We start from the raw sequence: 72,089 nt of genomic DNA, 5'->3' as shown, positions 1-72,089 counted from the left end.
TATCTTTGTTTTCTCCGTCAGATCTCTCTTTTCTCTCCTTCACACGTGCTTGTCACTATCCTGTCTCTTCTAGATTTTCTTCAGATCTACTTTACTGAGTTTCCTCTTTACTTTCTTCATTTCTTTTTTCTTCCTTATTTCTTAGTCACAACGTTTCTTTCTTCTTCCTTGTTTTACGCCGCCACCGGGCTTCTTTCAACAAGCATCATTCATAATAGCGTCTCCATGCTCCTCTCTCAAGCCGCCTCTACCCAGTACAACGTCTCCTCACCTCTATTACTGATCTATATCTGCTTTGTTTGGATTCTAGGTTTATATTTTCTTTATTTTGTATGGGAAATCAAGAGTTTTTGTTTTAGTCCGGAATCCGTTTTTGGTTGAGGGTGTTCCCAATTTTAGTTGAGGGTGTTCCTAATTTTTTTTTTAAGGGTAAACAAATAATTTTTTTTTATTTTTATATATTAAAAAAAAAAAATTTCAGGCCAGGGTGTTCCCAGGAACACCCTGACCTGAATGTGGCGCCGCCACTGTATAGTGTTATACTCTTCTGCTCAACCTAAAATGAACACTGTCGCTACTCTACTGGACTCCGGAAATTTTATCTTAAAAGAATTGTACTTTAATGGATCTACTAAGGGGTCTTATGGCAAAGTTTTGATTATCCATTCAACAAACTTTTGCCTGGTATAAAATTAGGGGTCAACCACAAAACGGGCCAGACATGGTCACTCACATGTGTTATCTGATGAAATCATAGCTCCAGGCCCTTTCACTTTGAATTCAATGACGAAGCCAGAATTTTGTCTTTGGGGGCAAATAGAAAAGGATATGAATAATTTTCTTCTCTATATATAAACTATATTTTTGTTATATATAGTAATAAAAAATAGTACTATTAATGTAATTTAAGCACTTTATAAATATTTTTTCTTAATGGAAAGTACTTTATAAATCAATATGTACTATATTTATATGATATATTTTATCCATTAAATTAGAATTCATAAAAAAAAATTAATTGTAATAAGCTTAATACTTTTTGTGTTATTTATATGTGAGATTTAGATTTAAAAGTACCAAGATTTAAACCTTGGATTTGAACCCTTTTAGGCAATTGAGTAACAACACTTAAAAGGGTTCAAATATGTTTGTTACAAATACTATATTTTGTTACATATCTGTGGTGAAACAAACATATTTAACAATACGTGTCAAAATTTGTACTAGACAACATTACATAAAAATCTAGAGAATTTGGAAACAAAGAATATAGAGATAGAAGTAGGGGAGAAGAAGAACTCAGCTCCTTTGTGCCACAACAAGTAAAACAGGCTATTGCGGCGGGTTTTTTGTGGCAGTTTAAAAAACTGTTGCTATATGTCACATATTGCGGTGCTTTTTTGAACTGCCCCTGTACATGAGATATATTACGGCATACCATTAGACCGCCGCAATAGAGATAGTCTTTTGTAGCACTCTACAGCGGCAGTATAAAAAAACCAGTGCAATATATGTGTTTTAGCGACATTTTTCTTAGTTATAGCAGCGGTATACCGAATCACCACAATATATGCCTTTTTGTGGCATGTTTTCCTAGTTATAGCGGTGTTTTAAGTGAACACCACAATAGACCTTTTAATTGCCTAGGCACGTTTTTGCTTTTACTTACTCACCTAAATTTTCTTTTTTGCTTTTCATTTCCCACGCAAAAGCAGCATTTCCCATTTAACTCTAGGATCTTCTCACACATTTCCCCTTTAACTCTAGGATCTTCTCACACACACACACACACACACACACACACACACACACACACACACAAAAGCAACGTCTCATTTTCTCTAGAATCCACTTCATTTCTCACTCACACACACACAAAAGCAACGTCTCATTTTCTCTAGAATCCACTTCATTTCTCACTCACACACACGGCCTCACCTTCAAACCGACGAGCCAAGCCGAGCCCATCGCTGCACCGAGCCCAGTCTGCTCTTCTTTCTTTCGATCAACCAGTGACACCTGTTCGCGTAAAATAATCTACAAGCGCACAAAATCGTAACAAGTAGTAAAGTGTTTTTAGAAAATGAATGTCGAACCCACAGGGATTAACTATGTTATTGAATACTGAAATTCACTAAATTAATTACTATTTGGAAATTTGATAATAAAAGGAATGTTCTAATATCTGAGTTAAATTAAAATATTTAATAAAAATAAATCTACGAATAAAAGATTAACAAAATGCAAAAATCTAAAAGTGTAAAAATATGATAAGAATGGATCTAGAGCGGTTGATTTCACCTAACAAATCCCACACAATTTATTCTTCCTAATTATTAAATTCTAATAATCTCCCGTTGATGATTAAAAATTCCTTAAGTATTCAATATCTTCTCTCAAATAATATCAAAAATATCTTCAATTAACAATTCCATATCTCTATGTGAATTTAATTAATTGGAGACTCATTACGTACTTTGAATTTTCTGAAAAAATCAGACTAATCGCAGTAAAGCATCTCTACTTTCGCTCAACTAATGATGTTTAATTCTAGAACTAAAATAATAAATCACCTCTCAGTCTCATTGTAATTCAATTGATCAAACAATAATTCGTAAAAAAAAAAATAGTAAGCATTAAGAATAAGAATTAAACACTCAATCATGGAAATATTAAAAATAAAATAACTCAGAATATAAATTGTGTTCATTGCTAGACTACATCAATGCTCTAGAAAATAAATTTAGTTCATAATAAAATTGAAAAGAAAACAAATAAAACTTATGTTTTTCATCTAAATTGGTTGATCAACATGAAGCTCTTGCCTTTGTCCTCAGATCTTTCTCTTCATAATGACTCCCAAAACAAGTTCTTCTATGCGGCGCCCCCTTTTCCTCTCTCTGGTTTTTCTTCTTTTTACCCTAAAGAGCCTTTAAATAGGTCAAGGAATCCTATTCCCGTTTGGAGAAAATCCCAGATTTTTAGGCTTCACTTAACCGACTATTTTGGCCTATTTAACGTCAGAATTTGGACTTTTGGTAAACTACAAAGTTTTAGCCCTTTAAGTAAAATTTCCAGCCCAACTTGAATCATCTCATGATTGGATATCTGAGCTGAAAGTTATGCTAAAAATACTACTGATGTGCAGGCTGGAATTCTAATCCAAATTGGACTTGGATTTGGTGCAAATTTCATTTGATTCCTTGCCCCACTTGGACTTGAATTTAATTGGCTTAGTCTTCTTTGAAATTCATGCCTCGCTAGATGTAAGTTGGCTTGATTCAATTGGCTTAGCTCCACTTTGCATGTAAAGTCCTTGTTACCTGCAACACAAAGATATTATAAAATCAGTAACAAAATAACATAAAAGTAAGGCAAAATATGTAGATATGTAAGTACTTTATTGTATATATTTCATGCACATCAACACCGATCCTCACATTTCTCACTTCTGATCATTTTAAAATCTGAGATTTTCATTTCTATTGATTTATATTATTTGATAGATCATATTATTTTGTGTGTGAATTTTTTTGGGATTTTCATGTGATATTTTAGGGTTTTGTTTGCAGGTACAAAATCTGTTTATGGGTCTTTGGAAACAAGAGAGTTTCAAAGATGAGGTATGTGAAATGCCAGTTTGTGGGTTCTTCATTTTTTTCGTTTATTGGTTTTTGCTTGGATTTCTTGGATGATTAATGCTGCAAATTGTATGATTGAAGGTTTTATGTTCTATATGTGTTGTAAATCTATTTCTGAAAAAATTGTTTGTATTCTCTTGAATTTAATTTTTATATTTACTAACCATCTTACTTCTATTTGACATTGTATTATTATCTGTTGGTTGTACTTATAGTTAAGTTATATAAGCTCTGGGTCTGACCTCTTCAAGTCCAATAACCACTCCTAAAGATTTATTTGTTTTTTTTTTTCCTAATAAATTTCTCTGGCTTTTATTTTATACTAGCAGTGGTCTTTTTGATTTTCCTAAAGCTTATTTTTTAGACTTCCCATATATGCTACATGCTCTCTATTTTGCCATTGGTATTCATCAAAATATATAGAATAGTGAGTTTCTTACTGATATCAGCATCCAAAAGAGGCTTATGACGAAGAAATGTGACAGTGTGTAATGGAATTTAGTTGATCCTCTATGAAATTTATTTCATTTATTTGTCTTTAATTTGTAATGGTTGTCACTTCAGACTGTGATTCTTAGTGGACTTTAAGCCACCTTTTATTTTCATAACCTCATAGCCGATTACATCCTCCACTCCATCAAATCTGGTCGGTATTTTTTCAATTTTCTTTGAGCTCCTTCAATTTTCCTCTTGTTTGGTTCGGCTAAGTTGAGTTTAATTACTACTTTTTTTTTTCTTTTATTGGTGATCAACAGGATCTCAGTTCTCTAGATGAGTCTGTGGTCAATTTGAGCGAGACAGAGAGTGACTAAGAGGGCTATCTCGTTGGCTTGACGAAGAGCATTGTAAGTAATACTTGCTTAAATACTTATTAAACATTGTACTTATAATTATAGTAATTGTGTTGGGGTGAATTGTTGTGTTGGAGCACGCAAGTGGCTTGCATGGTGTTATAAGGTGGTTAGAATTGATATTGGGAGTGTTTATTAAATTTTGAAATTTTGGATGGATATTGTTGAGTTATGTTTGTTGATTACTATTTTTTGCCAATACTTGTAAGCATTTTATATTTGTTTTCTTAGGAACATAGGTTTGTTTTGCTAGATAAAAGATGATTTGGTTCTTAAATTAAAGGTGAAATGAACTAATTGAAACTTGGATCAACTCTAGGGAGGTGTATTAGCATCTCAAACATCGCAAGTGGTTTACATGGAATTGTATGTAGTAGCACCTCAAGTTTCGCAAGTGTTTTACGTGGAAGATATGAGACATAAAGATTAGGTGGTGGCGGTTAAAACAAAACCTAGGGAGATGTTTGATGTTGGTATTAATGCTTCACATGATGATGATGAAGTGGATACTTTTTTTTTTAGAATGTCCCTTATAATATAACTAATGACAGCTGTGATTGGGTTCAAGTTAATGAAGAAAGTACAATTTATGATACACCGTTGATCAGTGAGAATGAAATGCTTGAACAAGACTTTATAGATGATGAAGAATTTAGTGATGATGTTTATGAGTCTAATGATGACGAGTCCAATGATGATGAGTCTAGTTAATACTTTGGTTATCATTCATTATATTATGACTGAATTATTAGAAGTTGTAGTTGCAAACTACTTATATTTTGCATCATTTTATAAGAAGGTTAAAGGACAAACTTTTTTTGGTATCCTATTTGTACATAGGTATATTGGTCTTGAAACTAAATGTTTGTGAGGTCATTGTGCCTATATATTTGTTTATTTTAGTCATTGAATGATGAAACAGCAAAGCAAAACTACTTATATTTTGCATCATTTTATAAGAAGGTTAAATAAGTTGTGAACTCTTATTGTTCCCTTTTCTTTTGCTTATTTGAATGGTTGTTCATGAGCTTGCTTTATTTGGAAGAGAAACTATTTTTAGTATCCTATTTGTACATAGGTATATTTAGACATGGCAAAATGGGCAGGTCGGGTCGGGTTGGGTTAGGTTGACCAGTATTTTTCAAAAAAGTTTTTTTTTTTGTTTTTTTTGAAATAGATGCAATTTGTCAATCGTCTATGACTTCTTCAATTGTGATTAGATTCTCACTGGTGATACTGTTACCAATTACCACTAAACGCTTGATACCCAAATTTGGTTCAACTCTTGTTCCAGCTTTTTAGAAGTAAAGTGATTAACTTAGGTAAATTATTTAGATCTAGGTTAAAGCAAATACTACACAAATATTAAAGCAGCAGAAAATAAAGAACACACCAATATAATAACCCAGGAAAACTAAACCAGTAAAAAACCTAGGGAGGATTTAACCTAGTTATCCTCAAGGTAAAACAAGATCCACTATGAAAGAATTGAAGTTTACACAATAGCGACTTAGACCACTAACATCTTATTGCTACCTCGAGTAGAAAACTTACTACCACAACCACGTGACAGCTCCGAGTCCACAGACTACTTCTTTCTCAGATCCACAGCATCCACTAGTACACCACTTGTATATCATGAAGCTCTTTATGTAGCAATTGAAACGATCACCAAGCTCTCGACATCAATCTCGAACTTGATAATCCTAAGTATGTATGAAGGCAAACATCTCTAGATCTCACAAGGGATTCACACACACAGCATAAACAACAGCCCTAAAACATGGTTAGGGTTTTTCCTTTTATACTTTAGGCAAAAACATAAAATCCCATACGTCAAACGGGCTTGGGCTTAGTTGGAAAATTTTACAGAAAAACAATTTGCACGAGCTTCAATTGATCAAGTCTAATTTTCGATCGATCGAGCCTTGCAGAAAGTGAACAATAATTTTTTGCAATTACTCGATTCCAACTTTACATTAAACATACTTTGAGCAGCTTAAATCTAGACTCCAAGTTTTGATCATGGCTTGCCAACATTACACATTGAAGTTCTAATACAATTAGATCCTGAATCTTTAGAACCTAATAAACTCCCCCTTTGGCAATCCGTGACAAAACACAAAATGCTCAAAGTTACAAAAACAGTCCAATATATTACAAATAACCCAACCAAAAACAATTCAACCTAACTACTATCTATCAGTTACAAGTGTAAACAACAGCACGATTGAACCAACCTGTATATTCCTGAAACACTTAAAAAATACATAAACGCATGTGTGAAAAATACAAGTAAAACAAAATAAATTCTTGATTTCACATAACATAAAACAAAAGACATATATCTTGAATAACCTCATAAATATAAATCAATAGTCAATGTCTCACAATGTGAAACAAGAAAAGAAATAGAAACTAAAATGTCTCCCCCTAACATATACATCAGCCAAAAAAAAAAAAATCAGGAACAAAACAACATGAGCCATAAAATAGATACAAGATGAAGCACCTACATACAATCAAAAGGCATCAAAGCTCCTTAACAAAAAAAATCTCCCCTATCTCCATCCATATGTACTCCCTCTTTTTGTGATGGATTGCCAAAGGGCAATCAAGACTCATCATCAAAAGGAGGTGGTGGAGCCGACCACCGAGTACTAGCCAACTCCGCACACAAAGCCTAAAGCTCTGTGAGGACATCCACCGATAGCTGACCATGAGCCTCCTGAACGGTCACGACAGTGTCCAAGATACGACGAATGCTCGAATCATCTGAATTAGGCAGCGGAGGATCAACAGCAGTAGTCAGATCGATAAACTCCTCAGCAGTAGGATCACCTATAGAAGAAGGAGGAGGAGGTGCAACACCCGAAGAAGACTCAACTCCAGGGCGTTTAAAGCTCTCTCGCATCTAAGCAGCTCTCTACCGAAGGAAGGTGACACCTATAGGGGCTATAATGTGAACTGGTTCAGAAGCTGGAAAAATCCTCTAATCCTAGATGTAACAAAATCCAATGTATGAAAATAGGGAAGAATAAACCATGTGACCTAGAAATACTCCTGTGAACCTCAACCACAGATCGAATGAAAAGAGTAGGAAAACTCATGGGAGCGTCTATCACAAGAGCATACAAAAATGCACAACACTCAATAGGGATGGTGTGCAAGTGAGAAATGCGCTAGATGGAATGACAAGAAATCTTGAAAAACAAATAATTGAGCTAAGTAAGCTCATTAGAGGTAATGCGAGGATTAGTACCCCACTGAATGGTAGTACCAGTGGTGATGGACATAATGTCGTCTAAGGGTAGAGACTCAGTATTGGGATAAACTAGCTATTGTACCAAAGGTACACCAAGAGCAGAGGCCACTACCTGAGGAGTAATGATAAACTCTTCTCCTCTTATCCAACTCTTCACAAACTGAATGTTGGATGAAGTGGAGTGAACAGAGAGGTTTGAATCAAACTCTTTGATCAGAACAACAGGAGGAGGAGGACCTATATCTAAGAGAGGCAACCAACCCCTATGATCAAAACACCTATAAATCTTAGGGTCCTACTCATTTAAAATCACTTTCCTCTCGGCCCACACCTTCCTATATATGTTCAACTTCTATAAGGTTTCTTGGTTTTTCTCAGTGAGAAACCTATGACTCTCAAAGGATGGAGAAGAAAAAGAGGAGGTGGTTGTCCTATGAGCTCTAGTCTTCCTAACCATGATGCTAAGGATTGGAATAGGACAGACAAAAAAAAAAAAAACAAAACAAAACAAAACAAAACAAAAAAGAAAAACAAAGAAAAACCAAGAGTAGACTGCATCAGACAAGGTTAGAGCACAAAATAAAAAAATAACAATCGATATGATGCATGAATAGAATAACCACATGATGCATGCTCTAATGCATTGAGAATAGTCCAATGTTACGTTAAAAACAGAAAATTTGGCTTGAACATAGAGTTTACTTCAAAAACCCAAATTTGAAAACCCACTTTCAAAAATCCAAAAAAATTGATCAATTTATCATTACACAAGTTAGATAACAATATATAATGACAAAATAAATCAATAACACAAGCCAATTTCATCAATATATGCTTAATTGAACAAAATCCCCAATTCGGGTAGTTTCAAGCCCTAGAAATTTCAATTGTTCCCAATTCATCAAATTGATCAAATTAAACCATGAAGAACATGTTTAAATCATCCAATAACAAAAACCCAGTGATCAATTTTGAAAGAAATCATTTAAAACATCAAAAATCCCAAAATTCTATAGGTTCGAAATTTCCACCTAAAATGCATGAAATATGTGAATAAAATGAAAGAGGAAGGGTAGAATGGTCTTACCGGTACTAAAAGACAAAAACCTTGAAGAATATTTGAGGGCAAATGACAAAAAATTCATCTTTGAATCTGGACCGATCAAAGAGAGAGTGAAAAGCTTTTGAAAGTTTTGAAAAGTTGAAGAACACGTGAAAAGCTAATGTTTTAAAAAAATCTTCTGAACGATTTTCGATCGATCGAAAAATAGGTTCGATCGATCGAAAAACACATTCGATCGATCTAGCATCGATCGAGTAGCAATCGAGCCAGGCAGATTCAAACCTAATTATTAATTGCAATTTCGATCAATTAAGCAACAAGTTCGATCGATCGAAAATCTTGAAAAATCAATTTTTCGAAAAACTGAAAATTTTAATGCAAAAACTCCTCAAAACACAGTATTTTATGAATGAAAAGCATGAGTATGAGATGAAATTTTTTTTAAAAACCTTGAATTTAACCCTCATCATCCAAAAATAGGATTTTCAATCAATTTGTCCTCAAAAACACAAACTTTAAACACATTTTGCAACAAAATCAAGGTTTGTCAATCTTGGATGGCCACACTAAAATCACACACAATAATATGTACCAAGTTTAGCAAAGAGTACTTGTGAAGTGTGTGCAACTAAAAAAAAGCTTGAGATACATGTAAGGTGATATGTAGATAGAAATCAATCACAATTTCTACAAAATTCATCACATAAATTAGAAAGAGACTATCACTCAAAGAGCTACATCATATAACTCCCACATCTCCTAAAAAACAAGCTTGCAATCATGTAAGTTTCTTGAATTTGCCTCATAATTTACACACCAATTTTTATTTCAATTTGAATTCATTATAGCCCAATAATGTACACACCAATTTTACTTTATTTGAATTCATTATAACCAAGGCTACACCTTATGTTCTTTTTATGCATGTGCTACACTTTTTTGAGCACAAAATTTTATGATATGCACTAAGGTTTTCATGATTGGCTAGTAAACGGTGGTGAGATGGTTATTTATGCCTTTCTCATTAAGTTCAAGTCCAACAATCAAAAGAATGTAACTTCAAGATTAAGATCAAATGATCAAAAACTATAAACACCTCCCACACAACATACACTACATAGCCAAAACTAGTAAAGTGCAGTAAAATAACCTCATCCAAGCTAAACAAGGTACACAAGCATGTTATGTAAAGATAATAGAGCAACCTTGATTACAAATCCATGATATGTAATACAAAACACAAAAATCTTTTTGGTTAAAAAAAAATTTATGACCAAAAACAAAAGGCACATATTATGCTAAATGAACAATGCAAAGCTATACATGATAGTGCAAAACTAAGCTATAGAGGGTACACAAATAAGAAATATCAATTTTTTAATTAACTCATGAGTACATGTACGAACTAGTACATACTCATACAAAATCAGAAATAGCTTAGCACTTATATAACACATACTATTCAAGTTTCTCCACAATATCAAGCTTGTTCTAAATCAATAGAGAGATATCATAATTCATGTAATCCTCAAGAAAAATAAAACAAGACTCAAAATAAAATATTTGTCTTTTTAAAAAATTTCAATGTTTTTGGATTTTTTAATAATCAAAACAACATAAGGAAATAAAACAACCAAAAACTAAAAGTAAACATGTCCACAAATAATTGAAAGAATTTAATCAGGGACAAGTCAGAAACACTCACCTTAGAAAATATTTTCTCACCCATATAGCACGAGTCTTCGGCTTTGTAGGTGAAAATCCATGAGAAGTAGAGTGTATTTGAGGGATTACACCAATCTTCTGAGAAAGACTGAAATTCTGCAATTTTCTTTCACAAGCCAATAAGCTCAAATTTTTCAAAAGAATATGAAACAATTTATTTGGACTTATGGCAGGAGATATATCTTCACATATCCTAGATTGAAATATAGAATGTTTAAACTTCAATTTATGACAATTAAGACAAATGTGACTGAAGACACAACAAAAGTGACAAACAAGAAAAAATTTAGGAACATTAGTATTCCTAACAGGAAATTAAGTCTCAGATTTTGGTTTTTGCCTCAACAAAGAACAATTTGGTCTAATATGACCAACAACACCACAAAGGTGACAGGTAGGCACAAAAATAGATTTTTATGCTCTCTAACAGTAGGTTTAGACATAGGTTTAGAAACTTTAGCGTCTACATCAGAACTTTTACCTTTGTCTAACCTAGCAAAATAAGTCTTTTCTTTATTATTCCTCTTGAAATGGGGAATATAAACTTTTTCAGCTTTAGGCTTAAGAGAAATAGAAACACTTCTGTTATCAACAACAGGCTTTGCAATAGTCAACTTTTCAAGTTTAGCTTTAGACTCAACTAACTCTTATTCCAAGTTTTTCATCTTGAGAGGAAATTTGATTTCTCAAAAATTCATTTTTTTATTATTAGATTCATCTTATCTCACAATCAATTCCTCTTTTTCAAGATTAGCCAATTTTAACTCTTATTTAAATTTCTTAGCAATTTTCAAAGATTTAGATAATTCCTTACGAAGAGTTTCACAGGCATTAGTAAGATCAACAGAAACAACAGTGTCCTTTTTATTCAAATCATCACCAATATGAGCAGAAAGAGACTTCAAATTATCCATGGTAACAAGGATCAATGATCAACTCTTAAATCAAAAGATCTAAAACACTAGATTAACCCACTCTGATACCACTTATACAGTTTTTAGACCTCTTAAACACTAGCTGTTTAACTTAGTTATTTAGCCAAATGATTAACATAGGTAAATTATTCAGATCTAGGTTAAAGAAAATCATACACAAATATTAAAGCAGCAGAAAATAAAGAACACAATGATATGATAACATAGGAAAACCAAACCGGTAAAACACCTAGAAATGATTTAATCTAGCTATCCTCAAGGTAAAACAAGATCCACTATGAAGGAAATGAAATTTATACAATAGTGACTTAGACCACTAACATCCTATTGCTACCTCAAGTAGAAAACTAACTACCACGACCACGTGACAGCTCTAAGTCCACAAACTACTTCTTTCTTAGATCCATAGCACCCACAAGTACACCACTTGTATATCTTGAAGTTCTTTATGCATCAACTAAAATGATCACCAAGCTCTCGACATCAATCTCGATCTTAATAACGCTAAGTATGTATGAAGGCAAACATCTCTAGATCTCACAAGAGATTCACACACACAACATAAACAACAACCCTAAAACATGGCTAAGTTTTTTCCTTTTATACTTAAGGCAAAAACATAAAACCTTACGCGTCAAACGAGGCTTAGGCTTAGTTGGAAAATTCTGCAGAAAAACAATCTGCACAAGCTTGGGCTTAGTTGGAAAATTCTGCAGAAAATGAATAGTAATTTTCTGCAATTACTCGATTCCAACTGTACATTAAACATACTTTGAGTAGCCTAAATCTAGACTCTAAGTTTTGATCATGGTTTGCTAACATTACACATTGAAGTTCTAATACATTTAGATCCTAAATCCTTAGAACCTAACATTAAAGAATTAGGACTTCCCTTGCTCCTCACCATAGCCAAAAGACACTACGGTGCTGATGTGAACACATCAAAAACACAATTCATGTACTTAGTCTCTAGATCCTCCACTCATTCATTTGGATTTAGCTATACAATTCATTCACACACATGATAGCAAACTTGTAAACTTGTAAAAAGTATATTTTAACTTTACATTACTAATAATATCATTCCCACAAAAAAAAAAAACTACATGTCATGGACCATATCAAGTTATCAACCTTCTTAAGTGCTCATGTTTCTATTGCATTTAAAATAATAGTAAAAAATATTTAAAAATAAACATAACATATTAAGTAAAGAAGAATTAAATATTTTATAAAAATTACACCTCAATCTCAATCTACTCAACGTTGGTAGCAAATTCAACACTGCAAATATTCATACTTACAAATTGTAGCTCAAGTTGACCAATTTCATCAGCATCTTCATCTACATTACAATATTTTGATATAACTTAAGGTACCATGAAAGCAAATCAATAAAGAATTAAAATTGTATAATTATGACTATAAATAAATTAAATTACCTTCAAATCCATATAGCCAACTTTTAGTACACAACATAGCTTCCACATTCTCAGGTAAAAGACGTGATCGATATGGAGTAAGAATTTTTTTTTTCCAATGCTAAAACTTGATTCAGAAGTAACAGTGATTATTGGAATGCCCATGAGATCCCGTGCTATTAAAGAGATTTCTGGAAACCGATTGTAATTCTCTTTCCACCAAGAGAGAACTTCCAACTTTTAATTTTTCTTCTTGCTAAGTCTAGGCTCTTCTAAATACAAGTCCAACTGAGATTTTTTTTTTGTTTTGGCACCACGACTACTTTCATAATGCTCAAATTCCTAATCATTAAAAAAATTGCAATGAAAAATAATACCACACAACATTACAATCTTTATTATAGAAAACATAGCACAACATAGACCAAACAAAATGTAATTCACTTACATTATCTTCCACATCTTTATCATCATCAGAATCATTCACAGCATCACTAGTATAACTAGAACTCCCAACACAAGATGAGACATTTGTAGTGGCCTTAGGCTTGGGGCATTCATATTTTGAAAAGTTTATACAATATAGTTTGAACTTCCTCCACCTTCATTTCAGCAATGTGTTCAATTGGCTCTATTTTCTTGAAAGTATAGTCCACATAATCCAACTTATACCTTGGATCAAGAACAATGGACAAGCTAGCACCACACTATAACAATCCCAATATTTGTCAAATTTACCTTTCATTTGTTCTACCATAGTATTGATAAATGAATCTTGGCTCTCCATTTCTTCAAGTAAGAGCAATTCAATTTGAGGCACTCCTTGAAAATATAGATTTGTTGTAGGGTAATCAATTCCAGAAAATAGAGTTGTAATGTCATTGAAAGGTTTCAAAAATCAAGTTATCCTTTCAACTCTATTCCATTCATCCCTTGATGGACAATGCTTGAAATTAGCATTTTCCTCTGCAAAATGATTCAACACAGAACGATGTCTTATAGCACTATCAATCATGTCATATGTTGCATTCCATCTTGTACACACTTTTAAATGTAAACCCTTTGTTCTCTTTATACCAACTATCTTGGCACATTCATCAAATCTGCACATTCTACTCTCTGATCCTTTAAAAATATTTCATAGTTTCTCGGATCTTAATCATCGAGTCATCTATTACTTTCAATCCCTCTTGAACAATAAGATTCAATATATGAGCACCACAACGCACATGAAAAAAGATACCATCACATAACAATAAATCCCCCTCATTAAGCTTTTGCTTTATGAAATCTTGGCAACTATCATCATTAGATGCATTATCTAAAGTAATGGAAAATATTTTCTTCTCAATACCCCATTCTTCCAAGAAACTTAAAATTTTCTCTGATAAAAGAGTTCCCGTGTGTGGAGGTGGCATATGAAAAAAATTCAAGATGATGTTTTTCAATTCCCAATTCTCATCCGCATAATGTGCCGTAAGAAAACTATATCCCTCGCTTGTGGTAGAGGTCCATAAATTCGAAGTCAAATATATTCTACCAGGAATTGATTTCAACTTATTTTTAATGTCATCCTTCTCTTTCTTATAAAGTTTTAGAACATCAGCTTTTGAAGTATTCCTAGAAATATGTTTAACATCTGAATTTAGATAGCTAAAAACTTTTCTAATGCCCTCATACTCAAGAAAGCTAAATTGTAAATTATGTTTAATAATAGCCTTCGCTAACATCTCACGAAACTCTTCTTGAGTTATCTTGTTTTGTAACACCTTACCCTCTTCTTCACCATCTTCTTTTACTTCATTTCGTTTTAAGAATTTGAGAAGATGGCAATGCAAGTTTGAGTTCCATTATGACTATATGCCAAAAACATTTTCCCACACCATTGACAAATAGCCTTACTTAACCCTTCTTCATCAATAGGCAATTTCACAAATTCAATCCAAATTGAAGAAAAATATTGTTTTTCCTTTTTTTTGGTTCCCTGAAACTCTTTTTGATTTCTTAACCTTTGATTTTGTATTAACTCTTAAAGATGGTGAAGGATTACTAGTAGTAGTAGTAGTAGTATCCATAATTACAGCATCATCATCATCATCACTTTCCAAATTTACAGCCGGAGAAGCCGTTGTACTCTAATTATTAAAGCAAAATATATAATTAAAATTCTAGTCTATGTAAAACATCTAAAGAAACTATGAAGTGTGAACATAACTACATAAGACACTCATCCAAATGACAATGAGTCAATGACATTTTCAGTTTTTTCAACCATCAAACACACAAACAATTAAATATAATGTTAACTAAGCAGTAAACTATATTACTATTGTTAAATCATGATATTAAAAATCAATCCAAAAACCAAAAACATTTAGGGATTTAAGAGAATGATGAAAATGATTTAACTTAACTTTACCATAGTTGATGATTTGTGGTTGTGCTCCTCTTAAATGGGTCAGCAAGTGGCAGCTGCAAGTGGTTGTGCTCCTCTTAAGGATTGAAAGAACTAAGAAGAAAAGAGTAGAGGCACAGGCAGTCACAAAGAGAAAAGAGTAGAGGGCAATAGTAGAGGTAGAGAGGTGCAAGCTTGAAACTGAAAAAGTGTGGAAGTGTGAAATGAAGGGCAAAGGGCCAGAGGCACAACAGTGCAAGAGAAGAGTAGAGGAAGTGAGGAATTGACTTACTGAGGAGGGTTTGATGCTTTGGCCCTTGTGGATGTGGCTGTCATGTTTCATACTTCAATGTTTCGCACTTTCACTCTTTCATGTTTGTGAGTCTGTGACTAAATTGTGCCGTTGGTAATTTCGTAATTGGCTTTGGAAGTTTGGACTACAGCTAAGCTAGTCAAGCTCATTAGATTTTTTCTTCTTTTTTTTTAATGGTTGGGTTGTGTAACACTGTAGCTTGTGTTGTCTTGTCTAGAGACTAGATGTCTCATTCTCTCTTGTCAATTTGTCATGTCTGTGGAGACAATGGAGAGCTGAAGCTTTAATCCTTTATTGGTTGTGATTCGTGAAGCTTTAATGCTTTTATTGACTATTGCATTGGTTTGATTCGGGTGCTTTGGGCTTTTTTGTTAGCAAATTTTTTTTTTAATGGGTCAGGTCACGGGTTATTTGGGTCGGGTCTGGTTGACCCACAAAAAATCGGGTCGGGTCACAGGTCAACCCATTTTTTCTTCCGGTCAATAAAATTAGGTTTGGGTCAGGTATTTTTCAGGTCAGGTCAGGTTAGAAAATTTTGACCTGTTTTTCCATGTCTAGGTATATTGGTCTCAGGTCATTGTGCCTATATATTTGTTTATTTTAGTCTTTGAAAGATAAAATGACTAAGTGGCATCATTTTATAAGAAGGTTGAATAAGTTGTGAACTCTTATTGTTCCTTTTTATTTTGCTTATTTGAATGGTGGTTCATGAGCTTGCTTTCTTTGAAGGAGAAACTGTTTTTAGTATCCTATTAGTACATAGGTATATTGGTCTTGAAACTAAATGTTTGTGAGGTCATTGTGCCTATATATTTGTTTATTTTAGTCATTGAATGATGAAACAGCAAAGCAAAACTACTTATATTTTGCATCATTTTATAAGAAGGTTGAATAAGTTGTCAACTCTTATTGTTCCCTTTTCTTTTACTTATTTGTTTGGTGGTTCATAAGCTTGCTTTCTTTGAAGGAAAAACTGTTTTTGATATCTTATTTGTACATAGGTATATTGCTGTGTTTTTCAACATGGTTATTATATGAACTTATTAACTAATCATAATTTGTATTTAGGGTGATCCTCGGGACCAACAATCTCTAGCTCTCCAAAGATCATCATTTGCATCCCATCAAGAATCAAATTAATCAGTTTAATCTTGGTGTTCGAGGACTTTTTGCGTACAAAGAATTACATTTCAACAACTGCATTTTTTGCAAGTGTTGTAAGATATTTTCTAACACTTTGGAATTTGATTATGTAATTAACTTAGTTTGGGCTATTGTTTTATTCTTAGGATCACATCTTTTTGTCAGTCCAATGATGATGATATTGTAGACACTGTTATATATATTGATAATATATTTCTCTATATGATCATATGCTAATATTATGCTAGTTTGGAAACATTTGTGGTATTGTCTTAGTTACATTTGTGGTGTTGTGTTAGTAGAGCCAAAACTATTACAGGTTTTTTTGTAAACATGTTATCAATATTATAGGATATTGTGGGAAAAAAAAACTACCTATAGTGGCGGTCAGAAGCACCGCTAAAAGTGTACTTTGAACATTTTGAATGAAACCTTATAGCCATGCTTATTGCCCGCCGCTAAATGTGGACTCCTATAGTGGCGCATATGGACCGCCTCTAAAGGTTGATTTATCCAATTCCTAGCCTTATATGGCGGCGGTGGAAAGCCCGCCGCAATAAACAAAATCCGCCGCTAAAAGGTTCCTATACAGCGGCACTTAAACAGTGGTGCTTTGAAATGCCGCAACAGTAGCCGCCGCTAAGGTCAGATGTGCCTTTTTTGGTTTTACAGCACTTTTTTTGGTTTTAGTGGCTCTTTTGGAGCACCGCAATAGCCTGTTTTTCTTGTAGTGTGCTGATCTACCCAAAATCAAATGCCAATTTATCTGCTAGTAGAGTTGTTGTTGTTGTGTAATTTTTTTAAGAAGAGGAGTGCACTTTGCTGCCTCCATTGTGTGCCAACCATCAACCTCTAGTACCTAAGGGAAGTGTTTTTACTCGCTTTTCTTTTTATTAAAAAAAATCTTAAAATGAGGAACAAGCAAAAACTAAGAAGAGCCCTTTCTATTAAGTCATTTCTTTTTTAGGGATTGAGTTAATCCAATTTTTATAAACATATCGAAATTTTAATGGGATTGGGGAGCCAATCAACCTACATACTCAAGAAAAAATTTTAATTTTTGTATGACTCATATATTTGAAAATTTTTGGGGGGGCCAAGGCCCCTATGTGGCTCCACCACTGTTTGAATGGGACCCCAAGGGACACCAAATTATCATTCAGCGACGAGGGGTTGTTTATTGGAGAAGTGGAAACAGGTTTCAGATGTTACCTGCAGAGACAAATACTACATACGATTTCATCGTCATTTCAAATATGGATGAAGAATACTTCACTTATAATAATATAGATCAAAGTCAGCAGTCGAAATGGATGCTTGCTTCTATGGGAAATTAAAGGATCTCAATTATGGATCTAGTATTGCCCGAGCAAATAAGTGTTATGGCTATAACACTAATGGAGGATGTCAGATATGGAAACAACTCATATGTAGGCATTGTGGTGAAGCATTTGAACTTAGACCTCGTTATTGCTACTCTGATCCATCAATTTTGTCAAATTCAAGTCTCGGTATCAGTGATTGCAAAGATGCTTGCTGGAATAACTGTTCCTGTGTGGCCTTTTGTTCTCTATTTAATAATGGCACTGGATGTCAATTTTGGATAGAAACATCCATGTTTTTTCTTGTAAACAGAGGGAATGTTTATTCTCTTGCACAGACTTATCGCAGTGGTAGGTAAATTTGTTCTTTGTACTACCATGATGTTGTGGAAGCCTGAAGAAAGCACACTTGATTCTCTCTTTGATCAACAGAAACTAAACTATTAGTTCTTGGGTAGTAAATCTTGAATCCACGAGGGGTTCCTTAAATCCATAAGGTGATAAAAAACTGGAATCCACCAAAGAAAAAAATTGACAAAACGTCTGTGCTTATATTGATAATAATCTAATTTGCCTTTGATGGCTATAAAACATATAAATACTAAAAAGTAAAACCCTAGAACGACTGGGAAACGTCCAAAACCCTAATTCGCACGAATTACGCGCTTAGGTGACAAAATACTGAAATTTACCAAAAATGGAAAAATTGAGTTAAATGCAAAATCATAAACTACTAACCTTAAGGGTCATCCCAAAATAAGTGGGACATTATTCTAACTTTTGAGCAAAAAGTTATTATGGAAACAAAAATTACTATAAATGGCAAATTAAATCGCAATTTTCGGGACCTAAATGATGGAATTTATCATTTTCAGGAGGTACCTCATAGCAAAGCAACGACTATTGCTTAGAAAGACCGTTTTGCTTCAGCCTACCAAATTTCATGTCATTCTGACTCCATCGGCCAAATGATTTCTACTAGTGCCTTTTTGCCTTGCATGATTTTAGGCACGCTTGGGAGTTCAAAAAGGCCATGACAGTCTGCTCTACGTCATTCCAACAATACACAAGTTTGCAATTTCACCTTGATTATCAATAACACAGCTTAATTGGTGTCGATCACATGCAATCTAGAAAATATCATACAATTTTCCAAAAAATACCTTAACCTATTAGATAAAATGAATTTAGTGAACATGACACTAGTGAAAATCATTGAAGTAGGTTAACACACGTCTTATTTATATTTGCAACTATTTTTTATGTATAAAAACAAAGCAACTTCTCATTAGCAAACAAGCTTGGTGTGGGGGGGGGGGCGCTATGAACTTGTTTATTCAGTATGGTATAAACAAATTCGTAAACAATGATGTTATAATTAACTAAATCTAACATTAACCTAAACCCTATTTTATCATCACATCAGGGAAAATTGCAAACCAGAGAAAATATAGCCATTAAGAAATTATCAAGACACTCAGGACAAGGAGTACTTGAGTTCAAGAATGAGTTGATACTCATAGTTAAACTCCAACACATGAATCTTGTTGAAATTCTAGATTGCTGCAGTTGTGGAAAAGAGAGAATGATAATATATGAATTCATGCCCAACAGAAGCTTAGCTTAATTGGTGTCGATCACATGCAATCTAGAAAATATCATACAATTTTCCAAAAAATACCTTAACCTATTAGAAAAAATGAATTTAGTGAACGTAAGACTGGTAAAAATCATTAAACTAGGTTAACTCACGTCTTATTTATATTCACAACTATTTTTTATGTATAAAACAAAGCAACTTCTCATTAGCAAACAAGCTTGGTGGGGGGGTGGGGAGGGCTCTGAACCTGTTTATTCAGTATGGTATAAACAAATTCGTAAACAATGATGTTATAATTAACTAAATCTAACATTAACCTAAACCCTATTTTATCATCACATCAGGGAAAATTGCAAACCTGAGAAAATGTAGCCATTAAGAAATTATCAAGACACTCAGGACAAGGAGTACTTGAGTTCAAGAATGAGTTGATACTCATATCTAAACTCCAACACATGAATCTTGTTAAAATTCTAGGTTGCTGCAGTTGTGGAAAAGAGAGAATGATAATATATGAATTCATGCCCAACAAAAGCTTGGATTACATTATATTTGGTTTGAAAAACATTCACAATTTTCTTTAGACTTCATGTGATTTCCTCTATTAAATTATGTATATCTATATCATATATACATTTTTATATCAGACAGATTCAAATAGAAGCAAACTACTAGATTAGAAGAAACGCCTCAACCACTTTGAGCACACACTCAATCTAGTTGGATATTTACGTCAAACACATATGAAATTTGTTGACATTTTTATTATGTGTGCAATTGACATTTATACAATATTAATTCTTGCCTCAGGCATGGGACTTGTGGAAGGAAGGCACATGGGTAGAGCTAATGGATCCACCACTAAGGACCCATTTTGATTGAGAAGGAAGGAGGGGAAGTGGAAGAGAGTAGAGTAGAGTTGGCTCAAAATAGGCTAATTTTTGGCCAAATCTACTCTACTCTACTCCCCTTCCTCTCCCTCAATCCAAACCGGCCACAAGTAATTCATGTATTACATAGCAACTGTTAAGATGCATACAATTTAGTCTTTTATGCGTAGAAGAGAGTGCATTTGATAAACCAACAATGTCTGAAGTTATATCCATGTTGACAAATGAAAATATGCCATTACCAATGCCAAAAAAACCAGCGTTTTCATTTGGAAGAGAAGTAAATGAGGTGCACACATATGAAAATGAATCAGAAATTCATTCAGTCAATGGCATGTCTCTTTCTAAGATAACTGCACGATAATGTTTGCATTATACTCTTATGTATGTAAGGTGCACAATGGATTTTGTAATTTTTGTAATTCTATTAATTTGTCTACTTTCCAGAATTCTTGCATGTTGACTTTTGACTATTGCTATCTCTAATAAAAGTTTCTCTTTGTATGTTTCATTTGTTGATTACAATGCAACGATTAGAAGGCAGTGATTGTGAAAGCTTGGATTTGTGTAAAAATACAAGAGCTTGTTTAGATCTCAAATTAAAAAATTACGGCTATATTGCTTTTACTTAACTTATCTAAGTACAAAACAAGAGTAAATGAAGCGCAATAAACTGAAACTACTCTAGTGCATAAACATGGACAACAAATAATAAAATTAAAGCACAAGAGTAAGGGAAGAGAGATGCAAACACAAATCGAAGAACTCGGCGAAAAACCTCTCCGCCACCCTCCAAGCGGTAAATCGATCCACTAAACAATAAGTCGGGATACACGAATAGCAAGAAACCCTTCAAGCCTAATCTATCCAGCGTACCTAAGCCTTCCAAGCTCCTACTCCAACAAGGCTTTTCGGAATCGTGTCTAGCTTTCCAGATCCTGCAATACGCCCAATTGCTTCCGCCAAACCTCACTGGCTTCTTTTGGCAAATCCCCAAAACTTTCCAATTTCCAAAACACTCTCTACACTTTGAAAAGGTGTGGGTTGTGTTCAGGTACAAATCTCCTCCCAAGGTATGACAATGGGAGAGGGAATGAGAAGAGACTATAATGATTTCTCACTAAGGATTAGTAGCTCTCTCTCTAAAAGATGGAAGTGTGTGTTGTAGAAAAACTATCTAGGGTTTTTCTCTCTAAATGACCTCTTTACACATTTGTGGGTAATAAGAGTATAGATAGTATGGGTGAAAGGTAAGAAAGTCACACTTAAAAATCCTTTAGGCAAAAAGTTTTGCGGGTGTCTCGCGGGAAGGCCTTACTCGCGAGACACTCGCGAAATCCTCCAGGCTGGCACAACTCTTCAGCTTTCACCTTGTGCTCCTCACGTGGCTCTTTCGTGGGTTAGTATCTAGCGAGACAGCCGCGAAATCCACTGATCTTCAATTAAGCTTGAGTCTTTACCAACTTAATAATAAACTCAATACAATAAAATCCCACAAAGTACAAGGAACAAAATTAAAGCAATTACAACATTTTTTGTCATGGAATAAAGCCAACATAAGACATAGTTGTAAATCACAACTTTACAGATTAGTTGGTTAATTAACTTTTGTTATGCTTTGTTTAGTGATTAGTCATATAAAAATAGAGCATTTGTCTCTACTTATCCTAATGAGAAATTGAGATATTTTTCTAATCAATCCTGTTGTCTCAGTAGCCCCAAATATATTTTAGAAATTTAAAAAATGATGGGCTAAATAGTACAGTGGGACCCATGAATAGTACCAAAAAGTACAGTATAACTTATAAATAGTAATAAATAAATAAATAACTAAAATTGCAAATAAGCTGAAAATTTCAACTTATCCGAAACAGATACTAAAGGTCTGTTTGGGACTCACTTATTTTGCTGAAACTAAAATTTTTTTGCTAAAAGTACTGTAGATAAAGGTAAAAGTTAGCTGAAACAGTACAGTGGGATCCGTGAATTGCACCAAAAAGTCCAATGAGGCACATGAATAGTAGCAAAAATAAACTAAATAATAAAATAAGTTAACAAAATTAATTATATCAAACGGACACTTAATTTGAAAAATCCTTCTCTAGCTAGTTCATTAGAATCAAAAATTTGAAAATTCTTTCTATACACAGCAATTTCACACAATTTCTAAATCAACCTATCTCTAGGTCATGTAAATAAACCATTTTAGAAAAATTTCAACATCTAATTAATCATATAAAAAGTTTCTAAAAATATTTTATATTACAATGTTCTTAGAATATCGATTAACTTTTTGCTTAAATTTTTTAATTTTTAATTGTTTTTATTATGTACCTAGCTTTATTGAAATTCTTTTTCCCAGACATACGGTAAAATCAAACTACGGCTAAAATTTAAAAATTCTTCGGCTCATTCACCCAAATCGGGGAATTTCCACATCCAAGATCCTATAATGTGACATCCTACCTAAAGATTCTCTGCCCAGACCCAAGGTCACACCGACTAAATGCAGTCAAGCATTTAAATGTTTTTTTTTTTAATGAAAGCATTTATATGTTTTATATTATGTTCACACTTGCCATCATTATACCAATGAGAAGTTTTGCAAAATGTGATCATCGAGCAGGCAAGCTGTGAACCATGTTCGAGTGGATATCTAATAATTGAATTCAGCTGATTTAATGGTTTTACAATTTACACCCAATTATTTGAGAGTAGTCACACCATAATTTTCTTAAGGGGGCATGTATCTATCCTTATTGTGAGGTTTAGCTCCAAATCAAATTTCTTATTTACATTTAACGAAAAAAAAAAAAAAAAGACCATGATTTCATAAATAATTTCGTCTTCACAGAAAGTTCCTTCCGTTTAGTAATACATACATATATATATATATAATCCTTCCATTTATGAAAATATGGAAAAGTAGGATACGACCTATAAAAAATGAGGATTTTAAAAAAGTGTACATAAGCCGATTAGCTAAGATGTTAAATTAAAAATGGAAAGCTGCATAAGCACTTCTTGAGTTTTTGGTCATTTTTAAACATAGGCCTTCTTTAATATCAATTTATATTTTTAAACCCTTGAACTATCACAAAAGATAAAATTGACCCCTTTATTTTAGTTCTGTTTATTCTAAGCGATGGAAAGTGAGAATGTCCATTGTAAAAAATTCAATTTTGATAATTTTTAATAATATCTGACTTTTAAATTTAATAAGGTTATTGCAAACTACACTCCTAAAGTTTGGAGGTGGACTAGGGTTGGCAAAAGTGGCAAAGGCAAGAATATGGCCTTGAAAACCAAGAATAATGACAATGATGAGAATACCAAGCTAAAGTCATATATCACCAAACAATTCAAAAAGTTTATAAAACATGCAAATGTCAATGCTGGTGATAAGGATCGCAAACAAACTGCTTTCTCTCAATATAAGTCCCAAGACAAGGGCAACAGAGAATCCAAGGATGCGGGTCAAAGCAACACAAGTAAATTTAATTCAAAATTTTCTAACCTCTATATATATAGGTTAGAAAATTTTGAGTATATAGTAACTAAAATAACAGAAATTTATAAAAACTTCTGTTTGAATTTATTGAACTAGTAAAAATCGTTCAATTCATATAACAGATAAACGTAATAAAAAGAATATGCTATCTCTTTTGGATTTTCTTATATTAAAACATTACTTAGTATTTAAATTGATAGCTCTTAATTTTTCAAATTGACCTTCAATGTGTTGTTTCTAATGTGATTGTTAATTGATTTGTTTTTTGTCCGTAAATAATATGCTTTTGTTCAACGACATAACTAAAATAATATATAATGAACTCATAAGGTAAACAATATTTGGATTATAAAAATGTATTCTAAAAATTCCATCCACCTATATATATGACAATGTTGGACAAAGAAGATTATAATGCAATGTCTTTTATTGAGCCTTCCAAATATTTTACAGCACCTAATATGTAAATGCTAAATTTACTAATTTTGTAACAGTAACTTAAACGATGTAATTGCATAGACAAATTAAGCCATGTTAGAATATGTGGTGGTGTGGATGTGATCAGTTTTTGGTTCTAGATCTCATCACACACTTCAATTAATTTTTGTGATTGGCACATGCATAAACTTCATTCGAAGTATGCCTAAACCCCAAAATAAAATTAATGAAATTTTCAACATTAAAAAAAAAAAAAAGCTCTACACTTCTGGAGCATCTACGCACAAATATTAGACATTAAAAACATTGCACAGGTTGTAGTAGCCTTCAACCACTTCAACCTATTCTTTTCTACAGAATTAAGATAATTTTACAAATACCATAGCCAATATCAGTGGCGGCGCCACGTTAAGCTCAGGGTGTTCCTAAGAAAATCCTGAACTGAACTGAAAATATATATATATATATATATAATAATAATAATAATAATAATAATAATAATAATAATAAATTTTCATTTATTTACCCTTAAAACAAAATCAGGAACACCCTCTCAAGCTACATTAGGAACACCCTCAAATAAAAAATAAAAAAATTTATTTGTTCTACTTTCAAGCAAAAAAAAAAAAAAAAAATTTGTAACAGAGCAAGCCCACAAAAAAGCCCAACATCAATCCTAAATGTAAAGCAAACCCAATCTAAAGAAAAAAACAACCCAATAGACAGGGACGGAGATGGAGATATTGTTGGGAGGAGACACTTGACCCCTCCTAACAATATTATTGGCACTCTAAACGACCATAAAAAGAATTTATGGATCTAATCTATAAAAGAAAATTTAGCAAGCCCAAAAAATTTAGCACAACAACATAATAAATCACAAATAGCCCGGCCTTTCAAAAATTTAAAACAAAACTAATTTGTCATTCCATCAAAGATTTAAAAAAAATTATAAAAAAAAAAAAAACACAAACAAACAAATAAAACCCTAAGCCTAACCAAGAGACTCAGCAGCTAATGGTTGAAGTAAAGTAGTGAAGGGAGTGGCAGCAGCAGCATGGTAGCAGCAAAGCAGCCAGCCACGCCCCTAGCCCAAACTCATCCGATCTGGTATCTCTCTCTCTCTCTCTCTCTCATGAGCAAGTGAGCAACGAGCACCAAAAAAAAAATCTCTTAAACTGTGTGATACAAAAGATAGAGAGAAATAGAGAGAGAGAGAGAGAGAGAGTTCTTTCTCTTTTTAAGAGACTTAAACAATGACTAAAAGAAAATGGTAGAAGTTTCTAGTGGAGGATTGATATCCTCCCACGTGTTGTGCTAGTTGAATTTTGTCTTCTTCTTTTTCTTTTCTTTTTTTGTCTTTTTGTGCTTATATGAATAGCAGTTTTTTTAATGGTAAATAGTTATGTTTCTGGTGGTGGATTGATATCCTCCCACGTGTTGTGCTCTATGAGTTGAATTTTGTCCTTTTTTTTTTTTTTTTTGCCTTTTTGTGCTTATATGAATAGTAGTTTTTTTAATGGTAAATAGTTATGTTTGTCTAGGAGTTGAGATAAAATAAAGTTAGTGAATTGTAGTGTCGTGTTGTGTACATAGTGAACCAATGATTTTTTTTCTTTTCCGTACGTGCATTTATTTTTCTGTTCATAACGGTTTATTAAGAATTTATTTAGTAATAACTTATTTATGTGAAATTAAAAACTTTTTATTGGAGGCATGAGGCTTGTCTGTTAAGTGGGGTGGGGGTGAATGGGCAAGGTGAGATATTTGAATTGGGGGAAGTAAATGCACATGGGATGTGTGTTAGTGCAACTAATAAACAATAATTTAATTAACCAATAATTAATTAAGGAAAGCAACTAATAAATAATAATTAATAATTTAATCAACTAATATATTATAAAAGACAAACAAATTAAATTATGTTAGGCTAAACAACAATTAATAATTTTATAATTAATGAAACAACAATATAACAAATTATTAGATTGTATAATTTATCTTTCTTAAGGAACACTCTGAGAAAAATTCCTATAGCGGCCACTGGCCAATATCCATAGGACCATAAGAGAAAAAATGCCAAATATATGCTAATATATCACTTTAGCTCCAAGCCATGGATCCTTAAACACTCTAAAATACCCTTCCTCTTCATTGGGGTTGTCTCAAATTCTGAATTCCTAAAATCTAAAACTTAGCTACGTCATTACATTAAATTGACTACTTGTATATTTTCACTAAAAAGAGTACCAAATTGCAAACTCAATATCACATACAACATCATTTAAAAAAATATACTAAGCAAAAAAAAAAATAATACTAACAAAATGACAATTGTTCATATTGACTTGTCTCAGGGCTGTAAAATGTATATCCGGTTGGATTTTCAGCTTTTCTCATAAAAACAAAAATGCATTTGAAGATGGTAGGCAAGATAAGAGCTTCTTCTTCTTCTTTAATCCCTTTGAAGTCATAATCTTAGTCAACCAATGGTTTATCCTAAATGTAAAACATTAGATGTAACTCCTTAGAAAAGCTCTAAAATGTAAGAAGTTAAGTTCAAACCTAAGTGCAAATAATTTAGTACAATGAAAAAAATGTAGGCACAAGTTTACTTAAAGTTAATTTATGAAATAAAGTAATTTATTTTTTGCCACAATTTGGGCCAAATTAACTTGAGTTTTTTGCATTTTGAGCCAATGTAGGCTAAACTGACGTAGGCTTAACCCATTAACACAATGTAGACATAACTAACTTGGCCATCCCTAGGAAAATTTCTTAGCTCCGCCACTGTACCTGTTAGGGCAAAAATGTATTGACCCCTTGCAAATTAATTAATAAGGTTTAATTATATACAATAGCGTAGTAGCACAAACAAATCACCAATTATACTAAATGCAACAGGAAAAAAAAAATTTGACATGGATGATTTGTTTACGAATAGGGAAAACCACCGAAACAAAATTTCACCAGGTAATTTTAAGGTCACCATTCCCAAGAATCAACTATTATCAATCACAAGCAATTACAAGTGTAAAGAATCTTACCAAACCCTTTGGCCTATCCCGAAATACCAACCTACAGTTAAAATCTTACCTCAATACTCAATTAGACTTGTATTATAGCGGCAATCTTTCCATTCATTGCGCGAATCTCAGTGCGTGACTAACCAATGATGCACGGATCTCAGTACGTGACTAACTCCTTTGCACGAATCTCAGTACGTGACTAACTCCACAACAACCCTTTGATTGATATAGTTGATTTGCAATAGCTTCATATAGAAACACCAATAAGATCTTCAATGATGGTGTGAGAGACTTTACTTGGTTACAGAACCTAAAGGTGTACAAGAAACGAAGCAAGAATCTTACAAGCAGTTACAAGCGTAAAAAATCTTACCAAACCCTTTGGCCTATCCCGAAATACCAACTTACAGTTAAAACTTTACCCCAATACTCAATTGGACTTGTATTGTAGTGGCAATCTTTCCATTGATTGCACGAATCTCAGTGCGTGACTAACCAATGATGCACGGATTTCAGTACGTGACTAACTCCTTTGCATGAATCTCAGTACGTGACTAACTCCACAACAACCCTTTGATTGATGTAGTTGATTTGCAATAGCTTCATATAGAAACACCAATAAGATCTTCAATGATGGTGTGAGAGACTTTACTTGGTTACAGAACCCAAAGGCGTACAAGAAACTTAGCAAGAATTATTTCTTTTGTAGGAGGAGGCTAAGGTTTCAAAAAGAAAACCTTATGAAGCTCATTAGGGTTAAGTTTTTCTTTTTCCACCTCCTTGTTTAAATAGGAGCTCAATGGACTCTCCTATTCCAAATAGGTATACACAAATCTTGGGCTTTCCTAATCCAATAAGGATTATACAAACCTATGAACAAATAGCCTTTTAGAATAAAAACGTTGCTGGTTATAATCTAAATTCTGTCAACTCAATAGATCAAGACACATGTCGAGCTTTAATGAATCTCAACAAATCGAGCTTCTGTCGAGGAGGTATTGAGACCTGCAGATTTCACTTTTCTTGAGCAATTCTTGAGTAATTTTCATGTCTTTAATGTAACCACTTGTAATGATCATCTTGAACCTACTTAGATTAACCAAAATATAAGTAAAATGCGTTTTGTCAAAGGATATGTCAATTACATAAAAATATGTCCTTTACAGTACCTAAGATACATCTTTTTGTTGACTCCCTAGAAAAATATCATGGAGTTGCCACTGTGACTATGGTCTTAAAAATGTATACTTTTTTCAAGTTACACCAAGTGAACTTGTATGAACAAGCGATTTTATTAAAAGAAAGAGTTTACATTACACATGCACATGAAATACAACCCAATTGGAAATCAACTACCTAAGACACCACACTATCAGGACTACCACACAAGCCACAACTGAGAAGTTAACAACCATTATGTACAGGGCAAAGCACAAGATAGTTTTGTGAGAAACCCATCATGTCCCAGTATCGACAATTCAACAGGAAAGTGGGCGTATGTATTATTGTACATTACTAAATATTCAGTCTTGGTTGTGGATGTAACATCAATATTTAGATGTAATTGCAGCATGTGGTAAAATATTATGAAAAATAGCTCACCGAATGTAGGGTTTTTGTGAATAGTGAACCCTATTTGCATTTTTAAGGACTTTTGCATCTTCTTATAATTAACTAGTCGCTAACCCGTGCCATACACGAGAACCTACCTATTTGTGAGGTAAACTAAAATGATTTTATTAAATCCTAAATTGATTAGAAAACTACATCATTACATGATTTGCTCTTGTATGACTTTAATTTGTGTTACAATTTGATGAAGAAGTCATTGCTTGGATATGCAATGACTTACAAAAAATTTGTAAAATAACATAGAAATTTTAATATATTGTATGGATTTACATTAATTACTCAAGAATTTTGTATAAAAATGCACATTTAAACATTAAGAGAGAAAAAAATCCTCTATTTTACTCATGTAAAGTAAATCAGTATTCAGGAATACTATTCTAATTTATAAATTTTTAATATTCATATAACATTAACTTTTATATTAATGTTTTCATGGATTTTGTTATTTTCAATGATGGAATTTCAGATATTAAAATTTTGAAAGACCAAAAACTATTAAAAAAATCATAAGATTCATGGCTTAGAAATTATTGAAACAAAACAAAATATATACGACTAAATAATAGAGAAATATAAGAGACATATGAATTACATTCAAAAGAATAATCCATAGTTATAACTATTGAAAGGAATCATAAGATTTAAAGCCTACAAATTATAGATAATATATATGTGTGTGTGTGTGTGTGTGTGTGACTACACAACAATGAAATATAAGAGAAAGATGTGTTACCATCAAAAAAATAATTCAGTTGTTAAAACTTTTAAAATGCCAAAAAATATTAAAGAATCATAAGATTTACTTCCTATAAATTTTGAAACAAAACAAAATGTGTATGATTACACAATAGAGAAATATAAAAGAGAAATTGATTACCTTCAAAAGAATAATACGTGGTATAGTCATCGAAATTTGGTAAATATGTTCAAATATTGCAAAAACTAACACAAACTCAAATCTTAAAACTTCCAAAATGCCAAAAAGGATATATAATTAAAGAATAAGTTATTGAAACAATTCAAAAAATATATAACTATTCAAAAGAGAAATATAAGAAGAAAAAAAAAAGTATACAAACCCATAAAGTAATAAGTTTTAAATTTTAACGGGTCTAAACTTTAAACGAAATCACATACAGTCACAGGCATAAGGCTTGGTGGTTCATATACGAAAATCACTATCTAAAAAATACATAAAAAACCATAAAATAATTTTTTTATTTTTTTATCAAAGTAAAGGAGAAGAAAATATAAGTGACAAAAAAGGGGATAACAAATTATTCATTCATAAAAAATAATAATAAATTAAAGCTTTGCTAGAAAGCAGACAAATCTCAATATATGAAAAATCTAATCATATAATCAATTTCTATAAAAAAAATAATAATGATCAATTGTTTTGCTTAGCCCAAAAAATCCTGTTATATTTCTATTTTATTTTATACATTATAATATTATATGATGTATAATAGTTTAATAATAGTTATATATATATATATATATATATATATATATATATATATTGTAATGTTATGTAGTATAAGATATATTATTTTAATAAGATTTAAAGAGGAAAGAGGAGTCATACCTGGCCACAACTTCAATTGATGAAAACATCAAATTTTAACCACACGTGGTGCACGTTCTCTTGAAAATTGAAGCAATGCAGACCAATTGTTTGCTTCATAAACGGCTAATGAGTAAAGAAAAGGGGAAAAAGAATAGTAAATCAAACTTAACTTTAACATAGTGATTAGTGAGTTTGAAGTTGGAATGCAGAGAGAGTAAGAAATTGAGAATAGAGTCACAGGTTGAACTAAACATAAAGTTTCACCGAGAGAAAAATAGTGTTTATAATTTTATTTTTTATTTTTTAAATATTATATTGTGCTAATATAGAAAATTGTAATGCCAACACACACATATATATATATATATATATATATATATATATATATATATATATATATTAGCTAGGATAAAACAAATATGATCATCAAAAACTTCAATCTTCCACAAAAGGTCCACGATGCTTTATAGAAATATAATAAAAATAAAAAGGTCAATGTCGCATGGGCCTATGGCCCATGTGGGCTTAAAGCAGTGAACCCTTTTTCTTTTTCTTTTTTTTCTTTTTTTGGGGGCTTTTTTTTTTGTTTTCGGAGTAATTTTAGGCTTTCTATTGTTTCAGGCTTTTAGCAGCAGAGAATGAAAAAATAACAAAACGAAAGAGGTTCATGCCAAAAAAAAAAAGAAAAAAAAGAAATGATATGTGTATAATATTTTCACAATATTTTTACAATAAATTTTAAGTGACAAGTTATTATTGGTTGCTATTGTTAAGGCAAAAAAGTAATCTTAGTGTTAAGTTCAAATTTGAACCAATAATAACTAACTGTCTATGATTTGTTGTAAAAATATTGTTAACGTAGTACTTCTCAAAAAATAAAAATAAGGTTGGTAATGTCTGATTACCCATTTAGATGCACGTTACGTTTTGCAAAGCTGAGTTTTCACGTTTTCTTTTTTTTTTTTTTTCTTTTTTCTTCTGCAGGTGCTGCACGCGTCAGGGGACAATGGTACTATCCATGCTACTGTTTATGAGTCCAACAGTACTGATAGTGATTTATTGACTTTTCCGTACTTTTTGTCACATATGTGGATCTCACATACTGTTCATAAGACCCATAACTTCACTTTTTAGTTATTTTTTTTATTAAAAATGAGTCCAACAATACTATTTACACATTTAAAAATTATTTTGTTACAGTATTTTCAGTTTTCAGCAATAAATTCTTTCAACGAACCTGAGACTGCCTGAGGCTATCTACCAAACGATGATCCAAGCATCTATAAAAAGCATGGCCTTGTAGCTATTTCAGAGCAGATAGACCTTCACCTCCAACTCCAAAGTCCAAATATTTCAAACATGTTTGCCTTGTTGTTCATGTTGTTTACCACCATCATTGCACCACTAATTCCAACCCTCTCTTCACAACCACCACTACCACAACCCTCCCTTACTCAGCCTCCACCACCAACAGCGCCAGCATTGGAGTTTACTCCAATCCAACATTGTCCCCCACCTCCCCTTTTCACTCCATCACATCGAGATGACAACATATGGCCTGAACCAAGTGAACCACAATCAAAATCCATGTGGTTCGTGTTGGGGTGTATCTTGGCTTTAATAATATTACTTAGCTTAATCGTAGTGGCGATTTACATTCGCCGGCGAAAAGGGCCGCAAGGGGATCCAGGAAAGCCAGGGCCGAAAGGGGACAAAGGGGAGACAGGGCCGAAAGGTGACAAAGGGGACAAAGGGCCACCAGGGCCGCCAGGGCCGCAAGGGCCGCCAGGGCCGCAAGGGCCGCAAGGGCCGCCAGGGCCGCCAGGGCTGAAAGGGCCGCAAGGGCCTCAAGGGCCACCAGGCTGCCACTGCCATCCGGGCTGCCACTGCTATTATTGCTGCTGGGAAAAGATAATAGTAATTTCTTTTCCTATTTGTTTGGATTTTTATATATATTTTTCCCCCAGTTTTTACCATTTGGTTCGGTCTGAGTATTTGGGTGCTAGAAATGTTTCTTATCTCTGTTCTATTAAAGGTTTTGAAATTCAAACCGGACCCGACCCCGTTAGCCAGAAACTGTTGTTCTTTAAACCCAAAATCCGCTTTACACAAAAAATACAGTGGTTGGGACTGACCGGTCAGGCTAAAGCTAAAAAAAGAAGGGGAAAAAAAAAGATGGGGGCGTTGACGTTATGCAATCCCAAAACACACCAAGTCCACAAAATAAAATAGAAATGAAAAGCACAAACCTTATCATTACCCTGCTTCTTTTGCGTTTTCCAATCTTCTGTGTTTTCTTTCTGCAATTATTCTTCTTGCTTCTTTGAGGTTTCCTTTCTTCCTCCATCACTGGTACCCAAAACCAAAAGAAATCAAAAGTCAAGGATTTCTTTCTTTTACCAATAAAGTTGTCTACAAATAAAGTTGTCTACCAATATGGCAGACACTACCCCTTCCCCATGTAAAGGTTGGACATGTGGCCATGTTTCCACCAGTAATTTTCTTTTAAATTTTTTTAAACCATTTTCATTTAATTGCATTTTTTATAAGACATTTAAATATCTAATTGCAGTAATTTATTGGTACTACAAACCCACATATTCATATGTTAAATTCATGTGTTATTGTAAATTAAAATTTATATTATAGATTAAAAAAGTGGAAATATTATACATATTTGCATAAAAATATATATTTTTGTAAACATTTTTTTTGTCTATAATATAATTCTATCTTATCTTGATAGTATTATGTGAATTAATAATTTTTCTTCTTATTATTATTTTTTTAACAATTAATAATATTCCGTTGATATAAAAAATACATTTAAAAGATGGTTTTTATTTTTATTTTTATTTTTTGGAACTATTTTAGTCATTTTTTCCATTTATGCTAATTTATTATATTTATTAATAAATTTTAAATTAATTATGACATCATCATGGTTTGACCTCGATTAGACCTCTGTCAAACCTCAAAAACCTTAACCTCTTCATCCTCTAGTTCTTTGAACAGTCTGGGTTTCAAAACCATTATATAGGTTTGACAAGGTGTGTAGAAGGTGAATGATCTTTTGTGTTGTTAAGTAGGTTCTTTCTTGGGATTTCTATTTAATTCGTATATGCTGTTAGATTCTTCAAAGGAGAAATTATTAGGACCTAGGTCGCAAGTGGTCCCAACCAATAATAAAAGGCCACACATATAAAACAACTCTAGTTCAACTTCCTAAATGAAAAAAAAAAAAACAAAACAAAACAAAACCACATAAATTCAACTCTAGTTAAAAAAAAAAAAAATTGGAAAAACACAAATAAATTTAATTTATAAACAAAATAGAAATAAATTTGAAATCCAAAAGCTCAATCTCATCAGTTTGTATTTAGCTTTAGTGACCTTAGTCTATCCATAGAGGTCTTTTTCTCTCAAAACTCTAAATTAGTTTTCTTCTTCCACTCTCTAACCATCACTGATTTGTCTCAAACTTTTATGGCAAAAAATATGGCTGACGAGTATAGGTGCTTACACAATCATAGCCATGTATTTAAAAAGAACGATGAAAATGAAGGCATGATGAATTTTCGTCAAAGCTGCAGAACAATTTTTTCTTTTTCATCAAGATTTTATTCTTGTGTGTATTTTTTTTTTTTTTTCCAAATAACTATTTAACCACTAATTTTCTTTTTGAATTTATTTTTACATTAACAGTGTGACCATAGGGGTTGGCCTTGGTAACTGGTGTGCATGTGCGAATATTGTGGAATCAGCTATCATCTAATAGCAAAGATTGATATCAAAGTTTTGAATCGAAGATTGTAAATGTTATATTCAATCTTGGATTTGATGTGAGCTTTGAACATTGGTTCTGATGTGATGTACTTCTGTAGTTTGGAATAATTGTTTTAATTTGGAATTGTAATATTTTGGCTAATAAATAAGGTTAGTGGTATTTGCGGAAGTTTGGAGGTTAGTATTTGCAACTGATTTGTGTTTTAGGAATTAATTTTGTTTTGGTGTTTGGATTTCATTGTAAATTGTGTTTGCTTTGATAATAAAATTTCTACTTTATCCAAGCAAATAGGTTTGTCAATGGCATGTGTTATTTGTAAAATGCTTTTAACAGGGCAGTTTGTTGTGCTTGGCCATATCCTTAGATATATTTGAAAAGTGACTCTCTCATTGCATAAATGAATTGTATTGAATATAGGATCCTGCAAAACTCTTGTATGCGCTTGGCACATGAGATATCTTTTCGGAATTTGGGAATTAAAGTTAGTTTGTGTTGTAAATGAATATGCTCTTGCAAAAATCAACATTTTTTTATTATCTCTTTCTAGATAAAATGTTGGCTGTTTCCTTTTAAACAATTATTGTTTTACATTGATAGTGTAATATAAACTAATAATTTATTAAATAATGCCAACTAGGAGATTTAGAACTCACTTGGGATAAATCTTAGATTTATTTTTTACTATATAAATGATTAAATATGTAGTGAGGTTTTTAGAAAGTTAAACATTACTCATTTGCTTCTCTCTGGCATTGTCAAAGATCTATAAGTTCTTGATTAGATGATATGCCAGTATTTCAAGGACTCTAATCATTCTCCTTTTTCCTCTCTCTCTTAGTTGATTACCCTCTTGTTTGTTTTTTGTAAGATGGTCTTCATTCAGCAAGCAAAAAAGTTGCATCTGCCACTAGTAGTATACCAATTTTGCATTATTTAGGAAGGCCTAAACAGCTAAACTTAACAAAAATGCCAAGGACTTGGGGTCAATGGTGCTTTCCCTGCACCTTATATTAGTTTTTCTTGGATAATCCTTGCATTATTTGAGAAGAGCTAGCTAGACTAGCAATAGTCGAAGACTTCGTGTCTTTCCACTTTCTGCTGACCACGATGACTTTTGCCAACTTTTTTTTTTTGAGCTTGTACTAGGAGTTGTCATCAATAAGGCCATGTGCTAGGAGTTGTCATCAATAACTAGGATTTTTCCATAAGGCCATGTACTTCTCCCTACTGTTATACCAAAAAATCCTAATTGTCAATAAGGCCCTTTGATATCCTATAATAGTTTGTGCAACTATTAAATCTTTCTGAATGATTTTTGGATTCCATTTTTAAACATTAGCAATAGGACTCCACATAGAGCTTCTGACAATCAGCTTGTGGTTTTAATTGAGACCTCAAACAAGAAGCTCTCTTTGTCTTTTTTCACCTTGCAATCATAACTAACACCATATATATATATATAAAGGTTAATCTAACACCATTTCTATAAGCCTAAGAGTGATTATTATACTAAAAGACTTTATATCACATTGGACCATTTATCTCAAATTAGTAAACTCCACCAAATTCATATATATATATATATATATATATATATATATATATATATATATATGTGTGTGTGTGTGTGTGTGTGTGTGTGAATAAAAGCTGGAAATTCTTTTGTTATTTAACAAAGGATTAGTATTGTCAACTTGCCATTGGATATCTATATGACTTATTCTCTGTTTGGAGCTCCTTTGTTAATTAAATTTTTTTTATACTAAATGTTACATGATAAAATGCTCGAACTACATGATAATCGATTAATCGAACATCAACAATTCTATTTTTTTTGGTTAGTAAAACGCAATCATATTTTCATTGTAGTTTATTAGGCTTCGTATAACATCAGCAATTCAATTTTTTTTGGTTAGTAAAACGCAATCATATTTCCATTGTAGTTTATTAGGCTTCGTATTTGTTTCAGGCACTGGAGAATGTGGTATTGCTTCTAATACTCCATTATTTTGGTTTTGTTATGTAGATGGACAAAAAAAAAAAAAAAAATCAGAGCAGCAACGCAGATTTATCCATCCCTACTATCGAGGCTATACTATTGGATGGTAGTGATTTTATACTATTACGGATATGTATTATGGAATATTGTTTTAAGTGTTTTGGATGATTATGTATTAAAACTTGGATGGTGTAGTATGTGGTAGCAAAATGGGAATTATAATGTTGGAATTTTAGTTGTATAGTTTATTTTCAGCTAATTCTACTCCACGCCTCCCTCCTCCCTCCACTCCCCCTCCTGCTTCCCTCAATTCAAACAAGCCCTAAGCAGTGGCAGCTCTAGGATTATTTATTAGGAGGGTCAATAATAAACATAAATTGTACAAAATTTAAAACAAAAGAGAACTTGAATATATCGACATCACAAAAAAAAAAAAAAAAAAAAGAAATACATAAAGTTTTGCAATTGCTTTCTATGATATTTCATATATTGAAATTGTTAAATGATTTCTTCATTATCAATCTTACAAGCTACATTTTTTTCAATATATACAGCCAAATAATCATTCATCCATTGATCTCCCATTGATCCATTGGACTTATTAATTTTTTTCCAAATTTTAAATGAAATTGGTTTGTTATTGAGTTTTTTTTTTTTTTTTTTTAAATTATAAAATATTGTTAAGAGGATCATATTCAAACTTATTTTAGCTGGGCTTAAAAGAAATCCATGTTCAAGGTGTTCAAAATTTTATTTTAAGGAGGTCTATATATATATAGTTTTTTTTGGTGGCCAGTAGGGAGTTCATCTGAACCCCTGGGCTCCAAGTGGAGCCGCCCATGTGCTCAACCTGGAATTGAAATGATTAACTAGGACATATTCAAGTGGAGCTGTGATAGGAATATGATGCTCAGCCTTAGTTCTCATGATTAATAAGGAAGAGTATATATATAAATATATATATTTATATATAGTTTTTTCTTTTTTTCTTTTTTTTGGCCAGCAGGGGGTTCATTTGAACCCCCTGGGCTCCAAGTAGAGCCGCCCATGGCCCTAAGGTTTTATTCGTCCCCCTTTGTTTATTTAATAATTGTGTATTGTGTGAGTGTTTTGAGTCTTAGCTGGGAATCATAAATGGGTTTAACAATGATAGTTGTGGAATTTGAACTGTGTTGCTTTCTCCCAACTAGCTGAAGCTGGATGAAACCCTGTTTGTCAACTTGATTTGCATTCACGAGTTTCTTTCTTTATTAGCTTATGTTTTAGCATGCTATTGTAGATAAAGATGTGTAACGTTTTATGATTTGTTCCAACAAAAAACTGTTTATTGCTTTCTAGTAAACAGTAACAGGCTTGACTGCAATATGTGAGATACCTTATTCAATATCTCACGTACTTGAGCATTCCTTGCATAGTAAACATTTCCGTGTACATTTGCATCTTATAAGCAGTTACTAGTAAATTCCTATGTGATTAACCATTAAAACCAACAATGGGCTGTTGTGGAGCTCAAACAAATGTTGAGTCTTTTTTGTTGCTAAGCTAATGTGCACACCCCGAACCAAAGTAAGAGTTAGGCACGTGACAACAGTCACATACTTATAAAGTTTACACCCTACAAGTCTAAAAAGCCTTCTTAACAACTAAATAATTATCTTCAAAGAAAATTTCATCAATAAATTTAAAAAATATCTTCAATAATGCAATTCTCAAAAGATCTCCAAAGAATAATCTTCCAACATCGAAATAAAAATAAACTAAATCCTTTAAGTCTAAAAGTCTACACAAATGGTAATTTTAAACATAAAAGTTCAAATCTTATTCCATTGATTTCCTAAACTTCACTTATGCGCACATCCCAGCAGAAGCCCAAACATATGCTACTCTTCCTGATTATAATCTAAAAGGGGAAAGAGGAGTGGGGGTGAGTTGACAACTCAAAAAGTAACGAAAGTCCTAAGAAGTTCTATCAAGCAGATAGATCTATAAAATAATAAGTTGTATATAGATCAAATATTTTAAATCTTACAAATATATCATAGATGAATTAGAAATTAATCTATTTTTCATATATATCAAAGCTATAATTTACAATAGGTGTGAGTTTGGATAGCACTGAGACTGCGTTTCAGTGCGTCTGCGTTTTTTTTAGTGGTCCATGGGTACTGTTCACGGACCCACAAAAGTTAGCAAATAAGTTTGGGTCTCACAGCACTATTCACACATTGAAAAATTATTTTTCTATAGTGTTTTCAGCAATAAATTTTCAGTTTTCAGCAAATAAGCGGTATCTAAACATACCCTAAGTTCCAAAAACACATAAGATGTTTCAAGGACTTAAAACAATTCAAATATTCAACATAATTCATACTCTTAACAATCTTTACGACTATGGTCACAGGGATATATAGGTGTTACATTCAGATGAAACTAAGTTCTGTGCTAATGTATATCCCCCATTAACTGGGTCTAGAAACACGATAAGCTCATAATGCCCCAGATAGAACTAATTTCAGTACCAATGAATAACCCCCATTGGCTGGGTATTGGAGTCAAAGCATAGTCAGATTATCTAAAATCATATATATCAAATCATAGTTCAAACAAAAATATATTTCATTCAAATACATACGTAAAATCATATATTTAGTAAATCAAATATATTTGAGATAATTCTTTTTTTTTTTAACTTTAAATCAATGCAACTAAAACAATTAAATAAAATTACAACAATTATAAACAATGTTCAATAGTTAAAATACGCAAAATAAAACCAATTAGGATGAGGTTACTTACCTCAACTAGTTCACCACAAAAGAACTTCTCCTTAACACTTTCTCTAAAATTCTTAGATATCACCTAAACAATTTTAAAGCACTATTTATTCAATAACCAAATAATTCAAGAAAAACTTATAATGGTACCCGACTAGAAGAGAGACTACTAAAAATATCCCAAAACTATCCATTGTTATCTCAAACTAAAATTTCACTCAATTATAATATTTTTCTTTTATATATGCATATATATATATATATATATATATATTTTAGCCACAACTAAAGTCCTAAAGATAAGACCATAACTCATGTTACTATGTAGGCAGGCATGTGGGCCATCTACCACCATTATTATCTTTTGAGATGATGACAACTCCTAGTACAAGATTACAAGCTAAGCACATGGCCATATGGAAAAACAGCAATTATACCTTTTTTTTTTTTTAGACTATAATTTATGACTTGTCAAACTTGATTGAGTTTCTATTCACCCCTACCAAAACTAATAAACAAAGAGGACGTTTGGATGCAGCGTCCACATTTTGCATCCAAGTTTTGCTTTTTTTTTTTTTTTTTTTTTTTTTTTTTTTTTTGCTGCTGCAAGAGACAAGCGCGCAGTGCGCGCACTGTGCGCGTACTGTGCGCGTACTGTGCGTGCACTGTGCATGTACTTTTTTAGCAATTTTTTATTAAAAGTGGGTCCTGCAGTACTATTTATACATTTAAAAATTATTTTGCTATAGTGTTTTCAGTTTTCAGCAATAAGTTCTATCCAAACGGACCCTTATAAAAAGCGAAAAATATTATACACTTTTTGTAAATGTATTACAACTTTTTGTGTGTTTACAATGTAAATTTATATTACAAGTTCAATGTAAACATATAACTTTTCTATTTATATTTTTACCAAACTCAATGCCAATACGTAGCAAACAAATGAATCACAATAACCGATGATGAAAGAATTATACATGGAAAGAGATAAAAGAGCTCATTTTCATCTTCTAGCAAGTGTTACACTTTGTCTAAAAATTCATATAAGGAATGGAAATGAATATAGTGGAAGGAAAATGTTTTTAAATAAAAGGAAATGAATGGAAAATAATAGAATATAATAGAATTAAGTAATCTTGTTTGGATATTTTAAAATAAATAAATATAAAGGAATGGAAGGTAACTAGGTAAGTAACTATATTTGGGAGTAATATAGAGAGTAATTAATGAAATAATTTTATGATGATATTACTATTAGACCCCAATTTTAAAATAAATGACTGAATATATAGGAGTATTTTGGATGTTTCACTTAAAATTTCATTAAACTTAATTTCATCCCCTTTGATTACTCCCAATGTTGGGGGAAACAAAAATTGAGCTCTTGAAGGACTAGAAATGAATGAATGTTCTATCCATTTTATTATTTCCCACTTAAACTTCTAAATAAGAAAATGAATTTTTTATTCCCTTAAATAAAACTTCGGAACAAGGGAATGGAAGAAATATTTTTTTTAAAATTCTTTTTATTCCATTCTCTCCTCCCAAATGAGGTGTAAATGGAAATACATGTTGTTGATTACACTTACTGATTCATTACTCACTCTCCCCAAAATATAACCAAACTATATTAAACTCCCCTTCATCTTTTCATCAATAGAAGCTACTCCAAATTTTAAATAGATTTCCTATTTCAAATTCTTTCTTTTTCTGTATTCCCACTTATCCATCTTAATATTTTCATTTCTGCTATATTCATTTTATGGATATGTTGCTTTTTAATCGTCCAACATTTAGTACCATAGAGCATAGCTTGTTGTATACTAGCCTTCTAAAATTTTCCCTTTATCTTAATAGGTATTCTCCGATCACATAATACTCATGATGCACCTCTCCACTTCATCCATCCTACTCTTATCCTATAATTGACATCCTCTCAATCTCTCTATTTTTATGAATTATTAATCCAAGGTATCGAAAGTTCTCTCTCTTTAGTATCCATTGACCATCAAGTCTTGTCGTCCCTTTGTTTATGTTTCTATTTTTATTGAACTTATATTCCATGTACTCCGTTTTAGTTCTATTAAATGAAAGCCTTTAGATTTAGAGCACCTTGCAAAATTTCTAACTTTGCATTAACTCCACTTCTAGTTTCATCCTCTATACCTACATTATTTGCATGATCCATACACCAAGGGAATTCCTCTTGAATTGATTTAGTGAGCTCAACACTCACTAGTGCAAAGATACATGGGTTTAATGTTGACCCTTAATGCAAACCTATAGTGATCACTTGTGAGTCCTCTAACTTGTTTTACACACAAATTACGGCTTCGTCATACATATCCTTAAGTAACTTAATATAGTTTAGAGGAACTCTTTTCTTTGCCAATACCCACCTCATAACCTCTTTAGGAACCCTATTATATGTTTTCTCAAGATCAATGAAAACCATATGAAGATCTTCATAGGTCTCTCTATTTTTGTTTATTAGACATCTATGTAAGTGAGTAGCTTCCAATGTAGATCGTCCTAGCATAAAACCAAATTGATTTTCTGATACTAATGCTTCATTCTTAACCTATGTTCAATCACTCTTTCCTAAAGTTTCACTCAAGTTTAATTTCATGGTACTTAATTTGTACAATTTTGGCTATCCCCTTGTTCTCATAAATAGTAATTGAAGCCTCCACTCTTTAGGCATTTTATTAACATAAACTCATAGGCTTATGCCTTTTGGATCAAGTAGTGTCCCTATTATTATATTAACTACTCAATTGGAAACTCCCTAATGTGTTATCTCCCCCAACAAGTGGAATTAGGGTCCAATGTGGGGTGTGACAAAGGTGGCTAGGTGCTCAGAGTCTTTATTCTTTGAACAAACGAACAATTTCTATCCTCCATTGGGTTATCTAGATTGCTTTACATTAAAAAGTTTATCAAAATAACTTTTCCATCTCTCTTTATTTTTTTCTTCTTTTACTAACACTTTTTGATTTTTATCTTTGATGCACTGAACACCATTCAAATCTCTTGTTTTCAATGTCCAATAATTGAGATGACGGACAAAAGTCTTTAAATTTGGATTTAATAGATTAAATATTCTTGTTGAAATCTAAGATATTTGAGTTTCAGCAAATGTAGACTTGAGTTCTTAATATTTTATATTGTTGATGTAGTTTCCATACTTCTTATGGTTGGGTCTTTGGCTCCTTTAATAAGCTTTTTCAATGCAATTATCACATTATTGGAATGTGTTGAATTTCTGAATTCACCATCCCCATTATGCATCAATTGATTCCCATCTCCGATTGTTTTATTCTCTACTGCTTCCAACCAGTTATTTTCGGGTGCATTTATTACAATTCATGTACAGATTTCCCATAGATGTAGATGTGTTTGCTTTACAATCATTTTATCTAGATGGAATGTTGCCAACACATTTACATGTGTACTGTTTATACACAGTATTTCTCCATCAGCCATTGTGTCTAAATGGATGGGAGAGAGTGAACAGCATGTCAAAGATCTTTTTCAAGAGGCTCGTGAAAAAGAACCCTCCATTATTTTTATTGACGAAATTGATTCCTTATGTGGCCCACGAGGTGAAAACAATGAGAATGAACCATCTCGACGAATCAAATCAGAACTTCTTGTACATATGCAGGTATTTTGTTTTCCCTGGAAGTAAATTTGGAGTGATTTGCTCCAAGCTTCATTTATATATATTATAATTCACATGCTTAGATTAAGATTGGGGACAAGTAGTTTGTCAATAACTTATTTTAGTTTATTACTATTCTGTTCAGTAAGAATTTTTTACATTTCATGATATTAGTTGAAAGGCATCTTATTGAACATTTTTATACTTATAAAATGGAATTTGAGGGATTTGATGAAAAATTGAACCGAAATGTTTAGTATGGGTGGCCTAACTAAAGGTATTTAAGCTTAAGTAACTTCAAATCAATGTGGCCCAAAGAAAGGCTATTTTTTCTTTTGAATTTTAGGTTTTAATTTTTCTTTTTGTTTTGCATTCTTGTATATATGTCTAATGAGTTGAGGAGAAGTACTTTAATAGCTATCTACAAGAACAATGAGGATGTTCAAAACTGAACAAATTACCATAAAATTAAACTTATGAATCATGCTTTGAAACTTTGAAAAAGAGTGATTGAATATAGGTTAAGACATAAAATAACAATATTAGAAAATTAATTTGGTTTTGTGCTAGGACAATCTACCATGGAAGTTACTTTCTTACATAGACATCTAATGGAAAACTATAGAAGCTTGTAAAGATCTTCATACGGGTCTTTATTGACCTAGAGAAAACATATGATATGGTCTCTAGAGAGTTTATGCAGTGGGCTTTGGAGAAGAAAGGCATTCCTCCAAGTATATTAAGTTGATTAAGTGTTTGATGGAGCTGTATAAGTGAAAGAATCACAAGTAAGATACTGTGACCTATCATTATATATTTGGAGAGACACTCTAGAATCTAAATGCTTTCGATTAAGTTGATCAAAAACATAATATATGCAATATAAGTTTAGTAAAAGTAGAAATATAGATGAAGGAGATATAAAATTCAATGATCAAGAGATACTAAAGAATAAGAGCTCTTGATATCTTGGATAAATAATTCACAAAGATATATTGAGAGATTGAAGATGATGTGAATTATTGGATAAGAGCATTGTGGATGAAGTGGAGAAACAAAAAAAAAGATTATTTTGTGATAGTAGAATACTTTTAAAATTAAAGGAAAAGTTTTATAAGATTGTTATAAAACTAGATATGCTCTATGGTACTAAATGCTGGGTTGTTATGAAGCAATGTATTCGTAAAATAAGTATATTTGAAATGAGATGGTTAAAATGGATTAGTGGAAATAGAGGATTCGAAATGAAGAAATCCACAAAAAGATAAGGGTGACCTTTATTGTTGAAAAGATGAGAGAGTCACTTGAGATGATTTGGTCATACTAAGAGGAGAGCAACTAATGCACTCGTAGGAAAGGGTGAGGTCAATTCAAGTTGAAGGAAAGAAAAATAATAGAGGAAGAACAAAAATAACGTTAGAAGAAATAGTAAAAAATGACATCAATTAAGGAAGTGAGAGAGAGTATGAGTTTGAATAAAATAAAATGGAGGAAAAAAATACATATAGCCAACCTTGATTAATCTGTTGAAGATCGATAGTTGGCCCCAAAACAATTAGGACTAAGGCCTTTTTATTGTTGTTGTTATTATTATTGTATGCATCCTGTTAATTATCAATTATCCCAAAAGTTTAAACTATTAGAAAAATATAAATTTAATCATTTAACCATAATTCTAACACTTTTTGTAACTTGTGGGTCAAAACTTCCCCTTAATAAGTGGAGACCCAATAAGTAGAAATTTAACATTTTAAATGAGAGGTAGAATGAAGATAGAGTCTGAATTCATTCTGCATCAAATAGGGAAATAAACACCAAACAACAAATTTATTTTAGAAAACAATAAAGCTTCTATGAGAAATTCCATAAAACGTACTCTAAATTTTCTAGATTTAGCCTATCAACTACTCAAACACACATAAATTTTAGAAATATATACATATTGGGCAGTGTTGGTGTAGTAATCTAAAGCTTTTTCTTATCTTTCTTATTCCCTCTCTCTCCCCTTCACTCTCCTCTATCTCCCTCACTTGCTAATCTGGCATCAAGCTACTATCCCAACTCTTATAACCTGCATTTAGTAGGTAAAATTTTCTGAGTTGTTTTCCATAGATTTTCAAATTCCATCACTTCTTCTAGACTGATCTCTGTGCTTGACATCACCCCTTGTTGCAAAAAATATTCTAACCTCACTATAAACCTCCCTTGAGCATTTATTATCCACATAATCTTATCTGGTGTATTCCTTATTGAGTGAGGATTTTAACAATGGGTTGGGTAAGTACACTTTGGGGTGTGGAGCTATGCGGTTTTGGCATGTAACAAAAAAGTAGTTACCATTACCATTAGAACAATATTTTTAACATAAAGACCATCAATTACATGAAGTTGGTTGATGTTTGGGTAGAAAATGCCTGAGAAATTCTTGGAGGACTGTTAGCTATGGAAAAAAAAAATAAACTGGGTACATGTTATGTAATATTACCAAATGCATCACATTTGGTTCAAAATTCATTTCATCCACCATGCTGATATCTTCTGGACTTCATCCTTCTAAACTTTTGTACGTATTCATTGTTGATAAATGAATAAATCATTTATATTTATCACGATATGGGGTGGGGATACCCAAATCCAAACATCACATATTAAGTCTAAGAGGGATTTCATTGTACATGTCGAATGCAACAAAAACAAATATGTAGAACAGTGTAAAATTTTATCTACAGTCAAAGAAACCCAAAAATTCAAATCGGGTCCAATTTAGTAACATCATAGATACAACAGCAAACAACTAAACACAGAAAGAGTATCTGAAACAGGAAAATTAACAACGTTATGCTGACCTTGTGTGTATGAAGTTGCAGAAACGAAATGAACAAAGAATGAAAAGGGGAAGAGTTTCCTTTTCTTTTGCCCATTTTTGTTGAACGAATGGCAAAAAAGACATACACCCAAAACGAATTGAACCCAAATATCCCAAAAAGAAACCAAATCTAAGATAGATAACTGATATTAAAAACCAAATTCCTAACTCAAAACTGAATCCAAGTCAAAACCTGAATTAGATGGATATAGATACAGATTATTTAAAAAAAAAAAAAAATTAACCCAAAAACCCAAAACATAAATCTAACCCAAAAACCTTAAGTCAAAATTAACCCAACCAAAATACCCAAAACTAACTCATAAGTTCATAACAAAATCGAATAAGGAAAAAAAAAAAAAAGCATGGCAGATTTCAGAAAACAAAAACAATATTTGAAGAGGAAAAAAAGTATACAGACCTTCAAAATATGCTGTTGCAGAGACGAACTGAGCCAGAGAACGAACTGGGGAAATTTGATGCATCTGTAGCCTTCTTACAATGAATCAAAGACACCGTTAAGGCTGTGATTGAATGGTCCCGGAGATGGGTGGTGCTGGACCAAAAATGTAACCCTAAACCAAAATCAAGTCCTTCAAAAGCCTAAATCATATTTAAAATTGAGAAAAAAAAAACATTTTGATAAAGAATCCAAAAACCCAAAACAAAAATGAAGACTAATCGGAATCGACGGTGGTTACAGAAGGCTAATCGGAAGCCTCATCGGTTGGTTCACCCTCTTCTTCTTCTTCGAGGCGATCTGGTGGGCGTGCCAGCAGTAGTAGTAGGTTTGAAGTTGAGTTGGTCTGATGAATCGGTGGCCATTGTGTGAGAGAATCGGAGATTGCGTGAGAATGAAGTTTTGGATTTTGATTTGGGGGAAGCATATTGTTTTGATTTTTGGGTTTTTGAGAAGAGAGAGGAGTTACGGGTTTCTCTCCTTTCTCCGTGTGCCAATTTTTATTTATTTATTTATTTATTTATATTTCTTTTAAGCGGTTAGTTTCTTGTCGTAAGAGAAGCGGCCAAAATGGCCAAATACTACGATTTTTAAAAATTTGTAATAAAAAAACACTTTTTTAGAATTAAATAGAAAAATACCACTTTTTTAGAACTTAAGTTTTAGAAACTCAAGTTCCAAATAGTACTCGAGTACCATTTAAACTTGAGTTATAGAAAAGTGGTATTTTTCTATTTAGTTCCGAAACAGTGTTTTTTTGCTACAAATTTTTAAAAATTGTGGTATTTGGTAATTTTGGCCCCAGAAGGCTCCCAAACAGTGTTTTAACCCAATGAAACATTCTAATATATCACTTTTTTTTTTTGCTTTCGTGTATATGCCTCTTTAATTGTAGCAAAAAACTTCTGCTTTTATATATAGTACTATTAGTTATTATATAGATTAGATACCACTAGAACATTATGGGGTCGATGTGACACACTTGATGTCATACACTTGAGAAAGTCTTGATTTTTTTATCACAAATTAAGGACTTGGAAAGATAAGTTTCAGCAGCATTTTAATTGTTAATTATCCACCAGTCTCTAGCAATCTCTACGATCGTGCTTAATTTTAATTTTAATTTTTAATTTTTTATATAAAAATTACTAGGGAATATTATTTTTGATAACCTTTTATTTATATATATATATATATATATGTTTTAGTTGTTTTCAAGTAGTGGCGGATCTAGAAATATTTTTAAGCTAGGATGATCATTATGAAACTTATATTATAATAAATTTTACAATTTCCTTCTACAAATTTTTGTTTTTGAAATTTCTATATGGTAGTTATATTATCAATGCTACAAGCTATATCTCTTTTATAATTTTAATTAAATAAAACTTTTCTAGATTTTTTTTTTTTTGTTCATAAGGACCTAATATATTGTTAAGAGGACCAAAGTTTAAAAATAAAATTTGGCTACAAACTTAGTTGTAGCCTTAGGCGACAATTTTCACTAAAAAAATTAATATTACTATATATTTTGAAAATCTAGCCGTTGAATTGCATGTACTTTATGTTCTTAAAACACATGTCAAATTTCGTACCAATTGAATGTTTTTTATTATTCGATCCATAAAATTAGTTTTTTATTTATAATTTTAAACTACAAAAGCTCAAAATTTAAACATTTGATTTATAACATATTGATCTTTGATATTCTTGAAATTTTGCAAGAATGGATGATATAAGAAGAAAATGTAATCAAATGGTTAATTTGTCAAAATTTACATCTAGTAAAAAAAATTATTGAGTGGAGTTGTGGCCTTAACCAAGTTTATTACCAAACTTTGTCCATAATTTAATTATTTGGGCCTAAAAAAAATTAGGGTGGGCACAATTTTTTTTAAGGATAAAAAAATCATACATTTTAAAATTTTATATATAATAATTTTTTTCCCCTGATAGGGTGGTCCTATGACCACCCTGAACTCAATGTGGAGCCACCCCTATTTCCTTAAATTACAAATAAGGATACTTATTGTCCAAATTTGGACAGTAAATGTCCTTATTTGTAATATATTATAAAAGTTGAATTCCTCAAATTAGTAAATGCACAATACTATGATAAGTGACACAACATTTTATTTATTTAAAATGATGTGGAGAAATTATTCCATGTGGCAAGTAGCAATTTGCCCATAATAGAAAGCATTTGACATGTGTAAATAATTTACTACATTTTCTATGTTTAATAAATGGGAATTTAAATCTCACCCTTAAATGGTCTCTATTAATTGCACCAAAATTTTTGCAACCAGGGAGGATAATTTCTAAGTGAAAAAAAAAAAAAAAAAACTAACGTAGGCCAATAAACTTTTTGTTTGGCAACATATTGGTCCTATGGTACAATTGAAGTGAAATAAAACTAAAACAGTAAATTAATTGTCTACAAGCATGAGAATTGGTTGCTTATAAAATTCAAGCGGGGAAAAAGTAAATAAATACAACTTCAATTGGTCTTATTCATTTTTTTTGGGAATAACAATTTTTGAGATCAAAGATAGAAAGCTTTGTTAAGATACCAAAAGTAATACAAGCTGGATTACAGAACATAGACAGTGGACCTCCGGAAAGTAAAGCACAGGTCTGTACTCAATAGAACAGAGGCCACGAGTAAGAAATAATATACAGCAGTGAAATACACAGTAAAACAGTATGCTCAAGTTGTTTGTTCTGCCATGAGGTGCTGGTAATCTGTTAAGAGACCCGAAGCACCATCATAGATGTGCCTTGTTTGAAATTGAGTCTTATCAAAGTAAAATTTGTTTAGTGCATTCCAAAGAGCCCACACGATAATTGCCCAAGACTCAAGTTCCTGCTGGTTTAGCCTGGTTACCATGGTCCGAAACAACTGAAAGAAGTCTGATGCACTGTTCGAGCACTTCTGAATTCGTCTACCTGCCACGGACCAGACATTCCTAGCGAAAGGGTACCCCCACAGCACATGACAAGTGGTCTCTAAGTGTTGGGAGCAGAATTCGCACCTTGCGTGGACCTTCACCTTATGGCGCTGCAAGTTGTCTTTTGTGGGCAGGATATTTGAACAAGCCCTCCACAGAAGGGTCTGGACCTTAGGGGGCACATTCAGTTTCCACACCTTCTTCCAAATTCTGTCATTTAGCCGTGCTTGTGAGTGCTCACCTTGGGGTTGATTTTTGAGGCCAAGAGCAATTTTATAGGCTGTCTTCACTGTAAAGTTTTGGGCGCTATTTTCCGTCCACTCTAATTCATCACTGGAGTTCAGATTGTTAAGAGGTATGGCAAGGATCTTTTGTCAAGTTGATGGAGCAAACAGAGCTTGAATCTTTCCATGGACTCACTGCCTGGTGTCTTCATCGACTAGGTCCCTAAAAAATAGCGGATTTGGAGGAGAGCCCAGAAAAATAGGAGCATTAGCTAACCATTTATGGGCTGCCACCTCAATGTGATGCCCATCCCCAACCTGCCATCCCTTCTGGATAATTTCTCTAGCCATGAGTAGACTTCGCCACACATACGATGGATTAGTCCCAAGTGCAGCCTCCATGAAGGAGCAGTTTGGAAAGTATCGGGCTTTGTACACCTTATAAAATAGTGAATAAGTGTGTTTTATCAATCTCCAAGCTTGTTTAGGCATAGCTAAATTGAAAGCATGGATTTCTCTAAAACCCATCCCTCTATTGATTTTTGGACTACAAAGTTTATTCCAATTGATCCAATGAATTTTTTCTCATCCATCGTCTACCCCTACCAATATTTTGCAAGAATTGAATTAATGTCATCACACCAAGTCTTTGGGATCTTAAAGATGCCCATAGTATATGCAAGGATTGCCTGCACCATTGTTTTAATCAGTATTTTCCATCCGACTTTTGAGATAAACTTCTCCTTCCATCCCATGGCCATCACCCGCCTAGTGATTTTTTCCTTAAGCCCCCTGAAGGCATTGACCTTGGAATTGCCAACCACCATGGGTAAACCAAGATATTTTTCACAATCAGTCATGACTTGAACTCCCAACATACCTTGAATGATATCCCTCACCTCTGCTCTTGTGTTTTTATTGAAGAATAGAGCTGTTTTGTCCCTGTTTATTGCTTGACCCAACGCCCTCTCATATTGCTCAAGGATGGTTACCAACTGCTAGCACTCCTTAATTGATGCTTGGCAAAATAGCAAGCTGTCATCAGCAGATAGCAGGTGAGAAATCTGAACTCCATTTCTACAAGATAAGATACCCTATAGTTGGTTCCTCTCTTTCGCCCTTCACAGCATTGCTGACATACGTTCTGCACATATAAGAAACAAATAAGGTGATAAAAGGTCACCCTGTTTAATTCCCCTAGATAGATTAACAAAGCCCCTAGGCTCCCTATTGATTAGCACAGAGCACGAAGCTGTATTAATAGTTTCCATTGCCAAATGTACCCATTGTTCATCCAAACCCAACCATAGCATAATTTTTTCAAGGAAGCCCCATCCCACCCTATCATACGCCTTGCTTATATCTAGCTTTACTGCCATCTAACCCTTTTTCCCCTCCTATGATTCTGCATCTTGTGCAACACCTCAAAAGCTACGATTGTATTATCTGTGATCAGTCTGTCTGGCACAAAAGCACTATAAGCATTGGATATGATTTTTGGTAAAATAATTTTAAGTCGATTAGCAAGAACTTTGTAATGAATACATGAAATCACATTGCCTAAAAATGATGAGATGGAACTCTGAGAGATATTGGGGATCATTTTTTTGGGGGGGATCAACACAATATGGGTGTAATTCATTTTGTGCAACAAGTGACCCAAATTTAGTACTGATAAAATAGCTTCAGTAACAACAAGTCCAACTATATGCCAGTATTTTTGGAAGAAAAAAGGGGACTTACCATTAGGCCCATGTGACTTTAAGGGATGTATCTGGACGAGGGCTCGTTTAACCTCACTAGTAGTGTAAGGTCGTAATAGAATATGTTTCATGTCAGTTGTGACACGCTTGTCAACTGAGTCGAGGACAACCTCCATATTTGCATTATCTACGTGTGCTATTGTAAATAGATTTTTGAAGTAATTTTCTTCCACTTTAGCAATCTCATTTTCTTTAGTACACCAGCTACTTGCATCACTGAATACCCACACAATATGATTTTTTCTTCTCTGCTGACTTGCCCTTTGGTGGAAGAATTTTGTATTTTTGTTCCTTACTGCTAGCCAAATTGGCCTTGATCGTTGTCTTTAAGATACTTCCTCCTAGTAAAGCAACTTGTTTATTTCACCTTTGACCATTTTGATCCTTTTCACTTGATCTCCATTACTTCGACGTGTTAACTCCTCCAACTCTCTATGCTTTTCCTCAATTTTTGCTTTAGTATTTCCAAAAGCAAAATGTGACTAGCCAAACAAAGATGTCCTATAGTTTTTAATTTTTTCATACAGCCTAAACATCAAACTGCCATGAGGAGTAGACCAATTCCAGGCTTCTTGAATGACCCATTCACACACGGGGTGCGTTACCCATTTTTCCTCAAACTTGTGGGGGAAGTTTTTCCTGTGGATTGAATTATTTGGGCCATGAGTGGTGAGAAATATTGGGTCATGATTAGAGTAAGAAACCTGTAGATGTGTGACTCTGCAATGATGGAAAAGCTCTCTTCCATTCCACTATTGCACAGGCCCGGTCTAGACATTGTTGGACATAGGTATTGTTATGCCATCCATTATTCCATGTGAAGATATTACCAACATACCCAAGGTCAATCAAATTACAATGAAGTAGTGCACTACAGAACGCTTACATGAGGGCGTGTGCTTTTGTTAATCTACCTTGTTTCTCCTCCAATGATAGGATTTCGTTGCAGTCCCTAATACATATCCAAGGCATTGAGTATTGAAAGTGGAGATGGCATAACAAACTCCAAGTTTCGTGACGAAGATTTTCTTTTGGTTGGCCATAGAAACATATGATTCTCCAAGGTGGACCCGTGGGGTTGATCACAATGGCATCAATATAATTCTAGGAAAAGGTTTGAACATGCAAGTCTACTTCCTCCTTCCAAAGCATTGCAAATCCGCCACTTCTCTACAAACTAGGAATTGTAAAAATCGCTTGGTATTGTAGGTCTTCTTTTATATTTCTCATCTCCCCCACCAATATTTTGGTCTCCATGAGAAATAAAACCTTGGGCTCTTTAACTCTCACAAGATGCAAGAGAACGGTTACTGCTCGAGGGTTCTCAAGCCCCCAACAATTCCAATTGAGGATATTCATTATTATCGGTGGGGTTGTATCGTAGCCCCCACCGTTGTGTATGATGATTTTGTGTTGCTGGTTAAAATCCTAAGCCGTTTTTTGTTAGCCTCTTCCATCTCCGAACCACCATTAGCTTTGTCACTGTGCCCCCATTTCTTGCTTGCAAGTTTTGTCCACTTGGTGAGTCTAGTACCATATTAGTAGGTGGTTTACGAGCATTTTTTCCCCTTCCCTGTCTTAACAGAGTCATGTGTGTTATCAAACGCATTAGCTATCTCACACGCCCCATTAAAGAAGGTGTGTGTTGTGCTAGTCTTTACCTCAGCATTAGACACTTCTTCAGTTACGTATTCAATAGGGACACTAATTAGATCAATCTCAGGAATTTTGGACCTATTGATTCTTCATTTTCCATATCAGTGGGATTTAAGGCTATTGTTTCAGCATTAACTATCCTTTTCATTTCAATCCCCTAATTTTTGGGCTTTCCATGCTACACAATAACTCCTTGGTTTGATTATGTATGTGGCCGACCCCTAGTGTGTTCTATTCGTTTTTGTTTCACACCGTCGAGGTGGTCTGTGTGGCTTCCTTCCTGAACTATCAGACTTCCTCTTGTTACCTGCTCTTAACCATTCCCCGTATGGGAGCTCATCCCCCTTATCTATTTTCTCCATTGAACATTCCTATAACTCATGGCCCAACATACCACAATTGTAGCATAGTCCTACAAGTCGCTCATATTTGAAAGCGAACCGAACTTCGTCTCCCTCGGGACTAACAAAAGGAGCCCGACGGCAGATAGGTTTGGTTAATGGAATTTCAATATGGATCTGTAAGAAGCATGCCTGGTCATATGCACTAGCCTTACTATCCACCTCCACCATACAACCTAGACTACTCCTAATATCCTAGCCTGCTTCTTCATTTACGAGGTCAAAAGGTAGACCCCAGACCTGAACCCAAATTGGTAGGACTGGCAAAGAACTTCTCGCCATTATGCCTTTTTCCCATCTTCGGAGCGCTATAATTTGATTGTCAAAACTCCATTATTCATAACCCATCTCAATTGGCTTTCCATGGCGAACTTAAATTGAATTAGGCCATCTCCAACATCCACTATCTTCAAATCGTTTCCTCGCTTCCAAACCAACCACAACAAATCCTTTGCAGCTTTTTGGTTAAGTGGTCGAGAGGAGAGAAACTTCCCTATAATACTAAGTAAATGTTCTTCAAGTGTCCTAGCCCGTTGGATTGGCCGGAGAGTGATTGCTTCCCCTTCTTCTGACGTGAGTCTTACTCTCAATACTTTCGATGAAGTCTAAGTCCATTCTACAAGCAAATAAAAGACTCACCATCCGTACTACTTCTTAAGGAAGGAAAAAGAAGAGAGACGGTGGTAGAAAAGCTCATCCCTGGTGAAAGAGAATGCTCCTGCATAACTGAGGAGAGGAAACGATATTGACTTACTTAACTCAATCTTCAATGAGGCGGTTGATCTTATACTTACAAATTATGATACAAGCGAAAAAATTGTCATAAATTCAATGATTTTTTTTTTTTTTGATGTAAACTACTACCATATATTAAGAAGAAGGATAAGACAGTACATCCTGGGTCACTAACTCGTCTAGGAAAGGAGGCATATCTCCAATCCAAGTACGCGAATCTGATAAATTCTTAGCATAATGGGCTAACCCATGAGCTACTCTGTTCCCACTCCGTGGCACAACAGAAAATTTACACTCGCCAAAATTGAATGCTTGAAGTAAGGACCCTGAAATCAAATTGCATATACTAGAAGGAGGGGTGATAGAACTTGTGAGTGAATTATAAACCACCATAGAGTCTCCTTCAAAGATTGCAGCACGGACACCCTGATCCTAAGCAAATCGCAATCCCTCCTCCATTACTTTGGCTTCAGTTTCAAGAGGCCCTAACAAACCATGAACCTTCATACTTAATGCAGCACAAACCAATCCAAAATGGTCCCTAACAACCACCCAATTCCCACCGACCTCTGCCTTTCAAAAACGGCACCATCCATGTTTATTTTGAGACATGGAGGATGAGGAACAGTCCAGCCAACTTCAACCTGTGGTTTCTTCACCTAAATCTTATGATTCGCCACTTGAAACTCCTCTAAATAATCCATAGTCCAAAGGGCAATAGCTGAGGCCGATTTATGAGCTCCACTTGTCCTTATTTCATTTCGATTGGACCAAATCCCCCAAACAATGGCGAACAAACAAGCCAAAGACTGGGTAGGCCATTGTTTCACGTTCCTAGTATACCATACTAGATCAAGGAACTCACTAACCTCCCCCAAATCAGCTCCAAACTCCACATTCGCAGCTAACCACACCTCCTTAGCTCTAGCACAGTGCCAAAAGACATGACCCGAGGACTCCACAGCTACCCCACATTCTTCACAAGTATTATTCGAAGTCACCTTCCAAGAATGCAAGTTGGCTTTAGCTGGCAAAATGTTCCTACATGCTCGCCAAGCAAAAGCCTTAATCTTATTAGGCATAGGTAGCTTCCAAATACACCTCCAAAAAGAAACCAAATGTTGGGAAGATGAAATCTCACCTTGATGAGTATCAGCCATGGCCATGCGAGTAACCCGATAAGCGTTACTAACGGAAAACCGACCTGTTGGAGTAAAAGCCTAAACCAGCCTATCTTCAGGCAAAGTCGGGCTAAGGGGAATGGAAAGAATAGCTTCAGCATCAAAAGGAAGGAAAACTTCGTGGATAATATCAGACTTCCAAGTGGCTGTAACCGGGTTGATGAGAGCAGAAACCTTGGCATCAACAGGGAAAAAATGAGGAAAAGTTGCAGGTTTATAAGAAGACGGAATAGGCAACCACTTATCACTTCACAATCCAGCAAAATCACCATTGCCAATCTGCCACCGACACCCTATTTGAATAGTTTTTTGTGCTGCCATTATATTACGCCATGAATATGACGCATTTCTCCCCAATGATGCACTTAGAAAATCACCATGAGGAAAATATTTAGCTTTATAAACCCAGTAGAATAATGAGTTTGAGCATGTTTGAAGCCGCCAACCTTGCTTAGCCAACAAGGCAATATTAAATGCCTTCAAATCACGAAATCCCATACCTCCCTCCTCCTTTGGAGCACACATCTTGTCATAATTAGCTAGGCCAATTTCGAATGGTTATCCTGCTACCCCCACCAAAATCGCCTCACCAAACTAGCCAGATCATCACACAATGCATCTGGAAGCTTAAAACAACTCATAGTATAGGATGGAATAGCTTGGGCCACTGACTTAATCAAAATTTCCTTGCCGGCATTTGATAGGAGCTTCTCTTTCCAGCCAGACAATTTATTTCCTAATTTTTCTTTAAGATCATTAAAGGTGTTACGTTTAGACCGCCCAACCAGAGAAGGTAACCCTAGGTATTTTTCATGCTGCCTAATCACTGAACCCCCAAAACGCCGTTGAATTTCCTCTTGAATTGCACCTGGAGTATTTCTGCTAAAAAATAGAGCCGTCTTATTCCTGTTTAGTTTTTGCCCCAACACTGCTTCATAAACTAAGAAGATTTGCTGCAATACTTCACACTCCTTCAATGTAGCTTGGCAGAAGATCAAGCTATCATTTGCAAAAAATAAGTGAGAAATGCGAGGGGCACCACGACAAACAGCTACTCCTTTGAGGTTGCCCCTTTCCACCTGTTGTCAAATCAAGCCCAATAAGCCTTCTGCACAAAGTAAAAATAGATAAGGAGAAAGAGGGCCCCCCTGACGTAGACCCCTAGTAGGAGTAATACGCCTTATAGGTTTCCCATTAATCTGCACAGAATAAGTAACAGTGCTAACACATCTCATTACAATCACTACCATCCTCCTATGAATGCCAAGTTTTTCCATAATACCCTTCAAACAAGCCCACTCCACCTTATCATATGCTTTACTCATATCTAATTTCAAAGCCATCTCTCCAATTTTCCCTTCTTCTTTTTTTTTCTGACTAATATGATGCATAGTCTCATAAGTAACAAGGATATTACTAGTTATGAACCTACCCTTAGTGAAAGCACTTTGGTTTTCACTGACAATGCCAAACAAAACATTTTTAAGCCTATTAGCCACAGTCTTAGAAGCAAGTTTATAAATGACATTACAAAGGCTTATAGGTCTATACTCCGTAATCTTGTGAGGATTTTTAACCTTTGGTATAAGGACAATGTGGATGTCATTAAAATCCGGAGGAATTATCCCATGATTTAAAAAATTTAAAACTACCAGTGTAACACAATCACCAAAAAGAGACCAATATTTTTGATAAAAGAGAGGGGGCATACCATCGAGACTTGGAGCCGTTGTAGGGTGCATTTGTTTTAGCGCTTGATACATTTCTATTACTTGAAAATCTTGGCCAAGCAAATAGTTCATGGGTTCAGAAACCACAGCTTGAATAGTCTCAACAACTCTCTCAATGTCAGTAGGGTTGGAAGTGGTGAAAAGCGAAGAAAAATAGTCTAGGACAATGCCTTCAATTGCCTCCAGATCTTCCTTCCACAAACCAGATTTATCCTCCATCCCTTCAATAAATTTTTTCTAATTTCTAATAGAAGCTTTGACATGAAAAAATTGAGTATTTCAATCACTAGCCACCAAATACAAATTTCTAGAGCGTTGCTACCACATGACCTCCTCGGTGTCAAGCCATGAATTCAATTCCTTCCTCACACTTCTAATTTCCTCACTGTGTTGATCGGGTTGTTGCTCAAGCCTTTGGAGAGTGGTTCGTAACATTGAAACTCGGCGACCCACATGACCAAATTCTACCTTATTCCAACATTGCAAGGTCTCCGTGCATGCCTGGAGACAATTTTGGATTGGAAAGCCTGATGAGAATGATAATCCACGCTCCCAAGCTTCACTGCCCACCTCCAAACAACGAGGATCACGAAGCCACATGACTTCAAAATGAAACAACTTTCCTTGTCTCATTCGGTGTCTAGTATCATAGCCCAATTGAAGACAAAGCTTGCAATGATCAAATTCTATTGTAGAAATATGGACCACCTTAGCATTAACAAACTTTTGCATCCACTCTTCATTAGCCAGTGCGCGATCCAACCAAGCCCATACACTATCTCTGTTCTCAAAATGTCTCGTCCAAGTATACCTAGCACCCGAGTATCCCAAGTCCCTGAATTGACACAAATCCACCACCTCACGAAATCTATCCATTTGTTGTTGCAATCTAAGCTGCCTCCTAACTTTTCAGAGTTACTAAGAATTTCTTTATAGTCACCGATGCATAGCCAAGGTAACGTATTGTGACGACCAAAAGTTTCTAAAATTTGCCAAGTTTCTTCCCTTTTACTAGTATCAGGTTGGCCATAAAAGCCTGTAAAACGCTAGCACCCTTGTACATTCCTACACACAACCTCAGCATCAATGTACCATTTCAAATAGCCCTTGATGTTGACATAAGTCTCTAGTTTCCAAAGAAGTGCTAGACCCCCACTTCTACCCTCACTTGGCACAATTAATCCCTGGGTAGAACCAATGGAATTCTGAATTTCCTTCATCTTGTTTTGTCTTTTCCTTGGAATCTTAGTTTCCATGAGGAAAACTAAGCTGGGAACTTCTTTTTCAACTATGCTCCGGAGAGCTTGAACTGTGTGGTGGTTCCCAAGCCCCCGACAGTTCCAACTAAGAGTACTCATTGCTTCCCACGGTGCTGCCTTGCAGCCACCGCCAATCCAAGTTCATTTTTCAAAAAGGCACTCACCTCAAGAACTTCATCATCTTCCCTCCTTTTCTTAGCTTCTGGGTTCTCTGTAGACTCATATATACCATGTTCTGGCTTATGTTTACGTTTAGTACCCACCTCCACATCTTTAGAAACTATTGTACCCACATGCATGGGTTGGTGCTGAAGTCTTTTCCATGTTCTAGTATTCGGTCCTGCACAAGTAACATTGTCCAGCCCACTACTTGGCTGGCCTAAGCCCACAAAAGGTGATTCTTGCCTTTGCTGGTCCTGTTCCTCACAACCTTTTGGACTACATTGACCCCCTTCCTCCTTATTAATATTTGTAACTATCCTAGACAAATCCACCCCAGCTTGGACTGCAACATCCTCCACATTAGGATTAGTCTCTGCCAAGATTGACTCTTGCGCCATAATCACTCCTACCCCTTGACCATCGGCCTTGCCCACTTCCAGAGAAAATGATTCATTTGTTCCTTTAGTGGTGTGCATATGCCCCTCTAGTTCCATATCAATTTCCTTTAAATGATTTTGGAAAGAATCCTCATCCCTCAAGATATCCGATATTGCACCATGTAATGGAATACTCGTCCCCACTCCATGCTCACTTTCCAAGCTTGTCTCAGACGACCTCTGCTTTCCTAAATGCACATCAACACGCCTAGGTAACTTTACCACTGTGTTCATGACTGGTGCTTCACTCGACAAGTCTGGCCCTCGACTTGAAGCAGCAACAGGAGCCCCCATTCCACACACTTTAACCACTTTTTTCTAAAGCAAACTTAGGAGGTCAGCCCTCAACCATGGGCCATATTCCTGATTTTCTACTCTTAATTCTCCTCTACTTTAAAGCCACAGATCACAATCCTTAGAATCGTGATTCAAGACCCCACACCAATGGCAAAACATAGGTAATCGTTCATAGCGAAACGATGCCCATCCCTCCCTGTCTAGACTAAAACGAACCTTCCTACCTCTACATAATGGCTTGTGAATATCAATCTCCAACCTTACTCGCATAAAGTCACCATACTCTATCTCAGACCTATCATAGGAATGGATCACCCGCCCCACTGACTTGCACAAATTTTCTACCGTCTCTGTGACCATACGTCGAATAGGTAGATCATTGACTTGGACCCAAAACTTCGCCGTATCAAATTGGAGCCTCTTCAGAGAACTATCATTCTCATACCGACGCAGGACAATCAAATACTTTTCGAAACTCCATGGTTCTCCCAACAACACTCGGTTAGCATCAGATTCGATCATTCTTAAAAACAAACAACAAAATGTGGTTGCCCATGTCCTGGATTTCAAAATCCTGCTTAGTACGCCATAGAGGCTTCAAAGTTCGAGCAACGACCTTAATGTTCAGAGCACGTTTCGTAAAAAATTTGGCCGCCAGTGTGTATTCTTTCCTGCATACTTAGTTTTCGAAGTTGAAAACGTCTCCCTCATTCTTAGATAAAGATAAACGAGTCTAGGCCTCCGCAAGGTTCTCCATCGTCGCATAACACTCCTTAGAGAAACTTGAGAACCCCTATCCCTCTGCGCAACAAGTTACGAAAGGGAACAGAATTCCTACAGGGTAGGAAACAGAATTCTACAAACCACGATTTCTAGCGCCGCCAGAAGACCTAGGTTAGAGAAACCAATCAATTTAATTGAAAGAAAATGACAACAATAAATTATTATCTTTTTCAACCGGAAGAATAAAATAAGAATGAATATGGAAAGTGGCAAATTTTTAATAAACGTATAAATTCTTGACAATGTTATATTTACTAAAAATTAAGGGGAAAAAACTAAAATAGGATAATATCTTCAATGAATAAAATTTCACATGGCTAAGAAGTAATTTGAACTAATTACTTATAAAAAAATAAGGGGACAATTCTCTCTTTAGTGCCATGACATATTTATTGACATAGCTACCACATGGCTATACGTCCATCTATCTTGCTTGCATCTCGGATATGGACAAGCCATTCAATGAATACGCTTCTGATTCTTTATCAAAAATATTTTCCTTAATTGCTTTCCTTCCAATAGAAAATGTTGGTTTTTTAGGCAAAGGCAATGGCAAACTTTCATTCGTCAACATAAAGAGCACATCTGACATGGTAGGTCGATCAGTTGCACTATCGTCTACACATAGTAGACTAACATGAATGCATCTTAGTACTTGATTTTTGAAACAAGAGTCACTTATTTTTGGATCAATTAATTGTATTCCTTCATCTTTTTGCCATAAATCCCATGCCTGAAAAGAAGGTTATAGTCAATTAGAATATCTGAATCACATTGATCAAAATATACATAATTCACAGTTGATGTTTTCTTGACATACGTACATATCCAATGAGGTTGAGCACATGGTTAGTATGATAGAAGCTATTGTTTCTTCTACCACTAACTATTTCAAGCATTAAGACCCCATAGCTGTAGACATCAGATTTTATTGAGAATAGACCCTCCATAGCATATTTAGGGGACATGTAACCACTGCATAAAAAGACAAAACAAACATTTTTATTTCACAAATTGACTATTGAGCTTTAATGAGCAATAAGTTGTAGTTGGCAGCAGCCAAAAAACATGTATATTGATGCATGGTTAACTATATTTCATAAGATAACTTATGCATCTTTAACTTACTATGTCCCAACAATTCGATTAGTATTTGCCTCCAATTCATTTTGTTTAAACATTTTTGCCATTCCAAAATCTGAAATCTTCGGATTCATACTTTCATCAAGGAGTATGTTACTAGCTTTTAAATCTCTATGAATAACTCTTAGCCTTGAATATTTGTGGAGGTATATCAATCCTTGAATAATTCCTTCAATTATGTTGAAACGCTTCTTCCAATCTAGTAGTTTGCTTCTATTTTGATCTGTGAAATACAAAAGGTTAAATATAGTCACTAATCTACTTTCAGCAAAATGGTATACCAATATATAAATTTGTTTAAGGGAAAAAAAATGAAATCTTAAGATGAAAGTGAATGTTGCTCAAACCAAACAGAAAGTAGTCCAATATTTTGTTGGGCATGTATTCATAGATCAACATTCTTTCTTCTTCATGTATGCAACAACCTAGAAGCTTAACAAGATTCATGTGTTGTAGTTTAGATATGAGTATCAACTCATTCTTGAACTCATGTATTCCTTGCCTTGAATTTTTGGATAATCGCTTTACAGCTACATTTTGCCCTGTTGGCAAATTTCCCTGTTGTGATGACAAAATAAGCTTATGCCAGCGTAAAAAATGTTTAATTAAAATATCATTCTATAAAAAATAATTGGCTCTTACCATATATACAGGTCCAAAGCCACCCTCTCCAAGTATGTATTCTAATGAGAAGTTATGTGTGGCCGCTGTGATGTGTGCATAACTAAATACACGTAAATCATGCCCCTTTTTCCCATCAATTAAAATATCATTGATATTAGATCTCTCTGATGTCCCTAAATCAATCAATTCATTTTCATCTGCTTCATTATTTCCTGTATAGATTGACATAAAACACATAGAATAAGACTTAGGTACAATACTTAGGTGCTATTCCTTAGGTTCTCCTCTTAAGATTCTATTATGTGGCTTTTTTCTCATGAGATGAAAGTGTAATTTTTTAATTAAGCAACCACATGACAGAATTTTAAAAGGGAAACCTCAGGAACAACCAAACTTTTAATTTAGGAGTACAAGTGTACAAACTTTTAATCTAACATGTTAATTCTATTTGAGAATGATATACCTTCAATTACAACTTTTCTCCTTTGTAGATAACACAATATGCACAATAATATTATAAGCAGAGTAACGGCAATGGCAATGGAAATACCAATCCATATCCAGTTCTTTTTTCCTACATTCGGTAATAAGTAGCTGTATTAGTAATCATCATATTTTAATAAAAATTATATTTTGCTTATCGACAATCTACAAGGAGGAGGAAGTGAAATTTTGATGCCTTAAATTCAACTGTTAATTTTGTGGAAGAGCCACTTATAAAGAGATTACATGTCTGGTGTGCATTGAGAAGCCTAATTAGCTTAAGAGATTTAGGGCCCGTTTGGTAGAGAAGTTTGAGTAATGTTGTTTATAATTTTTTGAAATACCTGTGGGTGAAAAAGTGCACGGAAATGTGTGTAATGTTGTTTAAAAACTAAAAATGTGTGTTTAAACCATTTTACCAAACGGGGCCTTAAAATTTTAAATGTATCTAGCATTGTGTTGGGTGGAGCGGGGAATAGAGAGAAGGGGATTTAGCAGATGAGAGTTTAATTCATCTAATTTGGATATATATATATATATATATATATATATATATATATATATATATATATATATAGATTTTAATTAAGGAGGAAGAAAGGATTTAGGAGTAAAAGAAAATATTTGTTCAAATAACAAAATATTCAAAATTTAAAGAATAAAATATAACATTGCACAAAAAATGGGGAAGTGGAAGAGGAAGTAAACAAAGTAGGAAGAAAATGAGTAATGAACTTATAAAGTATATTTAATACTCGAAATATTTGTGCATTGCAAAGAGGTAGATGGATAATATTAATAGTATTTTCATCTAAGATATAAAAGATCTAAGTTTAGCATACAAACATACATACTAAGAAATTAAATTTAAAATTTTATGATAGCGACTTGGCAAATTAGTCAAGTTGGTTATAGGTTAATGTATACATGATTAATTTTGCAATATTTATGTGCTAGTGACTAATAGGAGTGTGCATGGATCAAATGGGAGATTAGAGGGTTTTTGCAATCCAGCCTAACCTTGTTGAGTTGAAAAATTCTCAACCAGACCCAATTTATCATATGTGTAGAAACCAACTCAACCTAAACATTGGTCGAATTGGGGTGGGTTTTTTAAGCAACTTTTTTCAATAAGTTTTTACAATTCACATAATATGTTTAAATTATATTCTAAATTTCAAAATTCATCTTATTTAATTATCAAAATACTAAAATAAATCAAACTAAAAACATTTGACTGATAAACTTATATATATAGTGAATCAAGTGGGTTGAAAAAATTGTCAATCCGAACATAACGTAACTCGAGATTTAAAATAAAATTCCAATCCAACCCATCAATTCACAAAAGATCAACAAGGTTTCGTTGGATTGAGTCGGTTCCATCAGTTAAGTGAGTTAGATGCACAACCTTATCACTTTAAAGCTGGAAAAAAGAATTGCAAATTGCTCAAAAAAATTAGTAAACTTACCCCTATCAGAAGGCTTTGATGATAGAACATAAATAGAGCGGTGATCAGTAGAGTGATTGGAAATGAACTCCCACTTTCTGGTCCAAAATTGGCATCCGGTATTATTATCAAACAGAGAAGTAAAGGCGACACAACTACAGTTGTTCCAGCAAATAGCTCTGCAATCACTGATGCCATGACTTGAATTATAGGGGGGCGAAAAATCTCCAGCTACTAAATATTCATGACTTGATGCCCACACATTGGTTACTTCCATATCTGGCATCCTCCGTTAGTGTTATAACCATCACAATTATCAGCTCGAGCTATATCTTCTCCTTTCAAGTCCTTTAATTGCCCCATAGGACTAAGCAACCATTCTGAAACCAGACTTTGATTTCTGTTACTGAAATAAAAGTATTCTTCGTCTTCATTTGAAACAATGACGAAGTCATACATAGATGTTACATTTGGTGAAATATTCTTAAAAACCTTTCCTCCCATCAATGCCCCACTTGACCAATAAACCTCCCCTCGTCGCCGAATGATCAATTGGTATCCCTTGGGGTTCCATTCAAGACTGAAAGGCCCTGGATCTGGGATGAGCTCTGTTGACCATGATGTGAGTGACCAAGTTTTGCCAGTTTTGCGGCTGACCCCTAATTTCATTCGGGGCAAAAGTATATCAGAAGGATAATCAAAACTTTGCCATAAGACACGTTTCATAGTTCCGTTCAAATGCAATTCTTTTAAGATAAAATTGCCGGAATCCAATAGAGTAGCAACTGCGCTTTTGGGAGGTTTAGGAGGAGAGTATAAAACCGTAGGATCACCATCTTCTTGTACAATTTTCATTGTTCCCTTGCCGTCCAAGGTAAACATGGCTGAATTGTTAAGAATAGCATTGCTTCCACTGCCAAACCACACAAAAAGATTAAAAGGACGACTTTGATCAGCAATCTCCGCAATTGCTAAGTAGGATTTGTTGGTAGTACTGTCAATCCTGCGGTGGAAGAATCCCAGAGCGAACCTGCGTTTAGCAGAAACAATGTAATTCGAGGAATTGAGGGTGTCACCAGGATTGAGACTGTCACCTGAGGCAGTGGATGATATCCGCGCTGATGGTACGTACACCCATTTTGCAGCATGAGGAGTCCACAAGCATGGAAAGAAGAGCAAGAAAACAAATTTTAGGCGTACAACGTTGGTATCCATATATGATTGATACAACTGAATTTTTCACTAGGATACTACTTGAATGATTCAGCTAGCATAGAAATGTAGCCAAGGTGAAATTTTGGAGTAATTGGATCAAGACAGAGTATCATATATATAATGGAATGATCGCCTAATGAACAAAAGGAACTTCCGCTGAAGTTTGTTGCGTATGAACCTATGGTATGTGACTCCATCGCAAACATTGGGTCAATAATTACGTGTGAAATAGTGACGCTTGATATTTGTTAACGGGCCACCACATGTATCCACCTTAACTTTCTCCAAAAAAAAAAAAATGTATACACTTTATTAATTTATTTTAGAATATGTGTGAATTTGGTTTATAACATTTCAAATGTGTCAATTTAAATTCTTAGTCACATTAGTATTTTTTATCCATCAATTAATGTCAGTAACCATTTTGAATAAATAAAAAAATGTTAGAGAACTAAATTGAGGCGTTTGAAAGGTCATAGAGCAAATTAACATACAACGAAAAGATTCAAGGTCAAATACAAAATTTACCTTTATTTTATTGGTGGTTAAAAGATAATTATGATAAGCCAAAAATGTATTGGCCCCTTGTGATTAATTAATTGATTAATTACCCAAGTTTATTAATTAATCAAATTAACATACAATGTACGTAGCAACACAAAAAAATTACCAACTAAAATAAAATACAGCAGAAAATAAAATTGACAAGGTGATTTGTTTTCGAATGGAAAAAACCTCCAAAGCAAAAAATCCCACCGGGTGATTTTAAGGTCTCTACTCCTAAGAATTCACTATTATCACAACAAGCAGTTACAAGTAAAGAAATCCCAGCACCTTATACCAACCTACAGTTGAACCCTTACCTCAATACCCAATTGGACTTGTTTTGTAGTGACAATCTCTCATTTTAATGCACGACTCTCAGTACGTGACTAACCAATAGATGCGCGGATCCTAGTACGCGACTTGATCACTAACTTGAGAAGGATGTTGGCTGCAAAGTTCTTCAATTCATCACACGATGAAGATCTCAAAGTTGCTTGGTCACAAAACTCTACAATGTACAAACACAGCAACTTCGTCAAGAGAAAGAAGAACTAGGGCAAACTAGGTTTCCGATCACGATTCGCATGAACAACACTTTACTTCACACTTGTGCAATGTGCTCACTATGACGACCCTTAAAATAATCCTTATATATGTTTAGAGTTGTGAGAAAAGAAAGCCCAAATACATATTCACGAATTGACATGAAATCAGAACTAAATATCTGATTTTCATAATTCTCGATAAATACTCTATTTGTTGAGCTTTGGACTTAGACAGCTTTTTAAATCTTGCTAGATACTAGCTATCGAGCTAGCTGTCAAGTTTTAAAAACCAGCACTTCATCACTTGATTTTTGGAAAGACTTACATGGCTTTAACGCTTGAACTCGAAACCTTGTTCTTTGAAGCATTAAACATATCCTAGATCTACCTAATTACAAGTAAAGTACGTTTTGTCAAAGGATTAACCAATACATGATGACATATGTTCCATACAGGAATCACATATGTACTAACAATTTAGTTAGTTGAATTTTACTTCAACTGAAAATTTAATCATTAAAAGAAAAAGATTAGACAAATTAATCATTAATAGAAAACCACACCGTTTATTAAAGCGAGTCAATCTAGTACTTCACATCAAATTTATTAGCAAACCACACCGTTTAAAAATCCAATTAGATTATACAATTGAAGTCCAATTTTATGTCATGTGTTATAAATTATTTATTTTTAGAGAGTTTTATTTCTTAATTTTGGAGTAAAATGTGAGATCACATCATAAATATCCATCGAAGTGAGTTATTGTGTACAAAAACTAAAGAGTACAGACTTAATGAATATAATTTTTTTTTTAAAATGAGCAATTTACATTTGCTACCTAATAATATTATTACAAGACTTTTTAAAGACTGAAAAAAATAAGAATAACTATCAATAATATTTAAATTATATATGTAAGAATTATACTATGTATCTCAATGTATATATTTTAAGTATATCCATGTATATGCATGGAGTTACAAGCTAGTAGAACTAATACATAAGATTATAGGAGTCAAATTTTATCTTTTGTGATAGCTTAGGGGTTTAAAATTTTAAATTTTAGTAAAGGGGGCTATGTTTGCATATGACCCAAAATTCAAGGGGTGTTTATGTAGTTTGCCCTTTTTTATTTGCACAAATTTTTGTTACAAACTTAATTGTAGCCAATAGCTACAATTCCACTCACTATCTATTTATTAAATGTAAATTTTGACAAATCCACTTTTAAATTATATATTTTTTATATCTTCCATGCTTGCAAAATTTCTAACAGATCAAAAATTAATATCTATGTCATCAATCAAATATTTAAATTTCAAGTTTTTGTAGTATAAAAATATGTATAAAGAATACGTTTATGGAATGATGTGTTTATTTATTTTTTATTCACTAACTTTATGTCCTGGTTGTATTTTTTTTTTATTGTTATAATTTATTAATTTACCTAAATGGAGTATATTTATTTTATTTTAGTTGCTATCTATAATTATAAAATATATTATTTAATTAATTAATAAACCTATAATTTAACCAATGAACCACTAGTTAAACTAGTGAACAAGTGAACCAATTCTTCAGTCAGTTCAATCTCTAATACAGTTTTGATAACTATGCATAGGAGTCAATTTTATCTTCTATGATAGCTTAGGGGTTTAATATTTTAAATTTACATAAAGGGGGTGATGTTTGCACATGACCCAAAATTCAAGGGGCTGTTTAAGTAGTTTGCCCTTTTTATTAGCACAAAGTTTGGCTACCAACTTGATTGTAGTCAATGATTACAATTCCACTCAATATCTATTTATTGGATGTAAATTTTGACAAATCCACTATTAAATTACATTTTCTTCTTATATTTTTTATACTCATAAAATTTCTAAAAAATTAATATCTATGTCATTAATCAAATATTCAAAATTTAAATTTTGTAGTCTAAAAATATGTATAAAAAATATATGTTTATGGATCAAATAGTAAATAACAATCGAATTAACCTAAAATTTGACATACATGTTATATATATATATATAAATACAATTCAACTACTAGTATTGTAAAATATATAAGTATGTTAATATTTTAATAAGAGTTGTAGCTATAGACTACAACTAAATTGCTAGCTAAACTGTACTTTTTATATTGACAATTTAACATATGCGCAATGTTATAAAATCCTCTTATTTCAACCTATAGACAGATGGATCATAGGAACTACTCAATTCCCCATATGAACTAATACGATGAACCCTCTCGATAGATTTCCCAGGGAACCCTCAGCAGCCTTTGGAATTAGTCATGCTGCACGGTATATATATGTGCATACACATGCACTTTTTATAGCATGCTCGCACATCACTCGTACTTGGTATCGCATATTCGCATGTATTGACGTGCGACTCGAAGTTCTTTTTGTGAGATATGTTATTACTTTTTAGAGTTGTTCCCCATGCTAGAGGCATTGGTCCACAAAAACTCCCTCTATTATTAAAGAAAGAGTAACGCCATGTACGAAATTGATATCACATTTCTACCGACTTGCAACAGTTTTCTATTTAAAATATATTGTAAAATTTTTACAGACGTAACATTACCCATTGAAATGTGTGAAGGAAATGATTTCAAAAAAAGAAGAAAGAAATGTGTGAACGAAATCACTTGTACTTAGTTATGTATGTGTTTGCTATTTGCTTCAAAATGTGAGTGAATTATTTTATATTTATTGAGAGATAACTAAATTAAAAAATTATGGGAAAATTTTTAATTTTTTTTTATTATAAGTTTTTTTAGATGCTATCTTTTATATAAAATTAAATAAGTCATCCAATATTAAGAAAATGAAAGATCCATATTTCTTAACTTTACTTACATGTAATTATCATGGTTTTGAAACTCAGACCGTTCATTAAACCATAAAAGGGAAAGGTTCAAGGTTTTTGAGGTTGAACCGGGGTTGAACCAAGGTAAAACCAGGGTCGAACAGTGATAACGTTATTGTAGACGACTAAATTTCTTAGTTTGAAATAAATCGAACAAGTAAAATAGTTTCACAAATACGAATTTGTATTGATAAATGTGTGGTACAATTCTCTGTAATTACAAAAGAGTGATCCTCTTATTCGATCTCCTTGAAAGATTTATTGATTGAAATTGTGGTAATGTGATTTTGATTTGAACATAAGATATTCTTCAATTTGGCTGAGGAATGGATCGAAGATCTTTGAAACGGAATTACAATGAATCTTTGGCTATGAGCTTGTTAGAAATTCTTTGTTCTTCGTGTTCTTCGTGTGTTCTTCGTGTTTGGAGGTTTGTGGTGGAAGTTCTTCGGTGCTTTAGAGGCTTGATTCCGTAGAACTTCGTTGATTTATGGTTTGTTGAGGTTTCTAGAGGCTTTTGAGCTTGATTCCAGTGAACTTTGAGATTTAGGAATATGATTTGGATGATTCCTCTTCAATTGTTCTTCGTATTTGAAGGTTTATGGTGGAAGTTCTTCGGGGCTTTGGAGGCTTGAATCCGTAGAGCTTCACCAATTTGTGGTTTGTTGAGGTTTCTAGAGGCTTTTGAGCTTGATTCCAGTGAACTTTGAGATCTGGACGAGTAGTTTGGATGATTTTGCTTCGAATGTTGTTTATATTCGAGGTTGAAGTTCTTGAAATTCTTGGAGGCTTTGGGGTTTGATCCTGGAAGAGCTTCTGGGTTTTTGAACTCAAGATATCTTCTTCCTTCTCTCTGTCTGTGTCTGTGTGTGTCCTCCTAAATGTCTTAGGAAGGCTTCTATTTATAGGAGTTTAGGGGTAGGTGAGTGACACGTGGCAGAGTCTGATTGGTGACACTTGTCACAGCTTGATTGGTCCGCTGATGTCATCGCTTACACGTGCAGGGCTGCTTGTGTCATCGCTTACATGTGCTGATGCAGTTTCATGCCTTTATTTCAATGACACTTGGCAAATTTCTATTGGAATCCGAATAGTGATGGCAAAACCTAGCAGCAGTATGTGGCACCTTGTAATTGGTTGTATTTTATGGACTTGGTAGTATGATGTATCAGCTTGTGATAGGTAGGGAATTTTCCCTCTCTACAGTTATAATTAATTAAAACCTAAATATAGATATTAAATTTATAAAACTAGAAAAATTGACTAATATATCTATATATCTGAGGAAAATTTAATGATTTTCAAGCATATATTTACTAATTAAATAAGAAAGTTAATAAAATAAAATAATAACCATGAAAACATTAAAATTTTTGATTAATTTTTGAAGTAAAGTTGAATATCTTTGAAGGGTTTTAATTATTATTTTTTTATATATTCCTTGTAATTAAGAGATGAATAATTTAATTAAGTAGAATAGAATTGTGTTAAATTGTTTTTATTAAAAAAAAAAAAATTGAATTGGGGTTGGACCGCACGGTTCATACTACCAATTCTGCATGAACCGTGCAGTCCAACCCCGGTTTAAGGGGTTCACGGAATTAACAATAATTCCAGTTCTCTAAGCATAAAAAATCGGTTTTCATCCCGATTCCGGTTGGACCTCCCGGTTCGGTCCGGTCCGGGTTTGAAAACAGTGGTAATTATAAGATAATTTTTGCTTCATTTAAACGTTCAACTTCTTAAACATTTTAAATTTAATCTTAAAAAATAGTTTTATTTACCACACACAATACTAACAAACGTGTATAATACATTAGATGCTTAGCATATATAACAGTATTTTTACTCACAAATATTATAAAAAAAAATTTAAAAAAAAAAATACCGATGAAGAATTATTTTAGGAAGCTATTATTCTAATAAATCTTTAAAAAAAAAAAAAAAAACTTTTATTCTCAATTCATCTGACATCTCATATGACTTTACACTCTTCTGGTTCCTAAATTGAATAAAATAATACAGAAGAAAAAATAACATAAATTGAAAAATTAAGAATTGTGTAGTCAAGAAAATTATATATAAAAAACTATGCATATTGAAGTATTGAACACTAGTCCGAAATGTGCGTCGCTGAAATTGGTTACTGCCAAAGCCAAAACTGATCCCCAGACAGCATTTCATTACTCTCATAGCAAATAAGTATTTTATTTTTATTTGATAATGAATTTTCTTTAGCCAGATGCCTTTAACATAATTGTATTAGAATTATTGAGGATTTTTCAAGTATTATTTTCACAAAAGTTATGAACTTAAGTTAGGCTTTTCTAAAACTCAAGACTGCTGCAACGAATAGCTTGTTCTCAGATACTTCCAAGCAGAGCATTCAAATTTTCTTTACTTTAAAGGTCCAAGTTATTTGGTTTTTCTATTATTTGGGCTCTATGCTTTCATACTTGACCAGCTCTGTGTGATATGGAATTTTGGGAGCTCACCGTTGAAGGAAATTGAGGCTTTGATATTCTATGATTTAGCAGCAAATATGGAAATAGCGTCCACAACCTTTGCTGAAATCCTGTATGAGATGGAATTAGGGTACAAAATTCTTCGCAGCGCAGTAGCTGACTTCAAAAATTAAAACACGTTAAACCTGATTTTTTATTAATCTAGCCACTGTTGAAGAGTAGTCAAAATGGGTACAAAGTGTCGTCTTTCGCCTGCCTTTCACACTTAAATCTTGAACATGAATGATTTATTATAGACTTACGAATTAATACATTGTTCTGGAATTTGCTAAACTAAAAACCTAACACGTGGTATTCTACATTCATATGAAAACGAATCAATTACATGGCGGCTCCACATGCATTTCATTTGCCAAAGAGAGATTATACTTGAAAAAAAATTTACATGCATAATTATTTTTAAATTAATGTCTTTTCTAAATATTGAACACCCTGACTTTAGAATCCTAGGTATTTGAGTTCAACAATAATATAGTAATGCTGTAATCACAACAATTTCACAATAAATTTTAAGTGACAAACTATTACTAGTTTTTAATGAGTCTACCATTTGACATTATTTTTTTATCCATAAAAATAGTTTATCACTTAAGATTTGTTGTGAAATTGTTGTGAAAGTAACATTTCTCACAAAAAATTATCTTGGTCTCCAAACAACAGCAAACGAACAAAAAATTCAACATAAAAAAAAAAAAAAACTCAAATAACAATAATAATAAAAATTAACCTAAATAACAGTAAAAATTTCGAAAAAAAAAAAAAAACTCTGATTATTTAGATTTTTAACTTGTTAACCCATTACATA

General features: G+C 33.4%; 3 protein-coding genes, 1 long non-coding RNA gene and 1 pseudogene across 4 annotated transcripts; 2 read left to right on the top strand and 3 right to left on the bottom strand.

Annotated features, from left to right (window-relative positions):
* Positions 1 to 513: 513 nt before the first annotated feature.
* LOC142616029 (G-type lectin S-receptor-like serine/threonine-protein kinase CES101) lies at positions 514 to 18,433 on the top strand (annotated as a pseudogene).
* Positions 18,434 to 32,010: 13,577 nt separating this feature from the next.
* Positions 32,011 to 34,819, top strand: LOC142615314 (uncharacterized). Its single transcript, XR_012840723.1, has 2 exons — positions 32,011 to 32,661; positions 34,450 to 34,819. It is a non-coding gene; the product is annotated as an uncharacterized LOC142615314 (long non-coding RNA).
* A 14,185-nt stretch (positions 34,820 to 49,004) lies between these two features.
* Positions 49,005 to 51,348, bottom strand: LOC142616028 (uncharacterized). The gene is made up of 6 exons (XM_075788921.1): positions 51,213 to 51,348; positions 50,854 to 51,029; positions 50,563 to 50,613; positions 50,159 to 50,464; positions 49,666 to 49,907; positions 49,005 to 49,578 (listed from the first exon to the last, which is right to left on the bottom strand). Exons 1-6 carry the CDS (start codon positions 51,346 to 51,348, stop codon positions 49,005 to 49,007), a joined length of 1,485 nt encoding a protein of 494 aa, XP_075645036.1.
* Positions 51,349 to 59,186: 7,838 nt separating this feature from the next.
* LOC142616027 (uncharacterized) lies at positions 59,187 to 59,612 on the bottom strand. Its single transcript, XM_075788920.1, has one exon. The coding sequence runs from the start codon at positions 59,610 to 59,612 to the stop codon at positions 59,187 to 59,189; it is 426 nt and encodes a 141-aa protein (XP_075645035.1).
* A 685-nt stretch (positions 59,613 to 60,297) lies between these two features.
* On the bottom strand, positions 60,298 to 64,789 carry LOC142617471 (G-type lectin S-receptor-like serine/threonine-protein kinase At1g67520). The gene is given in 8 exon segments (XM_075790351.1): positions 60,298 to 60,606; positions 60,698 to 60,848; positions 61,002 to 61,239; positions 61,364 to 61,574; positions 61,659 to 61,852; positions 62,104 to 62,234; positions 63,535 to 63,823; positions 63,826 to 64,789. Coding segments are annotated over 8 exon segments (2,487 nt in total).
* Between the last annotated feature and the right edge of the window lie 7,300 nt (positions 64,790 to 72,089).

Source organism: Castanea sativa, chromosome 11 (assembly GCF_040712315.1).
Source record: "Castanea sativa cultivar Marrone di Chiusa Pesio chromosome 11, ASM4071231v1".
NCBI classification, from domain to species: domain Eukaryota; kingdom Viridiplantae; phylum Streptophyta; class Magnoliopsida; order Fagales; family Fagaceae; genus Castanea; species Castanea sativa.
This window is presented reverse-complemented; position numbering and strand designations above follow the sequence as displayed.

Coding starts and splice junctions, on each gene's coding strand:
- LOC142616028 (XM_075788921.1), bottom strand. CDS start 51,348: ATGGAGGTTGTCCTCGACTCAGTTGACAAGCGTGTCACAACTGACATG. Junction 50,465..50,562: donor AGAGAGGAACCAACTATAGG/GTATCTTATCTT, acceptor GAGTGCTAGCAG/TTGGTAACCATCCTTGAGCA. Junction 49,908..50,158: donor TGATTAAAACAATGGTGCAG/GCAATCCTTGCA, acceptor CTATTTTATAAG/GTGTACAAAGCCCGATACTT.
- LOC142616027 (XM_075788920.1), bottom strand. CDS start 59,612: ATGATCGAATCTGATGCTAACCGAGTGTTGTTGGGAGAACCATGGAGT.